This window comes from Haemorhous mexicanus, chromosome 12 (genome assembly GCF_027477595.1).
Source record: "Haemorhous mexicanus isolate bHaeMex1 chromosome 12, bHaeMex1.pri, whole genome shotgun sequence".
In the NCBI taxonomy this organism is placed as follows: Eukaryota; Metazoa; Chordata; class Aves; order Passeriformes; family Fringillidae; genus Haemorhous; species Haemorhous mexicanus.
In genome coordinates this window covers 11695777-11767865 of record NC_082352.1, presented here as the reverse complement: position 1 = coordinate 11767865, position 72089 = coordinate 11695777, and positions in this window count along the sequence as shown.

Genomic DNA, 72089 nt, shown 5'->3' with positions numbered 1-72089 from the left:
CATCCTATGTGCATGCAATTGATCACTTTCTGTTCCCCCAAAGGAGCCTTACAGTGGATGGAAATAAGGGTTGTCTGAGGATGGGCTTTAAATGAGTTTGTGGTTGATGATTTACAGTGTAGTTCCATCCCAAGTACCTGATCTTGGCTGATGTCCTGCCTTTTGAAGATCAGAGCCCCTGCATTTGAAAGACCCCCAACAATTACCATGGCTATCTGTATTTCTTATTGATGATGCTTTTGTGCAGACTTAGGTGTATATGGACTTTTGGAACCTTGGGTTTATCAGCAAGGTGAAGCCCCAACTGAGCTGGCTGAGTAGTCCTGCCTCAAGGGGAAGGTTGAACTCTGTGAGCTGCAGTCCTACCTCCCAAGCATAGCTTCTAAACTGTGCCCCCAAGCACCTCACATTTTATATTGCAAGGTACTACTACCTTTCAATGTCCTAGAGGTGATTTTTCACTTTTAGGAAAAGCTGTGGTACCTGAACTTTTACTTCTGAATGTCCTAGAAGTTAAGTGTTTAGAAAGGTGACTTAGGATTTTTAAAGTGTAATCAGGGACTCAAGGAAAGAAGCAGCTGGTGACACAGTGGGTTTGCAAAACAGATAAGCCTCAGGGCCTATGACCAAGATTCTTTGGAGAAGTTAAAGTCATATCTCAATGCACACCTCTGTGCCTCTCATATCAGCCCAATTCCCCACTGATGGTTCTGTGCTTGTGCTTCATAACTTTACCCTTTTCTTAGATGGAAGATGAGTGCAATAAATTGTTCTTCTGTATAATGTACCTATTTTGTTAGTGGTTTTTGGAAGCTTTCAGATTTTAGTTTTGCTTTTGTCTTCAGGACCTCAGTAATTTGAAACTTTACTTTTAAGTTCTGCATACAGCCATTATTTCTTATCATGAATTTTCTGGGAACACTCTGTTTGCACTTGATTGATAAACTTGTTTAGCACATGTGGTACAAAGTGGCCTGGCTTCTTGATGGATATAACCTTGGATGGTTCCAAGGAGAAATGCTTCCTTAAACTCCTGAAAAGTGAGTTGGAAATTTGGCACTCTGTTTTATACATCTTGTTTTCATTGGAGTAATTTGCTCCCATTCTTTTATCATTAATTTCTATTTTTTCTTGTTCTTGTCACTTTTATTTTTCCTGAACAGTCAGGACTTCTACTAAGTTCTGTGGTCACAGAAAATGGTTGCTTCAGGCAATGTGGATTTAGCTGTGTCCTCCCTTCTATTCAAGGGCTGCAGAGGTGAAGCTCCCTGAGCCCAGCAAGCTGAATGAGAGTTTTGGTGTGAGGAGGATGGATTGTGCTGGGCAAGGTTGCAGGATGTCTCTAACACAGCTACTGCAGACAGGATTTCTGCTGGAACAAGGGCAATTGGTTATTGCCAACTAAGCTAAAAAAACCCCATATATATTAAAAAAAAAAGTTATTAAAATGTAGGAAATCCTCATCGTTTTTATTACAACATTTTCAAACACTATAGTGTGTGTGTGTTTAAACAAACAAATGCCAGGAATACCCAGCAGATGGCAGCTTGATCAAATGTGTGTTTATTCAATTTACATAGGACTCTAAAAAGCTTTAAATATTTAACCAAATTCAATAAAACTCTGTTCATCAAATCACATGCTTACAGTATTTTCAGTACATTGAAATGCATTAAACAGGCAGTCTAGCTTTCTATGGTGCTTGTTTATGTAAAATCTGGTTTTTTGAGTCTTGACTTAAAACCTGTAAAATTAGGATGAAACTTTACAAGTTCTTGCAGTAAACAGGGAGCCCCAAATAATCTTAAGAAACATTGAAGCAATAAGCAGTAATTTTATGTTGTATTGTACTTGATATTTGTGAACAAAATATTTTTGTGCAGAAGCCTGTCTATATTTGGGGTAGCTGGGAAGTGATGTGTGAGGGGCTTATTATTGCTTATGTAGAAATAACTGCATGTTTGTGCATATGGAAAAGTACAAATGATGGTATTAAAGCAGTAAGTTGGCCCATGCCTACATCTCTAGTGTACTGTGAAGAGAAATTTTTATACCATTCTATTATACTTGAACAGAGGTGAGTGGAATATGCACACTTAAAATAAAAAAAAATTCAACTGCAACATGTAGTTAAATACTGCAGCAGAATTCTGCATTTATGGGTTATTATGGCTCTTCTATTTGTTATTGTTATTACTTAATGATTTTATATCCATCATTTTCCACTTACTTAAGAACAAACTAGAAATAACCCTTGCTCTTGTGCCTCTTGTCAGGGTGCATGTGGATATCTGCATGTGTAAACCTCACGTGATAATAATTATTGGTCATCTAGTACACTGTTCTACAGCACTAATTGTCATCATGTGGTAGTTACAGATGACATGTAAAAGAAAATTATGAAGAAACTTAATGAGACAGGAAAGCTGTGTAACCTCACTGAAATGTAATCCATAGTAATTATTGCAAAAGCAGTGCAGGGTAATCACTATGCAAAGGCTATGAGTAGAATTATTTTCTTTTCCCTGAAAGCTTCCTTAGATAACTGCAGTTTTGGAATAAATCTAAGTAGCTGATTCCTAAATAAGTGGACTTTATTTTGGCCAGACTGTTTCCTAATTTTTAACAATGTGTGTTTTCACATAGGACCGTTTCAAATTATGAAAGTTTCTTGTTCTTCTGTAGATGCCTGTGAAGCTGCATTTCCAAAGGCCTTTAGAATGGAACTTTAGTCTATTTTCTTGGGTTCTGTGTTTGCATTAAACGCTTTATTTAAATATTTAACTTACTTAAATATTTCTGTAAAATGCTTTAGTTACTTAAATTACAGAATCACAGGGACCACTGAAACAGATTGCACCTCTTCATCTGAAGGGGAAATAGAACACTGTAATGGCTGTAGTATTCACCCAGATTAGAAACATTCAATTAGTGGTTCAACAAACAAATTATCACCAAAGAGAATGTAATAGAGATGGATTGGATGGGATTTTTGTTCTGTTTTTGTTAACATGCTATTTCCCCAGTATGATTACTGCCTAGGTCAGAAGTTCCTCTGCATTTCTGCTGTTTTTCCAGACCTGACCCAGGCACAGTTCCCAGTTCTCGGTTATGTGATTAACTTCCTGTTTGATGATAGGCCATTGGAATAAAATACACTCAAATAAAACATGCAGATTTTTTATTTTTTATAATTTTAACCATTCTTGGTTCTGCAAAGAAGATTCAAAGGGAATATCTCCTATCATAGGAACCCTTGGAAGTGCTGCTGTTTTGATGGGGGTTCTTCAGTTTGTGTGAAGAGAATAAAAATCATCTTAAGTCCAACACAAGATAGTCCTTCTTGAGAAGGACTATCTTGTGTTGACAGAATCCTAGACTCAATCAATATTATCTGATCTGTTACAGATTGGTTCTTTCCTTTGGCACAAGAGCTGTTAATACCTGTTATGCAAGTCCTGGGCTCTTGTACAGCCTCTGCTTCGTTTTCTGTTAGTCCTGCTCAGTTTTAGGGCATGGAAAGGAAGAGTTTCATCACTGGAATATGCACAGTAAAGTAATATGATCAGACTCAAGCTTGACACACTGAGTAATCTGTGATATGCTAACATTTCAGTATCATGTTAGTATTGCATTAGACTAATATGACACTAATACAAAATGACAGGAAAAATGACTAATACAATAAGACTTTCATATATTACTTTAGGGCTGCCATATCTGTCCTTTTTAATTCACCTGAAACCCTGTTTAAATGCAGAATGAGAGGTGCATCTAGAGCATAGCTGGGGAAAAAACATTTTTAGGAAAAAGGCCATTTGTAATATTGTGTAACAGCTAAATTGGAAATTATCTTACAACACTTGTGCTTTACTTACTGAGTATGACATCAATTTTTCCAAAAGGATGCAATGTGGTGATGAACTGTAATAATTTGTTTGAGCATTTGGTGCCTGCAGTGTGGATTGAATGGAATTGAGTCTATTTTAAATTGATGACAAGATATAGTTTCAATAGAAGGGACTGGAACGATGTCAGGTGTCTGCAAGTCATGAAGGATTGGTTCAAACAATGAAGGTGCTTTTGCAGACTTTGTTGACTAATCCTTCCACCTTCCTAAATTCCAAAATGAAAGGGATGAAGCCAAGTAGCTGTACTTTGAAGTGTGCCCAACTTCTGTTTGGAGATAAAAACTGCATGCACTATGGTAAACAAGGTAACCCCTTTCCCAGCTGGCCATGCTCACTTTTAACTGTCCTGCAGAGCTGCAGCTCTGCCTGGTTTCACATTTACCATGGGCTGCCTCAAGCAGCTGATGCTCATTTTCACTGCCCTTCCTGTGCTCTTACTGCTAGAGTGGAATGGGAACATAAATTCAGAATCTTAAATTCTAGTCTAGGCTCTTAAGTCATGTTCAGCTAGTTGTGCATGTTGGTCTATGTCTGAGTAATTAAATAACGAGCGGAAGTGGAGTTAAACACTTCTTGATGTGTCTAGTAAATCTAAAGGTCAATAGGAATTTCAGATATGGTCCCAAGGCAGCCTAAGAACCTCAGTGGAGGTCAGAAAAAGAGACCCACATGTTTAAAACCAAAATAATTTTGTTCTCCCTTTTGGCTGTTACTTTTGTGGTAAATAGAAATGTGAAGGACAAGAAAGATGGTGAGCTTTATTAGTGAACTCAATCCACTTACTGCTTCCTGAGGACCAAACACATAATGCTGAGAGATATCCCTAAGCATCTTTTCAAATGAAACCAACCCTGAAAGAAGTGAAGGATGTTTTTCAATGAGTAAGCAAAGGTACTGAAAATATCTAGCTAATATTCCTTTCCAGATTGCAGTACTGAGACCAAAATAAGAATGCTGGTGTCTGGTTTTGATGTTAAAACTTAAAAAAGGGTGTTGGTGAACTGGGTGTTCAGATGTGCTATGAGTAGCTGGGAAACAGGGCTTTCAAATGAAATTATCTTTTATCTTTCTAATACAAAAGAAACTCCAGTATTACTTTATCAAGAATTCAAGATTCCACCCAACAATTTACTTCCTGCTTCTTCCAAGTTCCTCTTGTGCTCTGTGTTTGTCTAAATAATTACTGTGCTCGGCAACAGAGCATAAAGTAGAAAATGGGAGTTCAGAAGCATATGTAAAAAAGAAAATCTGAATATGTTTTATGTTTTTCCCTAAAAGTTTGTGAGTTGATGTTGTCTCTTGCCCAATGTGTTCATTAGTGAATACATGGTGAGATCATAACCATTTTGATGTCATCAGGAATCAAACTCAGGTTTTTTCAAATGAGACCAAAATATGCCTCCATTTATGGAGTTTATAGGCATAGTTACAGATACTGAGTTTGTAGGCACGGCTTGGGAAATTAAAGGAAGTAGTGATAGATTGCTGTACTACCAGGTTTTAATCAAACCCACAGCACTATTTTAATGTATTTCTCTTTTCTTAGGGATGAGAGTAAGAGAACATGTGGGTTTTGATGTTGTACCTACTGTTAAGTAGCTGTTAATGTACATTGAATAGCAATTGTACATGTGAATCCTTGGAGAGCTCCTGTGGAACCTTGCCATGCTTAGTGTGCTGGACAGTTCAAAGCTCAGCAAGCTCAAGATTTAGAACAGGTGTTTGTCTGAGCTTCTCTTCAAGTTTTGAAATGAAAGAAACTGTAGTGTCTCCAAGCCATGTCTTCCAGTCTCTGTTAATAGAAGGGGTGTTGTTTGTGTTTAAGCTGAATCTTTCTCATTGTGATTTAAACCCATTACTAGTCTTGTTCACAACGGGCATGGAGAACAGATTATCTTCTTCTTTGTAAAGCAGTAGGGGGTTATAACTGTGTCCCTTTTTGTACAGAAACTTCAGGTGAGAGTTTGAGAACCCTGCAGTCCCATTCTTGTGTACTGCCTATGTGAAACTACAGGGAAGAGTCTTTCTGCTGCTCTCATCAGTATGTAAACAACGATTCCCTTCCCAGCATGAAGATACTCACGAGACAGTGGTGAAAATTAATGTGCATTATCACTGCTAGCATTTTAACAGGGGGCTCCCCATTGCTATTTCTCAGCCTGACAATATTTCTTAAGGATAGGAAGACCAGGAAATGGAAATAAAGGGTTTTTCTAATCCTCCCAGCTGAATAGTTTGTTACCAATGAGTAACATCACAAAAAAGGTACTTTGAGAAAGATAGTAGAATATCTTTGACACTTAATTTAAAACCAGCAGAAGTAGAAAATATTTTTCACAGAGAATGCATTGGATGTTATGATAGCATAGATTTGCAGCTGCTTTGTATAGTATCCCACTGGACAGGGGAAGTTGTAAGCCTTGTAAAAGAAGTTTTTTTGTTTCCAAAGCTATTGAATGTAAGTTTTTAACCAGATGTCAAGTGCTTTCAAGTTTTCTAGCTGTCATTCAGTCATTCTGCAAGTATTGCCAAGCTAGAGTGTCTTCAGCCTTCCTGCTATTTCATGTACATGTAACACTGAAAAGGCACAAATTAGGGTTTTTTGTGTATGTATTCTGTAGACTTTCCACATCACATACATGTTCTATACCCTTTGTTAGTCCTAAGAACACAACAGGATGATTTCCAGGAAAGCCAGTGATAGAGCTGGAGTCGGGAGTTAATGTGGTCTGATAGGGAGTACCACTCATGAGGCAAGGAGCTGATATAGAACTTAGAGCTGGGTAAAGAGACAAAGAACAGGAGCCCCACTGAAGAGCAACCTGTGAACTTCGGTGTTTTCATGCTGATTGTGCAGGATGTGACCTAAATGTTATTAACTCATTAGGAGACCTACAACATGTGAGGCAATGGCTCTGCACTGGCTTCCCATTGTTCAGATGCTTTAGCTGAAGTCAGAGGAACAAGGCTCATTAAAGTATGGTCTAGAAGACAGAGGGGGGGCTCATGAGAAGATAGTTAATTCACAGGCTTTTCCTCCAAAACTGAGAGCTGCAAATACTGGATTGTTAGAAATAAACTCTTAAAACACTTGATGGTTCCTCAGCAATTCCAGTTTGCTCATCTTCTATCAATGTGAAAGAATAACACTGTTATGCTATCCTTCTGCTTCAATTCAGAGCTCTCAAGAGAGTATTTGGGGTTTCTGAAATGTTTATTTTGATGGCATTATCAAGATGGAACTACTTTAAAATAAAATTTAAAAGAAAGTGTTCTGTATATTTAGGCTTTTGCCCTTCCAATTTCTGTATTCATTCTCTGGGTTAGTGCTGTACTGGAGATTTATTTGGCTTCAAAACAGAGAACTTTCCAACATTTATCACAGGGAAGGAGAAAATAAGAATCTTAGGAACTGGCTCCTATTACAAGCTACTAAAAATACTTTCTCAAAGTTTTATCCATGTAATTTCATTTTGCTTCTTTACTTGTATATTTATTTTTAGTTGTCCTCTTTTTCTCCAAACATTTTGGTCAGTATCTGAAAACTCAACTTGTATTTGATAAAAGCGTATTGCAATATAAGATAGTTAAAGGTTGTTGTGGTCATCTCATTCTATGCTCAGAAGAAAGGGTTAAGGACTACTGAGTTACTGGGGGACTGATGATTGCTGCTGCAAAGCAGATGATGTGCTGAATTGACAGATTTCAGTAAGTTCTTCCCCCTTCTACACCCTGTAAGTTACTAAAGTTACTAAAACTAAGTCAGTGCTGGCTCATGACCCTTCTGACTGTTTGTTGCTGGGTGATCTGCATATGTTGATTTGCTATTTATGTGAAAAGTACTATTTTCTTAGACAAAGAACCTTTAAAACTCTAATTTATGTGTTCTTGAAGGTTTTTTTACGTGCACATTTACACTGACTAGTGTGACATTGACAGTTAATGATTGATGTCCCTAACTTATTAATTTCCTTGCTTTAAGTTTGAAAATGTGCTAGTTTCATGTGTTGTAACTCAGCAACCTCAAACAATTGTTGAAATGTTTGCTTATAGAACTTCATGCATATATGACATAAAAAAAGTAGTTGAGATAGATGTGGGAGGTTTTTTATTTGTTTTTGTTTTTCCTGTAAGCCAAACTGATTTTCTTGCCAGTACAGTTCAAAATTTTCTTTTGTGTCATTGATGTTTGTCAGAAGAGATGGTGGACTACAGTGCTCAGTTGTGGGAATTAACTCCCATAATTTCATGCAAACTCCAATTCCAGAGTGCAGCTCCTTGTTGGGCTTTTTACCCATTTGTCTCTCCAGATGCTGTGTTTGACAGAGCAGATCCTCTGCTGTGCTTCCAGAGGTTCTGTGGAATGTGTGATGGAAGAGAAGGTATTTTATGTGCTCACAGTGAATCCTGGTATGGTGGATTGGTGTCTTCATTTTTCTAGATGTCAGTAGGCTTGGAAGGATTTGAAAAACCTGTATTATGCACTTGGAAAGCTTTGTAATATTGACTTCAGAGCTTTGTATGTGTAATAACAATTTTCAAATAGCTATCTTCTGCTTGCATTTTAGGATGGTTATGCTGGGGAGTGCAGTCTCCTTGTCACTTTGCCTGGTTAGCATCCCTGGAATCCATGGAATTCATTGGCTTGATTATGCTGTAGAAAAGCAATGTTTGTCTTGTTTCAACTGTAATGACCTATGCATAAAAATGAGTGAAACCTTGAAAAGAGAGAATATTATTAATTATATTATAGGTAGGAAGAGCAAAATTGCTCTTTGGAGTACAGAGCACTTGCTAGATTCTAGAGAAGTGTTCTTGCCAAAAACATGTCTGATTTTTCTAGCTGTACTAATTCATGTAGTAATGGCCATCACTTTTCATTATGAATGAGGGGGGGAAAGGGCCTGATTAGTTTACAGTTCTAGGAAGCCTTCTGAGAAAATTGAGGCTACTTTCATATTTAACTTTCAGGAGGTGGCTGTATATTTTTCAATATCAAGGCCTTAGGCTTTGTCATGCTGATGAATAACAAGGCATTTTGACATCTAAATCATTAGGAGCTTTATTTAGTTTTTCAGTTAATAAACAAGCCAGAAAAAAATACCACCTTCTGTCTGAAAAAATAATTTAAAAACATAAATTACGAAGTGTTTGCTTTGCTGAGGTATTTAGTGTTTTGTAGCCCAGAATAATAATGTAGCTGGAAGACCAAATAGGAAGTGATAAGTGCTTAAATAGTACCATAAATCACATTTTAAAGGGCTGCCGATATGTTCTATAAAATGGATTTCTATGGACAAATGGAGAAAAATCTTAGAATAAAGGAATGCACTGTGAAAATGGCAGTAATAGAACTGAATCTTTACAGCAGTGTGTGTGGGAACTTAATTTTAACAGAACTATAAAATGAAGTTCTGGTAGCAGCAGGTTTGTAATATAGTACTGAGTATTCACCATTCTGGGTTTGGCATATTTATTTATTTTTTTTTTTTAAATTCTAGTGAAAATAAATCTGCTTTTGATGGAAATAGGTATCTGCTTCAGCAAAACAAAACTTAGTCCTCATTGGAGACTCACTATTTGTAAACATGTAGCTGTTTTCTTAAAATACAGATTATTGCTGAAGTAGAGGCCTAGTTTTGAAGCCCCTTTAGAGAGGGATGTGCCATCTTCTTTAATTTCACTTGTCTAAGATGAACAGATGAAAAAGATGTTTAATCAGGAGCTGAGTTGGACTCTCATGCCCCTACTGTAGTCACCAGTGTGTTGTTTCATCTTGGAGCTGTCATTAGGTGTCCTCAAAAGCCATTGGAAATGCCCAATAAGTAGGTGGACTTCTGGAGAGCATTTGTTTGCCATGAGTTTCCTCAGGAGAGATATTCAAACATTCTGAAGTATGGAATCATCAAATAGTAGCCTCAAACTTTGGAAGCTGAGCTCTTATGGCTACTACAAGGATTACTGTGTGTTCAGAACTTCATGTCATGCCCTTGTGTTGATTTAATGGATGAGAGATGTGTGTTCTTTGGATTTAATTTTTTTGTCCTTTAATTTATCTGATTTTGACACAACTGTTGTACAAACATCATCAATCTTAATGTTATTAGGGAATGGTTTTTTGCAGTAGCACTTCAGATTCAGATACACCTGGTGTAGTTCTATGAAACTATCTTCATAAATTAGAGTTTACCTGAAAAACTTCTGAAAGAGTGGTACTAAATATTGTTAGAGTTACATGTATTGCTGATGTGATTTCTTTACAAAACAGTCAAATGCATGTTGTCTGAGTGAATGTTAATTGATACACTCAGAGAAGGTTAAATCAAACTCTTTCAGAGATTGTTTCAGATGCTTCTGTGTACCCTGCCAAGTACCAGACTGAGTATTGGCTTGTGGGTGGTTTGTTTTAAATCTGGAGACACTTCTGGCCTCCTGTGAATCTTAAATTGAAACCTGGTTTATGTGTTGAGGCTTGCTGTTGATCAGGTGCACAGAGCAACAATATGAGTAACAGAATTGGGAGAAAACAAGAGTTTTGCCAGAGCCTGAGCAGTGTCTGGATTGGGTCTATCTGGTTGAGTTGACTGTCACTTTAGAATCAAAACTAGGTTCACTGTTTGGGTCTAGGATTCTCATTTTGTTGTAATAATGCAGTAGTTGATTTCATAAATATGTGAGGTTTAACTTTATTTGAAAAAAGAACCTTTCTCTAAATCCTTAGGAGAATTCAAACCAAAACCAACTGTGTTATCAGGACAGTCAGCTTGAGAAGTATGAATTAACAAAACCTCTCGTTGACAAAGTCACAGGAAAACCAATGTCTTCTTTAAAAGAGAATTAGTTTCTCTTTATTCTGCACAACAATATTAAACTTCATATGGTGAGAGTAACTCAGCCATTACAGAACTACTTGGAAGTGTTTTTAGTTACATCTGATGTTTCTGAACTTTAGTTGCCCATTCATCCCAGTTTAACTTCAGAGGAGCTCTTGCAAGTAAACAAACACTTTATTTAAATGCTTCTTGTGAAAGTTTATGTCTGTACATCTACACCAGATCAAAGAAAATGTTTGTGCAGTGATAAATAATCCCTGCTCTGTGTAGTCATTTTTTCTATAACTCTAATGATTATCATAGGGAGGGAATAACGTAGACTTCTCTTATTTTACTGCCTAACAAGTTCCCCTCCAAGCAATTAAATGCTGCTCAAGAGGTTTGGAAACAATCATTTCAGCTTCTTTAGTGTACTAGTTTTTCCAACTAGATTATCTAACTAGTACACACTGTTGGATTCTTAAGCAGAAGAGGTATAAAGCTGGCCCCATTTGCTAGGAGAGGACTTCCATTGCAGGCTGAAGCTCATGAAGACAAGCCTGCAGTCTGAGCCTGTGGTGCTGGCAGTGCCACCCTCTGTGTGTGCTCAGAGCTGTGTCTGAGCTGGGCCAGGTGAGGTGGCACCTGCAGACACACCTGTAAGAAGCCCTGTTAGAGCAGGGAGAAGGTGCAGGTGTGCCAACAGGAGCAGCCAGGTGCTTTAAGTGGTTGCCACAGCTGGGTACTTGTCCACAGGGCTGAGCAGACTTGTCAATTCTTTGGGGAGGGTTTGGCTTTATGGCCCCACTGTTGCCTTTGAAAGTGTCCCCTTGTAATTCTCTGTGTGTGTTCTTCTGTTCTGCTACCCTGAGGATTGGCCCTCAATGTCTGACCTCACAGTTGGTCCCTCCAAAGAATATCTTGAGGCAGTAGCTTCACTTACCACTCAGTTTTTCCACCTGTGAAATTAAAATAATATTTAAATTGCCATTGTGTTGGAGCTTAATTGTGCAGTTTTTGCACAGCAATTTAAAGCATATCATGAACACTATGTGGATTATTTTGCATAAATTTACATCTGTAACTTCCATGATTTAGGAACACTGCATGCTGAGGGCAACAGGGCAGTTTGGAGCTGATGCCTCTTAAACTTTGTCGTTTGGGTTGTCTTGTTTTATTAGTTGCTTTGTGTTTTGGGATTTTTTCAGAAAATCTATTGCAGTGAAAGCCTGTGGACTCCGCATAATGCGTCTGGCTGAGTGAATTTTATGATATGTTTGAGTGAGATCCTGCTGAAGTATAGTAACTAGGGGTTCTATATTGCTATATATAAGGCTCTCAAATCTATTTAATCACTTTTATTTTTCAGCTTAATGGCACACCAACAAACATAAGCTACCTGTTTTTTTGCAGTTGTTCATGCCACAACAGGAATCCTGTAACAAATCATTCTGAAATTCTGACTTTAGTAATAACTTGTGATATTGTGTGTTAACATGGGTTTTTTGTTATTGTTTTTTTTTCTTTTTAAAATTTATTGAGGTAATGAATATGACCATGATAGCAGTGAATAAAAGAGAGTTCATCTGTGTTGGTGTAAAGTGGAACAAAATTGCTACAGGAATATAAGCACATGAGTAGCATGGTGTTCTAGTGAATGAATAATACAGGTTAGAAATCATAGAAAGTGTAAAAATCAGCTTGTACTCTCAAAGTCCCAATTATGGTAGGCTGATGCTGTCCTGTATGGAAATACAGAATGTGCCAAAAATATATCCTGAGACTTGTACTGGTTCATTTTCAAGTTTTTCTGTCTTGTCCATTAAAGTATTTTTAAGTTGATTAGAAATAATTGTGTGTCATTAGTTGTTTATTCTGTTTTAATGGTGGGTTTTTTTTTTCTGTTATTTGAAATTAAGTTGGATTAAGAACCCTCATTATTTCATATCTTTTTTTTCCATTGGAGAGAAGGCTATGTCAAAGTCTTTTTTCATGCTGACACCATATGCCTTGCTGCCAACTTAAAGAGGCTGCATTGAATATAAAGAGGGTGTGCAAATTCCATTATTATCCCTCACTTTCACTACTTCAAAGCTGACTCTTACTGCAGATTCTAATGTGGAAAAAATGGACAAGGACTCGAGGGCCCTGCCTATGATACCCAAATAATGAACTCAGGAACATCTGAGATGCATATTGGCAATGTCTTAATCATCCTTTTCCTGGATGAGTATTTAAGTCCAAGATTCTGCTTCAATGGGGTGACAGAGCCACTTGATTACCCTGTAGCTGCAAACAGACCAAAGGGGGCTATGAGAAATCAACAAACTTCCAGAGGTTTCAGAGTGGGTGAGAATTTCTGTATCCAATTAAGTTTAATGTACATTTCCTACTCTTTATATCTTGTGGGATTTAGTAAGTGTTTTGCTGATGTTAATTATAGCTAGACCAATTTTAGTGAACGATTTTACTAATTTATAAACATTATCAAACAAGAACATCTCCTGACTTTGATCGTATCACTAAGAGAATTATTCTTAATGGGTAAGAGGGTAATAATCTGCCTCTTGCTGTCATGATGAAACTGGAAAAGACAGGCTCATACTTGTAGAGTTCTTTGGATTGTGCTATTTGTAGAAGAATACTTCTTTCATTTGAAGAAACTATTTCATTTTCAGCCTCCCTAAAAAAAAAGACAAGCTTCTATCTCACTGCTTATTACTTGGCATTTGAATGTGCTCACTACAGAATACTCCACAAGGTTTGCCTGTGGCTTATTTAAATGTGAAAGAACACATGTGGGTAGCTGGGAAACATTTTTGCAAGCTATTATCTTTCTCTCCCCAATTCAGTAATTCCAAATACAAGTATGTTTGCCTGCCCCGAGGTAGCATTGATATGTAATTGCCTTTGACAGTTAGTTGTGTTTGGCATTGTCATGAAAAACAAATCTATGAGTTCTGTATATTAATGATAATATTCTTAGAATCATTTTTCAAGATCAATATTAAGAAGTTTAGCTACAGTGTCCTTGCATGCATGTAATCATCTACATCAGAATCCTTGAGGAATCACAATAACAGTGATTCATTCATAATTCACAATTGCCATTATCTGCTTTCTACATTTAGTATGTGGTAAAATTTATAGCTTCATTTACATTGTGTTCTATGAATAATAGAAGAAATACAGTGAAGACCATGGGAAATGATCTTGTTGCTGCAGATGCACTCTTAAGAAAATCTGCATTACAATGCAGCATATTGCCTCCTGCACGACAGATTCTACAGAGCCTGCAGCTGCAGTGGAGACACTTCAGATGGTCTTCATTAAACATAAACGCCTTCATTTTCATCTTCAAAGCAGCATGGTGATGAAACCTTGAATAAATTGCTGTAGGTAAATGATATAGCTGCAGCTTTTCCTTATCCAACGGCAGTATAATGTCTTCATTTGAGCATGCTCATAGAGAAATAGAAACAGGAGTACTTAAGGAAAAAACTAATCCATTAACACAATTAATATTTTGATTATTCACAGAAATATCACAATAGTAATATACCTAAAAATTTTTAAATAGGGGAGAGATCCTGATACTGTTTTCAAGATGTAAGAGGTGAATAATCTCTTTTGAATAGTCCAGAAAACCAGCAGAACAAACCACCCAAACCAAAATTAACCAACTTTTAATTTTTTTCCAGTGACAAGCCTGAGGAGGTGGTACAGTACATTGTTTTGAATGAATTGCAAGCTTTAAGTTTGTTTGGTTTATTATCTCCTTTTTGTGCCAGCACCCAGCTGGTCATACCTTCAGAAACAATGAGGTGTCTGCTTTGATAGAAATAATTGATACATTGTCATTTAAAAGAAAAGGAGTATGTTTCAGTTTCTGAGAATTCAGTGTTTTCTACACTAAAGAGCATAGCATGGATTAGTTTAGAGAGAAGTATTCAGATGTTGAAGATGATGTCATAGTTTAATTTCTGGTTTCTCACCATAACTGATCTTTTCTGCTGTGTGCAGTAAAAGCCTTTTTTTCCCCCCCTCTCCCTTTTTTTTTTTTTTTAACATCCTGTGTAAGGATTGATGAAGCTGTTTCTTGAGACCTTTGGTATTTGGTTATTTGCTTCTTCTCTGAAAGTATTGATACTCAAATGATGTTCTTATCTTTGTGATACACTTGCTCAATTGTGCTGGTTTTGGTTGCTACAATACCAGGCTTTATCTGGCTTTGCAGACATGTCAGCTACATCCACACTTGATCTTTAACGTGCCTGTTGCCAGGCTGCTTTAATTGTTTTTGATAATCCTTTCAGTGAAGTTCTTCAAGACAAATGAGACTTAATGCACTATTTGACTCCATGGGTAAAATCCATGCTCTGCATAGGTCAATAGGAGCTTTTCTACTGATGTCAGTGAAGTTAAGATATTGACCACTTATTTCTGTATAAAAGAGAGGCAGACTCAATACCAGAGCTGGTTTTCTCTACCTTGGCTTTTTGGAGCTCACCATTACTGTTCAGTGAGTTCAATTGCCATGTAGAAATGTGTGTGAGATTTGATTGTATGTTTTGTTTCTTGAATTACAGAAAAAAAAAATCCTACCTGTTTAAGTTGTTTCCATTTCTGTTAACCAGATGGACAACTTCTTTTTCAGAACAGTCTGCAACTGGTGTTATCAGTCCTGCCTGTTGGGACTGGATACTTAGAATAGAGAAGGCTCATGAGAGAAATCTGTAATCACAGCCACAAGGAAAAACATGAGGGGAGAACTGGGTGATAAATAAGAGTTTTGGTATGGTTGGTAGCAGAAAAATGGTGCCATCCTCTGAGTTGTTTTGTCTCTCTGCTGTGATGGTTTGCTAGTGCTGTTCACTGGTTCCACAATTCCACCTTTGCTGACAGCCCAGCTGGGTGTTGGAGTGATGCTGCCCCAGGACTGCCTTAATCCCACAATCCCACTCTTGTTTCATCCAGACCTGTGCCACGCTCTCAGGATGCCTCCTTTGGTGATGAATCAGGGCTGGGTAGTTAGAAAGGGTTTTGTCTTTGAGAAGTTACAGTGAATGGGATGAGAAATCAAAGAATAGTCTCATGTTAAATCCCAACCCATGCCTCATGGGAAAATTCTGAGAATTCAGTGCTAATCCACATTTAGGAATTGTAAGAGAGAATACTGATGAATGCTAAAGAAAAATTAAATGGAAAAATTAGCTGCTGCCAGGATGGTGTTTTAAATAGTGTGTGATAAAGGAAGTAGGAGTCATTTGGGCTTAGTGTCAATGAACCAAAATATTGAAGATCTGCTCATTACTCCAACTGCCATTCTCTGCACTGAATGAGGCAGGATATTAATTAACTCAGTCGTTTACTAATTTATAGGCTTGAGTTTGTAACCCATCACTTGCATTGTTTTTGTGTTTGTTGTCTACATTTCTCTGCCTCAGACATGTATGATTTAAAGTCTTCTGTGTTTAGTTTGTTTGTTTGTGGTTTGGGGATTTTTGTGCATGTGAAGGTGTTTTCTTTCTGAGGAAGTTGAACTTCCTTGCTTTAATTTAACATATCTCCTGGCTACTTGGCTACCTGTAAATACAAAGTTTAATTGTTCTTATTCATGAAACAGCTGACTTAAATTTCAAAATAATATGAAATTCAGAAGTTCTTTCCTGTTAGTTTTTAGTTACAGTGCATTGCTTCTTTTGGCAGGTTTTGCGTGTTTGTGTTGGGGGGGTTATTTATATATATATTTCATTTAATTTCAGAATATCTCTGTAGTGGTTTACTGCTCTTATAGATCCCAAAAGCACGACCAGAGAGAAATGGTGTTAGTGACTTTTAGTACCTATAGTAGGGTTGGGTTTGGTTTTTTTTTGGGTTTTTTTTTTTTCTCAAAAGACTAAACAGACATGCATTTTCCTTCATGACAGAGGGTGTAAGAACTTTTTCCAGCATAGGCTGAGTAGCTTTGCTGGGATCATGCAGGTAGTACTGCAGGAGAAGCTGAGGCATAATCTAATTTTTTGATTAATATTCTACTGTAATTAGAATAATCAATTTGTTTGATACTGTTCAGTATTGCATTTTAGTGATGTTCTCTGAATATATTGAATGATTTGGAAATCTGTGGGATTAATTCAGTTTAAAAAAACCCAAAACACAAGCAAATAAGAGAAGCTGCTTTTTAATTCTGTGATGTCGATGGCATTTTTTGTGGTCAGTTAAAATATATGTTTACTTATTTTATGAATAAAGACAGTGTAACCCAGCCATGTACTCTGGACTGCTGTTATCCACATGAGCATTTAGGTGTTAAATCTGCTTAGGTGGAATACTTTTCAGCAAATTCTCCTCACAGTCAGGAATGATACTGTCATAAGGTGCCTTGTTCTTTTCTTCCAATGGGCTATAAATTTGTGCCTTATCATAGTGCTGGAAGGTACAGTATGAAAACCTTGTGGATAATACTTACAATCATTAGAGAGCACAGCATTTTTTGTAAGATGGAAGGTATTAGCACCTTTCATGTCTGGAGTATTTCCAGCTCTGCAATTAAGTTCTGTAATTATCTACAGCAATTTGAAATGAATAACAGTAATCTTTAATGTCCTGTCATAAAAACTGATGTGTGCTGTTGAATTGCTGCTGTATTTCAATCCAGAAGTAGCTCCATTTTAGTCATATGCAGAATTATTTTATATCTACCTGTTCTGGGATTCTGAGAGTATATTTTGAATTTGTGATGTATAAGGTGTTGAGCTGTTGTAACATATGAAACATTGATTTTATGGTGGTACCTTTGCTTATTTATACTAAATCGTAGCTGGATGTGATAAAACCAATAAATGTTACCAGTTGATTATCCATCCTCTCTTTTCTAACTCAATATATTCTATTATTTGAGCAAGGAGTATTTGCTGTGGTTTATAATTTAGATCAATTAAACCCCTTTGATCTGCCATTTAAAGTTGTACCCCTATGTCACTGGGGGAAAACAAAAAATTGCAACATGTAAAAAAAGGTTGAGTATAATACTACAAAAAGTCTTTGATTGTTCAAGGCTAGAACATAATCTTACCTATTTCAGGTGGTGGTATGTTCTAGAACCAGAGCAGACATTTATAAATAGTTATTTTTCTTTCTGCATTATTACTCTACTTTTGGAATGAGGCTCTGAAATCTGCTTCAGCTTTTTAGATCTATTTTCTCCAGGAGCTATTGGTTGCTTTATGGATTGAAGAAATTTATTGGTTTGTTCACCTTATAATAACATTGCTTTTGGAGTCCACCTTAGCAATAAATCTGAGAATTCAGTTCCTCAGAATAAAATAATTAAAACAAAAATTGAATGTGCCAGAAAGCCTGTACTACAAACAGAATGGAATTGTGGGCTATAATTCTGAATGTTTCAGTGGGCCCAATGTTCTACATCTTGTGAACAAGAAGGATTTCATAATAAGGCTGTATTTCACAAGGAGCTTTAAATACAATTTTTAAAAGAACTTTGTCTGTGGAATTAAGAACATACATTTGAATGAGATATGGGAAAACTGCAGGTTTGGGGAAACCCTGTCTCCTGCTGCCAGCCAGCATATTTGCATTGTGTTACTGCAGTAGCAGTTGTTAGGTTTTGAACAAAGAAGCTGTATTTAAATTTTATCTTTCTTCCATTGTTGAATCTTAAAAAAGCAAGCATATTCTCTCCCAAAACTAAGTGCAAAACATAACAGTATGTCTTTGTGTTCCATTTTTTCACATTATACTCCTTTTTGTGTATCTGTTGTGTCTCTGTTGAAGCAGAGGTGTGAAAATCTATAAAAGCTGTTAAGAGAAAAGAATTGTTTTAAGTTTTGTGTGCTATGGAGTTCTTATACCGTTTTCTGTTATTTGGCATTATTGCTAAATGCTATGTTACATGATAAAGTGATACTGACTCCTCCACACTTCTCTTCAGAAAATACTATAGAAAATAAAAGGTTGTCATTAAAGTCATTAGGATTTTTGTCTCTGACCCTCTTGGTATGTTCTGTTTATTTTTTTGTGCGCTGAAATTGTAGAGGTTATTTTAGTGAAGGTAATTTACTAATTGATTCTGTGTTGATGAACTTCATTAGAACCACATTAGCACCTTTGGCAGGTGGTTCCTTTATTCCTAGATTTGCTTCCTTTTCTGTCTTCTTTTTGAACTGTGTTTTCTTTCAGGTAACAAAATATGAATCTACCTTTTCATAAATAAGATATGGCTTATAAAAGGTAGCTCAGTTCTTCATTCTTCTTACAATATGTTACAGAACTGTTGTGTTTAAATCTGTTTTTCATGGAGGGATGGACAATGTATAGTTATGTTTCCAGACTTGTGAATTATGCAGGAGTTTTTTGCATCTGTTCTTCAGCTTTTGATTTCTGAATGAATTGAGATGATGCCCATAACAGGGGATGCCCTGTATTAACCTGTTCAGCTTAGGGAGGTGAAAGTTTATCTACCAGACTTTGTAGAAAGGGATGTTTGTGTCATGGCTCTCCACTGGTCCTGAAGACCCTTACAAATCTGTGCAGAGGTAGTATTACAGTTATTGTTTAAGCTGTAGAAGGAGCTAAATCTGCTCCATAATTCATGGCACTTGATAAGTTCGTTATTTTTTCTGTGATGAGAATGAATGGTGGTTTTTTTGTTGAATCTGCACCAGTTTTCAATAACCTGGCAACACTGGTGAGTCAAGTCTGGCTTTTATGAGCAACCCCCAGACTGTACAGGTGTCTTCAGCAGGCTCTGTGGTTGGTCTCTTGGAATGAAATGCCACAGCACATTACCATGATCATACAGCCACATAATTAATAATATAATAGACAGAACTTGGAGAAAAAAGACAAAAACAAGTTTTGGAGTGACACAATTACAGACTTCTCTTACAGCTGTCTCCCTTTCCCTTAGCTCTCTGCTGTTCCCAATGGAAAGAGGAAAAACCTACCAAACATTGCAATTTAGTCTTTGTCAAGACCAACGCTTGTAGTAACAATAAAAAAACTTCTGCAAAGGAATAGTATTTAAATTTACAAACAGTTCCTGAGTTCATGTAATTTATTTATTTAATAGAAAAGAATAAGCTGGTTTAATGTGAGCTGTGACTAGAATTTTAATAGAGATGATGCTTGTGGGATGTTTTTTTACCATGTGTAACCAGTGGTGTTCAACATGTGCTTAAAATCTGTCTTCTGGAACCGCTTTTTTTTCCTTCACATTCTTTCAACAGTCAAGAGATGCACAAAATAACATTGCTGTGAACTCTGGGGCAGTAAAGCAACATAGTGATTGCATTGTGTGGGCTTCACACAAATTCAGGCAGTGTTTAAAACCATTGGAAGTCAGGAAGAGAACCCACAGAAAGTAGAGACACTTCTCCAAGTGGGAGTTAAATGACACTACAAAGGCAAAATGATAATACTGGCAGAGTCAGTATTACAGTTGTGATGTTCTGTATTTATGTTCCAGGCTCTCTTATCTTCTAATCCCTGTTTAATATGCTTTTTTCAAGGAGCTTCTTAGAATCTTTCCACCTTATGTCACACACTGTAAAATTTTGTTTCCATAACTTCTGTAATTTGTACTTATTTACTAAAAACAAGGCAAAAATTTAAGGTCTTTAACTGAGAAACTTGTATATTTCTAAGTCTTCCCTGGTTTTTGCCCCTTTCAAACTCTTTCAGGCAGTGTTGGCAGTATTTCCTCTCCCAGAACTGTACATTCTGCCAAGCAAGAAAATCCATTGCTTCCCAACACAGGTCTGTGTGTGCTGGCCAGCTGAGAGGAGCCGTGTGCTGTTTGTAGTCAATGAACATTTTTGGTAGAGCCTTGGAATGCATTTGCCAGATTAGGTAGGGTTAAGCTTTTTTCTACAGTTCTGGGAATGGGAGTGATATCTGATTTGGGTATGAATCAAATACAGAATTTTGAAGCAGCCTGTATAGTGAATAAGTTTCTCAATACACTGCCTGAAGAGAGTTTGGAAGTGATACCCTGAGAAATGCTGGATATCATGACTAGATATTACTGTTAGCTTTGCTTGCAAAGCCTTCAACTCTGATATCAAGTATCTCCAAGATCTTGAGGTCTGAGGATAAGTTTTCTTAAAGATTTTATGATTTAAAGTAGGGAACAATTTCAAAGAGCTCAGATCTTTTAAAATTGCTGATAAATAATACCATGAGAGCTGGGTTTGAATGCTTAGCATCTGAGAATCTAATTTTTTTACTGGTGGGTTTATTGTTGTATCCGTTCTTAAATCTTTCTCATGGAGCATTGAGATAAGTAGGTTAAAATGAAATCTCTTCAATTTGGTGAATTGAACTGACACATTTTCTTCCAGCTCAATTTGCTATTGAAATATCTCCTTCTGAGGTGCCCTTTGACTTATAAGAATTGTAGATTATGCACTTCATGCCTCTGCTGTATTCTAATGAAGGCAAGGCACATTTCAAATGAAATACCTGTGGAAAAATATATGCACATACAATATCTAAGCTACATTTTTCATGGAGCAAATAAATGGGACAACTTTTGAAGCTGAATTGATAAATAAGTACCTATTATTTCTCTGTAATTTGAAATTGCAGTATCGTTTCTATAATTGCTACAAGTCATTATGGTACTTTCTTATCACATTGCATGAGCTAAAGCAAATATTGTCTTTTTAGTTCTAGGGAGGTGTATCAGATCAATATTACCTTTTTCTTTTGCGTGGTTTTGTATGAAACATCCAGCTGAAATCATAGCTTTTCAACAGTGATATTAAGTGTGAAAGCTATTTTCAACCTTTGTAACCAAGATTTCTGTTAAATGCTTTTCCCTAAACCCCCTCAGATGTTCCCAATTTTCAAGCACTCCTCTGATTTTTCATTCAAATTTATTTCTGCCCCCTTTTAATCTGTAGTGTCTCATTAAAAACTGGGACTTGAGCAGGATAAAAAAAGTTTCAAACCTTATAAATGTCCTTTAAACATACCCCTTTCTGAGCCTTTATTCTTCATTCCACAGAGTAGCCCTAAATGTGGCTTTTTTTCTGTGATATTTTTTCCCCACCTTTTTCATTAGTTATTCCCTTTACTCACTGAATCCCTGAACAGTGCCCTTAAATTGCTGTTACAGATTTTCTTGTGCTGGTCTTATGATCCCATACTGCACTGTGGTGTGTGTCATGATCAATCAGGAAATGTCTTCTTGTTAGGAGCCTTTTGCAAGTTATGTTTGTCTGTCCTTAGCACATGAGATCAGTATTAGAGGTGAGCTGTCCCTAAAATCATTGCTGCTAATTCTTCTGTGGGAATAACCAACCCAGTGGCCTTCTATGATGGAGTGACCACACCTGTGGGCAAGGGAAGATGCCATTTTAACTGGCCTTCTGTAAAGCCTTTGACACAGTCCCCCACAACACCTTTGTTTCTAAATTAGAGCAAGATGGATTTGATGAGCTGATAAGATAATGGTTAAGAAAGGGGTTGGATGGTGGCATCCATAGGGTGGTGGTCTTCATGGACATCAGTGCCATAAATTATACAGAAACTCACTTCAGATGGCTACTTCTTGTGCTGACTTACATAACTGCTAAAGATCATAAAAGAGGTACATATTCAGTAATTTACCTGGTGAAAATTAATATCTGATTAGATTTGCCTAGGAAGTAATGGTGAGCAAGCCATTATTGTATATGCACAAATTGTCTTTCATGAAAGTAACTTCAAGGAGTGGGTGGAGAGAACCAGACACTGAGAAAACTGTTTCCTGAGTGACAAATAAATTTATATGCCCGTGGGTTTTTTATAAGGCTCTAGTGGATGGTTTTTGGAAGATGGAATTCTGCTTGTGAAATACTATGTTAGTGTTGTGTTACAAAAGAAAAATGTCTGGTTTGGTTTTTCTATCTAGTGTATGTCTGTGTGTGGGAATACTTGAATAAAATCCTTCATGTGCCCCGAAGAGTTTTTATTTACTGTGGACTAAATGTAAAGCAGTAATGCAGTCTTGATAACACTTTCAGCTAATCTACTTTTTTCCCATGGACTCTCAGTGAGATTATAATGATACCTAAACCAAACTCTGCAGATCTCTGCCCTCCTCAAATTCCTTCCAGTTTCCACAGTATTGCCAATCACAGATGTCCCACAGGACACGAATTTCAGCCTTCTAGTTGTGTGCAGACAGAAGTTGAGCTGCAGTTGTACAGAAGGGGAAGTGGCATGCAGTGCAGCCTCAGCATTTCTGTGGTGGGACTGGGTGAGAGCACTGAAGTTGTACACAAAGTGACTGTGGAATTCTGAGGGCAAACTTCTCCTCCCCCACTTCCCAAAGAGACAGTGGAGGTTTTGAGGACTGCAACTTTGAAGTTTCAATTTCAGAGGAAACACAGAGGAAAAAAGCCACCCTCATGAGGTGCAGAGGTTCTAGGGGTTGGGAAGAGGAATGTGTCTGGGATAAGTGTAGTGTGTGGATGTGGGGGTTTTTTTTATATACACAAAACAGTATATAATAGCATCATAGAATGGATTGGTTTGGAAGGGATCTTGAACATCCCCTTGTTCCAACCCCCTGCCATGACAGGGACACCTTCCAGTAACCCAGCTTGCTCACAGCCCCATCCAGCCTGGCTTTGAGCAGGGAGGGGAGCAGCCACAGCTTCTCTGGGCAACCTGTGCCAGTGCCTTACCAACCTCAGAGCCAAGAATTTTTTCCTAATATCAAATATAAACATTCTCTTTCAATTTAAAGCCATTCCCCTTGTCCTGTCACAACATGCTCTTGCCAATAGTCTCGCTCCATCTTTAGTGTAAGTTCTATACATGGGGTGGCTGTGTGTACATATATAAAATGGAAAGAAATTAAGGCAGTGGGGTGTGCATGTCTGACTAGGTAGAAGCTGCCAGGTCCTGATGTTTGTGGGTGAGCTGCAAGTGTGGGATACCTGGCTGGAGGAGCTGCTGTTGCACCACATCTAGCACTTGTGTTCCAGCTGTCTGTCTTGGAGTTAGGCTGGAACTCCCTTCAGAGCTGCATATTTGCAAATGTGGTGGGTTATATGCTGGCTGAGTAAATCTAGCTGTAAAACTGAAGGATTGTAGGTGTTTTAGTTTGCTGCTTTCACTGCCACCACATTTTAATGCTTTGTTTTCTATCTTGCAGGGTCCTTAGGAAAGCACGTTCTCAAATGATGTGACTGCACACACACTGATCTCTGTTGCTCAGACAGGGATATAACTGTTGGTAGAACTCAAACTATTTGCCTTTGAGGGTGATCAAGGTTTCTGAAAAAGCTGAGAACAGCTAGCTAGAGGATGGCAGGAGATGTCCACTTTGTCTTTATTCAAATTGTAAACTGGACTTGAATTTGTAAACAAATTCAATGCCATGCAACTTATGTGAATAATATCATATGTATATGATATAAGGCTTCAGGTTTTAAAAAATAAATTTATTAGAACAGCAGCTTGTGTCAATACCATGTAAGTAGAATGAAATACTCTGGTATATAAAGAATTTTTTTATATTTGTCAGTCACTTCGGGAAACTGAAAGGAGGCATCTCTGCTAGGTAGTACAATCACAGAGGAGTTGCACAGGACATAGGAGCAGCTTGATAATAATTTTGACTAATTTCTGTGCTTAGCTGCCTTCCAGAAATGAAAAGCAAATCTGAATTTCTCAGTCTCAGCTCCAAGACCATAAAGCATGTTTGTTTACCATCTGCACCATCCTTTCAGCCCCTAGAGGCAAATGAAAAGACAGTAATAACAATGGAGCACTGGCTTGCTAAAAGCAGCAGCAGCAGAGCTCTAAAGACAAAGCAGCATCTTTTTGTACAGCAGATGAAGTGGGAGAAGCAGCTTGTCTTTCTCCCATAGGTTTGAACACGTTTGCATGATTGAAAATGGATGGAGATATTTCTCCAGAAGACATATCCATGGCTATTTTACTGCAACAAAGATGGTGATTTCCCTGTATCCTGAGGAGTTTCTTAAACCTTTCTCATCTTTATAGTCCAGATCAGAAATAAAGTGAGCTTAAACTCTAGCATCATGACAGAATTTAAGATGTGACTTTGGCTTTTTTGGTGTATGCTAAAACTCTTTTAATACATATTGTCAATCCTTGAGTCAGCAGAAAGTACTTTTAAGTAGATTTATTATTAGTTTGAAGAGCAAGTTTCATGAATTCTAGTGTTTTCTTTTGTATTCAGTGAGTCTGTGTTCACTGTAGTCACCCATTGAAACAAAAAGAATGCAAATTATTTCCTGTGTGACACTTAAATTCATAATAGTGAGCAGGCATACAAGCACAAACTGCTACTTTAGATTGGTATTCATACACACAGTTCCTTGTTTCATCAAGTTTAGCTATGTTAGTTTAAGGTCCCAAATGCTGTCCTGGACAGGAAAAACAAAAAAAAATAGGCACAGTTATAATGGTTATCATGAGTGGCTGAAAAATGTGACTGTAGAACCTGTGACTTTTCTTTTTGAGGAAACCACTGACCTATAGCAGAAATTATCTTCAGGGATTTTAGTACAGTTGTGGGGATGGCTACTCTGATTGACCTAGCTTTAGCTCTTGGATATCTGTTGTAGAATAAATCCTGTGCTGTCCTTTACAGCTGGCAGGAGGTGAGGTTTGTACCAGGGGTAATGGAGACAAGATGCCATGAGCAGCTGGGGGGCCCTGGCTTGCATGGTGACCCAGCTTCAGTCTGGCTGCAAGAACCCCACAGGGCAAACGTCCTCTTGGATTTACACCCTCCACAGAAAGTCCTCCAGAACTCTGGGATGAGCTCAGGTTGTGTCTTGGAGGCTGTGAGGGCCTTGTTAGCTGCCTGCAGACATAGGCAGCTGTGCAGGGCAAATTCAGCTCTTTGCATGACTGTCTTGTCCCAGAAGGGATTGCCTTGTGATGAGAAGATCACATGAGGTGAGTTCTGTGGCCTAAGTTAGGTTGTTGTACTTGTTTACTGGGAGGCAGTGGTCCTGAGCAGTGTCCCTCATTGACAATGACATCAGGATCCATTTAAGAACTACATAATCCTCCTAATTTGGAGATCCCAGCACTGAAAATTTATGAAAAAGCTCATTCAGTGCTCATGTGTGCTGATAGTTCTGTATCTACTTACAGTGACTTCTTTAGTATTCGAAGAAATTGATTATGCAGTTCCTTATTGTCTAATTCCCATTTTATCTCTCTAAAATAACAGTGTTTTCCAGGAATATTCAAATAGTGAACTCAGTCTATAACTGCAATGCCAATCACCTTGAGAGCCATTGGACTGCTTATTAAGGGTGGAAGCTGAGTCAGGAAAACCTTGCTTCAGGACCAAGCAAGGGCAGCAATGTGCTTTCAACTTTTTTTTTTTTTTTTTAATGTGGGTGGGAGAGGGAAGGACCATTCTCTTTAGTAATGCTATGCAATGTTGTTTCTTTCTCAAGTAAAAGGTAAAAAGCTTTGATTAGGCAGGAAACACCAATTTTGCTGATGTTAAAACCACCCAAAACTGCAGAGGGCCTGATTTCTGATGACAGATGCAGTCACCAGCTAGCAGTGGCTCATGTGTGTGCTTTGTCTTTTGAATGCTGGAGGGTGAGGCAGAATTGAAAATGTCTTGAGAGTCCCATTTTATACTCTATAAACTGTTTCATGGCTGATCCAGTCTAGAACTCTCCAGGTGCCAGCCCATTTTTGGGAACAGTCTCTGGTATGTTTTCAGCTCTTCCCAGAAGATTATCAGGCCCATCAGCATGTGTCAAATGTACTCTGTTCTTTTCAGTAGTACCAGTGCAGAAATGTTGTTAGCCCCCAGACTGTTGGGTTTATCAAACACTTGCAGGACTAGCAGAGGAGTTGTTTCCATTTTGCTATGACCTCACAGGCTGGTTTCATTCCCTCACTCTTCTTTTTGGAAGTCCTACTGCTTCTTAGGATTCTAAAAAAAAAGGCAAGTTTAATAGGTTTAGAGAACAAAACCATATTTAAATGGTCAAATATGTCTGATTGCTCTGGGTGTGGTGGGATATGGAGCAGGGAGAGGAATACAGTCATGAAGACACATGCAAACAGCATGTCTGTGCTCCATTCTTGTATATGCAATATGTTCCTTCTTTCAGCAACAAAGACCTACTGGAGTTTGGAACAAGAAATGCTCTGTGTAGTTGGATTAATATCAGAGGCAGGCAGTCAGAGAATAGCAGGATCAATTATTGTGTAAAATATCCATAATAATTTCAGCTTTAGCTAATAGCTTAACTTAAAAAGATGGTTAAATTTAACCATAAAATATATTTGTAAACATATGAAAAATTACCATTATCTTGGGGATGATGTTCATCCATGCCATGTGTGTACATATGTAGCCAGGATGGGTGTATTGCTGGGTTGGGATCTTCATTACTACAAAGTTCTCTAAAACATTTCTTTCTGATTTTAATTTTATGTTCTTTTCAGGAAATGTGTAAGATAATTGGAGTCTCCTGAAGTTTCCAATGAATAATCAAGGTATCAAATTAAAGTGAATAGCATCTCCCCATAACAGCAGGTGCAAAATTGTCACTAATTATGAATTTGTTGGGTTCAGTAGTGACTATGCATGAATTATGTTGCATTCATTAAAAGAAAAATTCAGAGCCCAACTGGTGACAAGAGGGGGAAAAAAAAAAGTCATTAGACTGTTCCTCAAAATGAATTAATATTACTGAGATTTACCAATGAAGAGAACTGCAGAAAGATTCAATACTTCTCTGCCTATGTGGCTGACAAATGTTTCTGCTAGAAAAACAGTTGTTTTTCTACTAGTTTAGAAAACATCAGCAAATTCTAGCCCAAATATTTTGTGTTCTTTTTAGAGAAAGATTTGCATGCAGTTGTGTTATCTTAAACATGTGAGAAATTGCTATCCATGTTTCCAGTAAAAGCAGGGTAAAAAACTCCTGTTTCCAATACTCTTCTACTTTTTTTCCTGCCTACCCACAAAACAAAAGCAGAGGAGGGAATAATTTTGATATGTATCTTAAGTTATCTTTGTTTGGCTTTTAATCATCAAATGGAAATATTAAAAAGTAAATCTCAAATATGAAGTAACCATTATGCACTGATTGCATTTTGAGACTTAAAAATCACCTCTGTGAGCCCTGTATTAACAAAATGATAATTTATGAACCTGAACAGCTGTCTCAGATGATCTGGGAAGAAGTCCAGAGAAGGGTTTTAGTAATTGTGGAGCCTGACTGTAATGGAGCAACCATTAAGAACCTTGGACTTTATTCCCTCTTCCCTCCCTTAAAGTTTTTTGTTATGACAGAAATGTTAATGTCCTAAACACAGAGCTTGAGACGGAGATGTCATGTGGCAACGAGGAGCTTTTTCATCCCCAGTCTTGTCCCTTCTGCTCTCATCAGCCCCTGCCCTGTGGAGGTCAGCAGCTTGAATCTGGTCAGCTGCATGCTCCCAGGAGGTTCATCTGGGACATGGTTTTGGCATGCTGGGAGTCATGGCTGTGGTTGGGAATAACCTTTAGGTGCACATCCCCACCACCCCTGGGACAACTGAAACCCTTCCTCCTTCCCATCCTCCCAGGCTGTCACTGATAACCAAGTCTCTTTAGTTTTAAAGCTTAAGAGTGCCTCTATAGTCTTCTGTACACATATTCAAGAGCTTAATGTTAAACATCTGTGAAATATTTTGGATATCTGGGGCTGGAGGTTGTGGTGATCATCACTCTAGGGAAGAAAATGCTTAAAAAGCAGAGAAAAATTAAATAAAACCTAATACTGTTCCTGATATTTCCCTTTTGGTGTCTGCCTTTAGCTTCAAGCAGAATTTTTTTTGTTATTTATTAATAATTACCTTTCAGTGAGTCATAATTTGAAAGTAATATGGCATCCCAAGACAGTAGTGGGCTTAGATTTCTGGTTCTGAGCACTGGTTACCACTTCCTGCAGTGATGTTTTCTGTGCCTATTAAAAGAATAACTCCTTACTGTAGGTCAAAGTAGCTGAACTCAATCTAAGGCTACTGGGGGGATTTTAATTTTTATTTTTTGTATGTTTGCTAAGGAGTCTTAAAACCTTCTGAAATACTAGTTCATTAAAAAAAAAAAAGAGCTATTTTTGTAGGTGTCATTAAATCTACTAGAATAAGTTTACTGTACTTCTGCAGGGAAGATGAAGCAGTAAAATGGGCCTATTTTCTCCCACTGGTCTATTCCCTCATGTTCAGTAAATGTCTTGAATGAATTTATGTTCTCAACTAATTGCTTGCTTTTGCTTCAGATAAGAGCTAGTAAAATAGCTGCATGTAATTATGATATCTTCTTAATAAGCCTTCCATTTGTTTAAACTTTAAAAAGACAGCTGAAAATATACTGTATATTATCATATGAAAGAAGTGTAGAAAGCACTTCTCTCTTCAAAATGCAGAGTGGACTTGTGTCAAAATGATTTCAAGTGAAGTGGAGGTTAAAAAAAAAGCCTTTTGACCATGAGCACATGCAAAGATGATTTTGATTAATACAAACACATTTCAGCATTTGTACTTAAAAACAATTTAAATTACCTCCCAGCCACAACCAGTGTACTTTATTAGTTTTGTATTCACTTTCATTAACTCGGTGCTTACAACAGCATGAATTAATTTAGTTTAAATTGTTTGGCTTTTGTTTTTAGCTGGTGGCATAGACAGGACTTTTCACAGGAGGCTCAAAGGCACTTACTACAGCCCTAATTCAGTGTTTCTACTTTCCAAGCACTCCATCTGCCTGTAATTATACATCATGGGTATAAATCAGCCTTCCTTGTACTTCAGAATTAAATAATGAAAGTTGACAATGCTAACTGTGGGGAATGATAAGAAATGCTGTCAAAACTGAAAGTGTGTGCCTCAGTTTCATCCATGAAAAATGGCCTGCTTCACAAGACAAAAGCCCTGGACAAAAGACCATAGATTCTGTCCATTTTACATGAAAAATAATGGCCAGAAATTTTTCAAAGATATGAAAAATGCAGGCATACTTGAAAACTATGTGGAGAAAACATCCCATGAATTTTAATTGAAATGCAAGAAAGAATAAAGTGTCTGTGAATGTTACAGCATTGAAAACAAGATATTTGCTACAAAGCATTATAACTTGAATACTTTAGCAGTTCTCAGTCTGCAATCTCATTAGTTCTCCTACTTGCACATTTTCCATGCTTTTACAAAACCCTCCCAAGTTCTTGTTTAGGAACCTTTTCCACCATGAACTGGTGCTACTTCTAGGAGAACTGAGCTCTGATTCCAGTATTGGTTTTCAGTGGGAGCCAAATTCATGTTCTAGAATTTACTTAGCTGACTGTGTAAATAGATATGTGTTTTTGCAGTTTTAAATGCAGCACACATACCTAGTTTCTTTTATCTATTCACTGAATAGCCCTTAAGATGATTCAAGTATAAAAAATTATGAATATTTCTGTGTAGAACTCACCTGAAAACACTGAAGGGAAAACAAATGACAATCTCTACAAAACTACAAAATAAATGCACATAAAGCTACACAGTGCATGAAAGGTGTGAATACAGATTTTTAATTCAAGGGCACTCAAGTGTAGGCATGGCTGATGCTACATTATATGTCAAGTCATCAAAAGCTTAATATAGGCTTAAGAAAATCAGTGGCAATGCTACTGCAAATTTCAAATTGGTGGCTTCAACATTATTCAGCTGAGGAGGAGAGGCAGTCTTTGGAAAGGTATAGGTGCTAATATATTCAAATAGATATATTTTTTTAAAACAATTTTAGCATACTTAAGGAAGTAAAAATATTTGAAAATATTTTGGGGAAACAGAAGAAGACATGATTGTGAATCTCACTGGGATTTTGAAGCCCCTGAGGGCATTTTCTCTTGTTTGAGGCATCAAGAAAGCCCCCTGTGTCCTTAAGGACCTGAAGATCTCTGGCAATCTGAATTCAGGTAGAGGAATTCATTGACTGTCACCTGCCAAAGTGTTTGGAAGTTAGAGTGCTTTTAACAACGTTGTTGTGGAGGTGGAAAAAGAGCCATTGACCTTGGGTTCAGGCTGAAATCTTTTTTCATGAGTTTGCATGACAGTCTCCTAGGTCTTGCTTGTAGTAGCAATTAAAACACAAACAGATTTCTCTAGCAGCAAGTTTTTCTTTCCTTGTCAGTTTTGTATTTATGCAAACACAGTGAATTGCTGCTTTGATGTGTGCATGGAACCAAGTCCCACATTATTGGGAATTAGTTTAAATTGTATGAAAATGATGCTTCTGTAAGCAAGAGAGAGGGAAGCTAATACACTTATTTATGTTAAAACATGTATTTTGTTTCAGAGAAACAAACAGCTATTAAACACCAAATCCTACAATTCAGGGTGGGAGGTGGGGAATTAAGTAGGCTGTGGAATGCTGCTCTGACGTGCAGTGTTGTGAGTTTACATTATAGTGGCAGTATCCAATCAGTGTTTTTAATTCTTTTAATTACTGAACTCTCTTGAGTACATAATGGTGTGGAATACACACATGTATCTGTAATAAACAACGTGTATCTTGAAGAAATGGATTTAGTTTTGGCAACAACGTGATAGGGAGATCAAAGAGCTAGCTGGCATTAAAATGATTTAGATACATTTGTCATAGGCAGCTGTTATGCTAATCTCATTTGTGCAGTTGTCAGCTGATAGGTTCTGATGAGCCAGCTTAGTGGGAAAATCATTAGTAGATCCCTATTGTGATAAATGTTATTTATTACTGTCAAATGGTATTAATGTTTGATTCAAAGATGGGAAATGGGCATCATCTACATGAAGTTCATCCATTCATGGTCAATGATGACAAAGGGAGCTGTTGAATTCCAGCCAAAGGAACTTCATTTCTGCAAGAAAAAAGAATAATGGATTTAATTTGCATATGTTTTAAAAGGGTAATGAAGTAATATGATGTTTATCTTGGTTGAAGAGTGGTAATTTTTGCTGGCATGGCTCCAGCAACATTTGAGTCATTGTGCAGCATTTGCTGTTCAGTTGTTGGTTGTGGAAGGGGCTTTTCAAAGCAGCAGGTGCATAAGGGGGGAGGAACTAAAATGGTTTATTCATTAGGCCAAAAATGAGCAATCTCTGTCTTTCCCCTTACCCTCCAGAAATATATTTACAACCATCTTCCTTCATTTTACTTCTGCTACATCAGTATTTCTTTTTCTCTTCCTGTCTGAGGCCTTGCTTCCTGAATTACTCTTAGATCCATAGAGATTTCTACTCCATCTTTGTTGGGATTTGACTTTTTTTCACTTTGTCTAAGCAGTTAAATTTACAGAGATAGTATCATCCCATTCCAAACTCTAAGGCACAGAGAAGTTAGGCGATGGGCACACGTGGCTGTAAAATGGAGTAGTTCTTTATTTTTTCAAGAGGAAAATACCCTAATATTTTGGCTAATTAGTTGTGCAGCTGGTTTTTAAGTTGTTTAAAAGTGTTCCTTCTGCTTGTGAATTTGCATGGAGACATTCCTCTTTCTCTTTTCTCTTCTACCACAGCTGCAGTGCTGTGATCTATTTCTAACTGGTTTGAAGTTGAAGAAAACCCCCCAAAAAAGACTCAACAGAAAATCCCTATCACATGCATGGGAAAAAAAAATAAAACCACCAAGAAAAACCAACCAAAACTTAATTATGGTGCAACCAATAATAAAGGGGCTAATTTTAACTACTAGAAGTCAGGCATCAGAACATTCAAACAGTATTGCAGGCTATATTCTGCCACTAGTATATTTATTATTTATAGACATAGACATTAAATTAGAGTACTCTGGAAGCTTTAATTAATTTTTGTAGTGTAAATGATAAAGTAACAATGGTAACCTGAGGAAGAACTGACTGGAAAAGTTCTCTAGTTAACATCAAGGCAAAAAAAATTTCACAACACTTACTATGGAGTCTGTCCTGGCCCCTGATTAAAATAGCCTTTACATCTGAGTAAGAAAAAATTCCTGAAATTTGAGACCATTGTGGTCTATTCAAAGGCAGGTAGATGCTAAATTCTCATTGATTTTTAGCAAGAAATTAGTGCATGACTGTCTAGAAATACTCAAATTTCTATGAAAAACTGTGTGTGTTTTCAACTGCCAGTAGTGGTATTGGGGCATGGATGGAGGTAGGTGCTATATGCAGTTCTGCAAACTAGAATTAGTAAATTCCATCTTGCAAATGAGCTGGTAGCAATTGATGCTCCATTAAACATGTAGACAAAATACTACAGGGAGTTATGCATGTCTTGAGTTGAAGAACTTTGGACTGTGTTTTACTGGTGTATGTACTCTGCATCAACAAAGTTTTTGGGAGTTGTCAGGGATAGCTCTCAACAGCCATCCACAGTATTAATCTTTGAGGTTCTTAAAAAAAGTCTTGCCATTCAGAGGTCTGCAAAGAAACTTTGCAGTGCAGAGCTTCAAAGAAAGAATAATTCTATCAATTTCTACTGCTTAAAGGTTTTCTGACCAGCTTCAGCCCCATATTTAAAACATCTTTGAGGCTGCTCTCAGTATCACAGCTACCTATCTGAGGCAGAAATCCCTTGTGAAATCTGAGATCCACTGTGAGAAGTCATGCATGCCCAGGGTGTTCCTGGGCTACCAGACAGGATGGAGTGGGCTGGCTTTGTGCATCCTTTTGGTGCATGGAGCAGCAGAGGTTTGCTCCACGTTCAGCCGCTCAAAGCACTCAGCTTTCAGTGGTGCCCACAGCTTTTGACTGAGACTATTGAAAAGGTGGGAGGTGTCCCTGCCAAGGTGTTCCCAGCCACACCCTTTTGTGATTCTGTGAACTGCCTAAGTTTCAGACCTTGTGATCAAGACTTACCAAAATGTGAATCCTGACTTGCCCTAGCACCACTGCCTCAGAGTCCATATTGCCTGTTCTTAGCACTGTATGGGAATCTGCTCCATCTTCACTGTGATTTTTAGACCAAAAAAACGTTTCAATAAATATGTATAAGCTGTTTCTCCAAACAGCTGCATCTTTTGGAGGCTTGCTGCAGATAGCTTTCCAAGTTTTCAGAGTTTGGATTTGAGTCCATTTCCTTTCCTACCTCCCCCGCCATGTCTGCACTTTTAGATGAGTGGTTTCCTTGGTTACTTCTGGCAGAAATTACAGTTGATCCTTACCCACTATCAGGATGCTATTTAGTACAATACATGGAATGTAAGACCTTGGAACTTATCTGTTTCCTGTTTAGTTCCTGGCACTTCACAGGGTTAGGATTTTTAGGATTTTTTCCTTTTTTTTTTTTTTTTTTTTTTTTTTTTTTTCCCTAAGCAGTGAACGTCCTAGTTTGGGTTAGGACAGATTTCAAAATCTTGCTGTGGGAGAGCACATATATCTTTAGCTAACTTTGATAGTCCTCTGAGGCTGTTCTGTAAAGTAGATAGGTTTGTCTCAATCTGTCTTTATGTTGAGATGTGCTGGGCTTGCTCCATTTTTTGTGATAGGAGTTGCTTTGTAGGTCATAGGAGATAAACGTAGATCTTGTTGAGAGATATGCTTGTCAAACTGTGTGATGTATTCCATGACTACTAACTTCTGCAGAGTGTGGGATTGTTATGACATGTATAATATACTGTAAGATTCATCCTGAAACCACTGAAATTCATCACTCACACTGGCATATTGAATCACCAGTTTATCGAGGATACTGAAAGTAGCTAAAATTGCTTCCAGCTTACGACTAGCTAGTTGACTAGTTAACTCTGACATCAAGATTACCTCTGAAAATGGTGCAAAATATTCAGTAAATGGACAAGTTTTGGTGGGCTTTTGTTGTCTTTTCCCCTTTCTTATCTTTCAGGTTCTGTCTACTTTCCTGTGGTGTCACTTCTAGCATTGGGGTCAATACTGGTGTTTGGGGCTGGTTTTTGGTCATGCAGCACTACAAACCATATTTCTGGGGCAAGTAGTTTTGCAGCTGGCAGATTGTTCTTGTACTATTTAGTGATTTCTATGTGAGAACTGAATTTCTTTCAAGAGGTGACAGTCTTGCAACTAATATGGAACAGATTTGTGCTGCTTCTCTCTACTGCAGAGGATTAAATGGTATCTTATGAAGTCATCCTTAATCTGACAGAATATATTTATACTCTCTAAAAAAAAAAAAAACCTCAACCACCATTTAATTTACTTGAGAGTTTTCATATAAGAAGTGATAAACCACTTTTCAGTGGTTGTGTGCAATTTTTTGCAGATATATGACATGAAAGTTTTCTGTAGAATGTGTGGATGATTTAAAGAAAAGAAACAGCTTCACCATGAGGGGTTTGACATTCAGAGAAGTTTCTTAAATTGAAGGAAAATGATCTGTAGGATCAGGCAGCAAAAATATGAGGTCAGGTAAGGGGGTGCTACTGGGATTTATGTAGAAAGCAAATGAGGCCCTGGAGCAGTGAACTTCCCTGTCTTTCAGTCCAGAGCAAGTCTCGTGGTCTGAGAAAGGTGAAGTGAAGAAAAAAGTCTCAGCAGGCTGACATTGCACCTAAAAGAGGTGAGCTTCTCTTGTCATCTTTCACTGTGGCTGCCAACCCCCTGGTCTGGCATGGGACAGGGAAAATTGCCTTACTGAGGTGTTATTGCTTATGGACAGAGGAAAAACAAGAGAAAGAAGAGAAGTTAAAGGGAGCAACTTAAAGGCAGATATTAGGGGTTTTTTTTTAAAGACTCAAGAAATATATAAAGGTAACTTTGTCCATTTAGGAATGAATCAAATGATTAATTTGAATTTGATATCACTGATGATGTACATTTAAAATATGTGATGACATATACTGAGGGGGTGCCAGGAAATGGCTTTTGCACTTAAGGATCTGCTGCAAGAGATTAAAAAGTTTTTTGATGTTTTTTAGGAACTGTAAGTAAACTATAAGGGAGACTGAAAATACTAAAATAACATCTGTGTTAGAACAGCAAAGGCTTTCAGGACATATACTGTACTTTTTTTGGAAATATGCCTTTTGTTCTTTATTTGTCATCTCATGATGCATTTCAGAACAGCTTGTGTTAAGTCATCAGTTGTCATCTACTTTCTGATCAAAACCTGGTGAACTAGTTTTTGGCAGGTCTGGTCTGTATCATTATCCTCTGCTCTATTCTCTTAGGCTCACTTGCCTGTAAGCAAACATCTGTATAAAATTATTTTCAATCAGTAGTGATTCTTTCTTCCTGCTGTCACAGGAGGCAGCATTTTTCTAAGTTACACGAGGACAAATGCCCATAAACTTAAATGCTGAATCTCCAGCCCTTTTCACCTTATGAACTCACTTATGTCAATACAAACTGAGTGGCAATCACTCTAAACTGTAAGGAAGCCTGCCTTCTGTTTTAGGTGCAAGAATTCCTGTTTTAGGTGCAAGTATAGTAATGGCCAGACTAAAGAGAAGAAATGCAAAGGAAATGCATTCTGTAAAAAACCTCAGTCATTGCAATAACAGGAACCCTGGTCTGTCCTCCACCAATTGAAATTATTTTCTTACAAATCCAGTAATGATACAAGATATTATCAAATAATTCTGTTTATCACATACATAACATTTCTAAGTCTCATTTGGAAATTCAAACTTGCTATAGAAAAGACAACACTGGTAAGTAACTTTTTATTTAACACTAATGATGCAAGATATGTAACAGAATTGCAATATAAATGAGAATTGGCATTAGCAAAATATTTCTTGTTCCATCTGAGTACAACTAAATAGCTTATTTAGGGACTATAATTATCCCCCAAAGTGAGCAATAGCATTTAGCAAGTTCAGCTTACCACTGCTGTGCAATTCTAACATGGCAAGTATTTCTAGGCCTTTGATAAGGCCATTGGCTTGGTTTTATTCTATTTGGCTCTGGTTTTGGAGACTGAATACTATCCTGTTCCTGTAAGATGTGTTCTCTCTAAGCAGGCCTTGTATATGAGTAGTTGGAATACTTTTGTATTTCCCCAGTAACTATGATGGGTCAATGGATTTGGGTTTTAAAAATCTTCTGCATCTGTTCCAGTGTACTGATAATCACATGTCTGCACTCACACACCCTCCCAAAATCCAAGTGCATCTGCTTCATTTCATCTTGATTTTAGAGTCTGTAAAATCCAGGTTTACAGGCTAAGCTACTTATGATCTAACTAGGAAATGACAGAAGAACACGTGATAGCAGTTCAAGAAATTGTCTAAATAGTTTTCTTACTAGCTAGATGATAAAAATGGAGAACTGCCTGCTCTGATTAAGATCTCTGGTGCCTCTCCTGCTTTCGAGGTACTTTGAGTGATCTGTAGCTGGCAGAGGTGATAGATCAAGTGCAGAGGAGCCTTCTTAACGAAGGGCTCCCCTGGAAATGTTTCCTACAATTATTCTGCTGGCCAACAAGACTGGGAGGGCCTGAAGGGCAGAGAGGCACTCTCTGAACTCCTAACACCACTCCTTGTATCAAAATCTAATTTGACAGTACATTAAAGTAACAACTCCTTCATTTTTCTTTTTCTTTCCATCTCTCTTCAGCCTAAGGCAATGCTGCTGTTGTGTTTGATGGTGTTAGATCATGAGTGCCAGTTGTTGGGGTAATTAATGTGGATGACAGGAATGCCACCTGGATATTTGTAGGTGGTTATCAAACCAAGTGAACTCATCTCTTCCAATTCACTTTATCTTGCTGCTTGTAGCTTGGGGTATTTAAGTTATTTCACTGTTTCTTTCTTTTTTTTTTTATGGTTGGGATTCCAATCTGTAGCAGTTAATAAAGAGTCACTTCACAGAAAGTAAAATTACATTACATTACAACTGACACTTCTAGGATTAATTTTACAATTTGTGATTTTAATTTCAGTGAAAATGTACTTAAAATTATCTCTTGTCAGATTCTCAAATTAAATTTAATGAAAGTTGATAATATTCTAATAATATTAAGTGGGTTTTGGTAGTTACTAAGGCTGGTATGAAAAGATTTATTCAGGCTAGAAAAATAGTACATATTAAGAAAACCCCACAATTTTAACAGCATTACAACAAAAATGATGTAATGTCCTATAGATCTGGTCAGTAAACACTTGTGCCATGTAATAATTCCAAAGATGTTGCATATATATTTAGAATAGGCTTGAATGACTATTACTATTTTCCAATCTTTTGAAAGAGAGATGTACTTTTCTCTGAATCTTGTAAGAATTTTGAATTTCTAAAATGGTTTTGATCAGATCTAGATAAAACAGCCAAGACTATTTTGAAAAGAAGGCAATGTAAGATGAGGGAATGAGTCACAGCCTGGCACATCATGCAGCCCTTGTGAAATAGTGTATGATTTCAAGGGATGTGCTGTAGCAAGGTGTGCTCTCCATGTTATAAGCAATTCCTTGCAGTTTCCAAGTCATTAATGAGTTATGGCTTGTGGAATATCTGTGTTACTAATATGGGCTTGGGCAAGCATGCAGTAGGAGTTGATGTTAATAATGATAACAGCTCAATTTTTTTCTTTGGGTGACTGATGCTGACCAACATCTGGAGGTCACTAATACAGCATGATGTGGAACTGCTTTTGCTACAGCAGTGCAGTTACAGGACACTGAGCACCTCTGACCACCACTTGATGGAGCCATTCTGGTAATGCTGGTGGTCATGCTTCCTTCTCCTCCCTGATCTTTGTGTAATCAGGAAATGGATTCATTGAGGAAAATAAAATTTTAAAATAATTTTCAACTTGGTGTATTCCATGCATTCTAAGAGGATGTATTCCTTTGCTTATGTTCTCCTCAATATTCTATCTATTTCAAGAAGATTTTCATTCTCCATGGTCTTTTTTTCAAAGAATGCTATCTGCTCAGTCTTTTGTGAGCTAAACTTCTAGAATTTCAGTAATTGCCCTCTTATTATCTTCACTCTTCAAATATTTGTTTTATACTAAGGGGACAAGAACAGCTGCATTCCAAATGTGGCTTCAAGTCCCCTATGCAGTATTTGAATGCTTTAATCCAAGTCTTAATCTTGTTTTCTGTATCTACCCTAGAATCTCTTGTCTTATTAATTTAAATACAGTTAATCCTTGTGTTGATGCTTTTGCAGTTCTTTCCAGAACTAGTACCATATTCAACTCCTGTTCAATGTTTTGTGGCATATGGCCTTGGAGAGAGAACTAATTTTTATTATATTTTTTGTCATCTCATAACCTTACCTTTCTTTGCAATGAATTGCAGATGCCAGTGAAACCACTAACAGTATCAGCCTGTGATCCTGGTCTATTTGTCATTCAGAATTTTATTGCCTTTCTCCTTTTGTCTTTACAAGCTCTATTCCCTGGTTTTGTTTCATCAGCAAATTTCTTCACCTTCATGCATATTTCATCTCCTAGGTCAGTGATATATAAAATGAACAATAATGGGCATAATACTGATTCTTGTGGCATTCCACTAATCCCTCTCTCCCAAACTGCTCTGTCTCATAAACAGCTTCTGGCTGTGACATTTAAGCCAGTTCCCTATCCACATGTGTGGCTCACCCCAATACCCCACTTAATGACTTTGGACCGAATGCTCTTTTCCATTGTGTGGTGCAGAGGGAAATAAAAAACTGAAAGAAGGACAGGAAGGGAATGGAGGTGGAAGCAGAGACTTAGTGACGTTCCTGAAATCCATGCAACTTCAATTCTTTCTACTGTGTCTCCTCAATCAAAATCTGGAGATTTTTTCAGGTAGTTCTTCCTTTTTGTTTTTACTTCTGAGTGGAAACTTTGAGGTTGTTGACTTGAGATTACAATTTAATTATCTGTTTAGACATACTGCTTTGGTGTCATGGTTTTTATTACAATTTCACTTGTGCTTTTTAAACCATCTGTCCTAAAAGCACATTAATCCTCATTAGCAAGGCAAGAAAAGACCTGTCAGATTGCTTGGAATTTATGTTGAAAAGGGGACAACATAGAATAAAATTTTTTCTACAGTCTAATCAAAGAAAACTTTTATACCAGATACTTAGGCTTTTTTTTCTATCCTCATAGCTTAATTTGTTTGGTGTATTTGAGGTCACATTTTTTTTTTCAATATTCTTCCATTTTGTATCTGGTTGTCTTAAGACTGCTGAACATCTTGTCATCTATAAGTCTGACATTTCCTTTGTGAAGCTTGTTTTTAGACAATGATTAAAGAATTAACTTCAGGTTTCTAGTAATGTACGATTACTATTTTAATAAATTGCTCTTTTCTTTCCTATGATGGATCTGTGGTAGTTCCCTCTCCTTGATCCAAGCAGATCTCTTGGTTTTCGTGTACAGAAACCAGTGGTACTTTGTTCTTACTCTTTATATTATTGGCTTCTTCATTCCTGAACTCTGTTTTCTTATCTATAGTTATCTTTCAACTTAGTCTATGCAGCCTCTTTTTCTTTTCCCTAGGATTTGTGCTTTATGTCTCAGAAGTGTTGCCTTTTCCTGTTATAGTTTGTTTTGTTGTTTACTCTGGATATTTTGATCACTAGCACATTTTTTACTAGAGAATGTGTGTTCTTCTTGGAGAACTTTTTTCTCCATATTGTGCCCTTTGTTCAGTACTATATTTGAGTATAATTTACCCAGCCCTGTTTGTGTTCTTTCACACTTTGTTCTCCTGAAACGTCATGAGATTTTATCTCACTGAAGCACAGTTGAATTCATACTATTTAGATCCTTACTATATACAGTTTATTTCCAAGCTCTGCTTATTAAAGACAGTCAATTCTAATAGTTCATGGCCAAAATCTGATCACATTTCCTCTCATGCCCTTCCATAGAATTCAAATATTCCCAAGTGAATGAGAAGAAAATGTTGAAACAGGTTTCTCTTTTTCTATTGCTGCACTAAATGGGTCATTGGGGAAGAAAAAATGTGGTGAAAACAGTTCTATTTTTGCTTTGTGTCTTCTCAAGCCATGGATTAGTGTTTGTCCTGTAGTTCTCTTCAGCATGGTGAGTCAGTCTTGAGAGGAACTTGGGATGAAACTGGTTGGAGTGTCAAGCTGCAACTGAGCAGATGAATTCTGACCATTTTCAGTTGTCCCTGTGGGTGTTTTTCACATGTCTACTAAATACCAACCTCTCTTCATTGCTTAACGGCAGGATTAGAATCAATTACATTAGTGTGTGATTAAGTTCATTGTTCTTGGGTGTTGAAGAGTTACAATGAGCAGTTTAAAGGAAACTGAATTTGGAACAGGAACATTGCTGGGGGTCATTCAGTTCGATGCCAGTGCCAGAGCTGACAAAGGGATTGGGAAAGGAGCTAATGATCCCAAGGCAGGAAGACTCATTTTGACATCTGAGACCAGTTTGGTGTTAAGGTGGGTGGGTGGGCTGGGTATGGTGTCGTGTAAAGCAGTCCCTGTCAATGATGACCTTGGGTGACATCCTGCCTGGGAACAGGAACAGGGATCAACCCACCTTCACCACTCTGTGCTCCTTCAAAAATAAACAGCAGGAACAGAAATGGGGCCTGGCTGGTGTGAGCCACAGCCAGGGTTTGGGAGATGCTTGTACTCTGAGCTCCCTGGTTCATTGCCAAGCTTCTGAGCAAACTGATTCTTCTGATCACTGTGCAGCCTCCTTCATGTAGGCTATAGGCATGTTATCCACTCACTTGTCTGTCTGTCCTGAGTGTATAATATTCTAGTTTGGTTTACTTTTAAGAAAAATCAGGAAAAGATTCCTAATAGACCTGAATTTCCAGAAGCAAAAAATCCTCTTCTATTTTGCTTCTGTCACTGGTCCATTATCTTCCTGGGGCACTTATCTAGCACTTTGAGAATCCAGAAAAACTTGAAATAATTTATCCCTTTAGGAGCCACTCTCAAATTATATAAAGGAGAAAAGTGGTATCAGCACACTGTGTTTAAAATCCTGTTTGAGAGACAGCCCCTCCCTTTCCTAGATCATATAGCACAGCTTAACACTAGGAGAGAGAAAAAGCTTCTTTCCTTGACAGAATATTTCCATTTTCCTTGTATCTATACCAAAGTATTCTTATTTTCTCCCTTTCACACCCTCCTTTTCAGGGCCTTTTCTGCAGGGACAAACTGAAGCTGAGCACTTGAGTTAAAAAGGCATTCCTTGCTGGAAATAATCAACTTTGTTTTAATTAAAACTTCCTCAGTGCTTGTGAAAGTTACTGGGATTATGGTACCAGAGGAAAGTGAATAATTTTGATGAGTAATGAATTTATGTGAGAAGGCTGTGGTTGCTGGTCTTTAGCTCTGTTCCAAACAAAAATCCAAGTTGAACATACAGTGTGTGTTACTGGTAGTTAAGAGAAGATAGTTTGTTGTGAGTCAGCCAGCTTATAAAAATAACCAGTGTGCTCTCCATCAAATATGTTCTGAGGGGAATTAAAAGCCAACCTCCAAGGAACTGGTTGGAAAAATTTAAGCTGTTCTTCAGGAATTACTATTTCAGTGTTCCGTGGTGGCAGTTTAATGGGAAATCAGTGGGCAAAAGTGCATGGAGGCATCTGAAAACATGGCTTATTTTGTTGTAGGTGGGAAGGATATTGACTGTGTTCTACAGCTTGAATATATCTATCCACATGGACAGCATAAATATTACAGCTAGAGTGGCTGAAAATTTTTGAATATAAAGTGTAGGCAAGGAATTTTTTATTGGCTTTTCACCAGTTTTCTGTAAGAGAGAAATATCCTGTCTGCCAGTTCATTTTAATGAGATTTTGCTGCAATTGCAAGAGAAATATCCCTGTATTGCAAAAATCTGATTTATGTGTGACAGTGGAATGTGAGAGTTGCAGGTCAAACAGTAAATATTCTACCTGCAGCTAGGATGGTATTGTGTTTGTGGAGTTATCTTTTTATTTATCTGTTTGATATGATCTTCTTACTATGTTTTCTGAGCTTTGGGTTTAATTTATGAAATTAATGTAGATTTTCAGGGTGACTTGAGCTAAAAATCTTTCAGTTTCAGTATCCCAGTTTCATAATTTGAAGACTTTGCCTACGTTAGAGGGTATCAGGACTGAGAAGTTCATGTCTGTCAGTGTTACAGGAGCAACATGTAACAGAGAAAATACCAAAGTTACTGAGAGTGAGCTTTGGAAACATTAACAGGATAAAAAGCAATGACAGCAGTTGCTATTGTCATTTAAATTTTATTCTAAATACTGTTTAAAATTAAAAAGAAACTGGCTTGTGCAAAGAAATAGCATCATATGGTGGTTGGTGGATGTTTCTGTGAATGCTTCTAGAATTTGAATTGTCTCCTGCTGCCACTGGGAAGTTCTAAATCGGAAACTTGTTTGTGATGGCAGGAGCCATAAATAAGTTTTCCTTGTGTTTGTAATGCAGTCAGAAAATAGCAACACAATAAATGCCAAGGCTGAATATTGGAGTGGTAAAATTTTGGCAAATTTTTCTTTAAACTTCCAAAGTTCTAATACCATGAGATACATTTTAGTTTGTGCTTTTCTGATTGTCTCATATTTCAAACCTTGGTTTGGTATCAGAAGGATGTTGTGCTTCAGACAGCAGCTGTATCCAAGCACATTGCTGTGTGCCCAAATTGAAAGGAAAGCTGAGGTCTTATGGGGGGTGAAAAACCCACCTCCCCAAAACCAACAAACCAAAACTCATCACAGCTCTTCCTGCCCCTGTTACAGAAATTTCACTTGGCTTTTAGTAACTAGACATGAATCATAGTTTAGCAATATAGGTACATACTTTATAGCCTCAGCAGGAAATGGAGAGAAAGGAGAAACTGAAATGTCTTTGGGAAGCGTGGAGAAGGATAGGGACCACTGCATGGAAGGGATGAGTGATAGCTATGACCATACTACAGGGGTTTGGAGACCTACTACAACTCATCAGCTGCAGCTCTTCAACTACTATCTTCATACTTCTTGAGATGGGTTTAGTTATAATACTGATGTAGTTGTATTTGTTTCTATTTGCAATGCAAGCACAATTAAATACTGCTACAAGAAGCTGGTGCAAAGCACATCTCATAATTTTTTATGCATTAAATATACAGTTCTGAAAAATACTTGTAGTTCAAAACAGTTCCTTAAACAAAAACTAATGTCATAATTTGCCTTATCAGTTTCTAATTTCAGCAGAAATGTTTGCTACCATTTTTTGACCTTTGATTAGCATCTCTTATTATGTAAATGAAAAAAGGCCATGTAAAAAGTTGGCTCTGCTGTGCATTTGCATAATTATTTGCTTTTGTACGATGGGCAGTTAAAACTACATCAGTTTAGAATGTCTTTTTTTCTAATGGCTGTGCCTTTATTTGAAGTTTAAAGGTAAGAAGAGTTGAGTGATTTGTTCTTACAAAATTTCTCTTTGAACACTATGTTGGTAATTTTCAGAAAACTAGAAGAGGCAGACTTACACATCTCATCTGAAAATAAAGCTAGCAGGATTCTTGTTAGAAAAAAACAGAAGAGAATATATACTTGGCACACAGTATCCACACTGATAGTTACTGTGGTACAGGCCAAGATTAATTCTTTTTCCAGTTGGTGGAAACAAATTTTTGATGAATGAATGCCTGCAGCAGACATGTCAATAAAGGAAAAAGCTGTATGAGCTGGGCTTTTTTTGTTTGAGGAAAAATTGTGGAAGGTAGCCTCTCTGGAATTTCTCAGGGAATTCTTTACAAAAGCTGTTTTGTACACAGAGAGATTACATGTCAGAAATGCAAAATGAAGTACAAAATAAGGCAAATAATGGTGAATATCCTAAATGTAGGAAAAAAATATATAATGCCCGATACTTTAAATCTCATTAAAAAGAGAAGCATATGTAACTTCCTAGCAACCAAACCTCCAGAGTCTCTCTGGAAAGATGTTCCTTCTCTAAGGGCTCCCTTGTATAAGTGCTTTAATAAATGAAGCACATACGGAAAGTATATCAGTGTTCCCTGTGTGCAGAATATTTCAGCGTTCTCAAAAGCCTCATATACGATTGTATAACTTCCTAATCTGATATAATCAACACAAAAACTCTATGTTAAATTAATGTTCAAGATCTAATTTCAGGCAACAAGAGCCATGACAACTACACATAAAGCTGGTACTCCATCCTTAATTTCCCTTTTGCTCTGCACTAAAAGCAGTATCCCAATACGGCCTTAGAGAGCTCGGTGCTGATTGAGATGCCATCTCCTGGCTGAGCTATAAAACCAAGTTGCAGAATTATTGTGGTGATTCAAGATGCTGTAGTGACTGTTTCCTGGCCCTAATCCAGCCCTGGTAATTATGGTGAGGTTTTGTAATTTCTCTTTCCACTTTCATCTCAATAGGGTGTTCTCCTGGCCGCCTGTCCCGCGCTGCTGAGCGGCGTTAATGCGGCTCTTAAACAGCTGCTGTGCTTCTCACTGCAAGTGCCTGCCTTTCGGTGGTGGGTAAATGACTCTCTCCCTCAGTGCCTGGAGAATTAGCAGGATAAAGGACACTGACTGGTTTTATTTCACCACTCGGTGCCTGTGTTTTATTGGGGTCCTGTCTGGGAGGTATTTCTCTGTGACAAACATTGGTGTTTCAAGGCCCAAGAAAAACAAAGCAAATCAAAGAAGAAATAAATGCCCTGATGTTTCGTGTCCCAAATGTTGAGAATTTTATTTAAGGCTACATATTGGTCTGTCATTTTTTAAATAATTGTATGTGCCATTGAAATCAATGGAACATAAAATATAACTCGGTGTATAGACCCAATTTGCACTGTAAAAATAATGAGGTTTTATTCATTGTCTGCATCCATTTTACCTACTAGGTTTGTAAATTACCCATATGAAAAAAAAAAACTTGCACCTTTGGAATGAAGGATAGTGTTTGTTTTGGGTTTTTTTTAAGGCAAATATTTCTTTTAAATGTTTAAAGAAAAGCCTTGAAGAAAACTGAAACTGAACAGATAGCTTCTATAATATATTTAAGTTATATGTAATAACCTCTGAGGGCAGTACAATGAGCAAAATAATCATAAATGAATTCATAGCATGGGGCATTTCTGCTGAAATGCTAATGGCTGTTCAAGTCATGATACAATATTGGTGGAATGGAGAAAATTCTCACATTCATAAACATGTGAGATTTTACTGGCATTCTGTTTGCTCCCTTAGACATCACAGAGTGTCAGTGCTGCTGCATTGGATACTTCTGTTGACATCTTACCAGGCTCATGGGTCCTTTAAATATGATATGAGGGCAATGGGACTATTAAGATTTTGTCAGCACATGTTATTGTCTCTGCAGATACAGTAATAGCTCTTTGAAAACTACGCATTCGGTGTGTGAAGATCCTTTCTGAAGATAAATGACTTAGGTTTTTGTTATAATAGCAAAAGTAACCTATATAACTAGAAGCTGGCATTTAAATTGTCAAATCTAGGTTCTTGTAATTATAAACCTGAAAACTTGTTTTATCTGTTGTTGTCAATAGAAAGGAGCAGTTTAGCTGATGAATGCTTTTTTCTTTAAGACAATTAATTCATACTAACAGAAAATATGATGCTTCATTCTTCACTCTGATATGTGTTAAAATGGCTAAAGAAGAAGCTCTTAGGAATGCAGCTTTTGGTGGGATGATGACTAACCTTTATCATTGTAATTCATTCAGACCAGAGCATGATGTTTGCTTTTTTAAAACCTGCTTGCTACAAGTAGCTATTCTTTAACAACATAGCGTTCAGCTGGTTTTGTCTCATGAATGCAGACAGTGAATTTTTGTTTCATCAGTTTCTATCCTTAGCCTAAATTTTGGCAGGTCTTTGTTGTAAGCGTGTGTCTCGCATATTTATCTCACTCTTTCACTGAAGGCATTTAAAATTTTGGCTTGGCTTATGGATGTTTGCTCTTGGTGTTAGTGTAATGTCCATACATCTAATTGATAAGTTATAATGCATTTTTTTGTAGCTTTAACCAGTCATTTAAAATAAATAAGATCATAATGATCAGTTTCCATTTACCCATTTATTAAATAACAATGTTCACACTGAGCAGTTTGATTTTGTGTTACAATAAGGCAGCCTCTACATGATGACAGATGGTGTTTCATTTTGCCGACACTGTGCTAAAGTGCTGTGAGTTGTGATGTGTTTGATTTTATTAGAGATCAGATTTAACACATGCATTCTACATAACTGCAATAGCATTCCCATTTCTCATCCGTAGGAGAAAATGAAACTGTGATGAAATGTAATATACTCACCCTCAGGCAGAACTAGTGGGATTGGGAATTGCAACATAATAAATCTAATGGATATTGCACTACAGGACACTAGAAATTTACTGTTATTATGTTCAGGGAAGGAACTTGGTTTTGTAAAACTCGCTTTTATTTCACTGGCATCAGTGCAATTTCACATTATTTAACCATTATATCCCAACAGTTTGCTGCGTTGAAAAAGTAACCTAAGCCCAGAGGAACAGAGGAGTAAAAGAACTCGAAAGGGAAAAGACAAAGTCTGAATAAGAAAATGACTGAAATTATTAAATGCAAATTACTGCCTGACAAAATAGTTATAGTTAATAATGGGCTATCATGATATGCATGTTTAAAGTACATTCATAATTTATAACAATAGGCCATTAAATATATATATTACATATTCATACACATTAAAACACCCAATTTATTTTATCACAACTCTTTTGTACTTGAACACTATTCAAGTTTAACAGGTATCAAGATAATACTTATTTTTGTGACCCTTGTTTGTATTTGTTTCTCCTAACAGTCAGAAGGTCTGTTTGGTCTAATGTAGCATGTCTGTAAAAAAGGCTTTTCTAGAGCACACAATAGATTAATCTACTTTAAGAAGCCAGGGATCCTAATTAGAAGGTTCTCATGATAATACAGGAGAAAGGAGAAGTATTACAATTTAATCATAAGCTAAAAATTTTGGCATATTTTTGAATTAGTCTATTTCTCATGGCCTCCAACACTTCTGGAGCATTCTTTGGGATACCTCTTAGAAGCCTTTAAAAACTTCAAATGTTTTTTAAATGCTGCATTTGCACAGAATGATGCTTCAGCACTGTGTTTTTATTCTACAAGATGGCACTGGTCCTGTTAAATAGGAAAGGTCTAAGTGAACTGAATGAAGGTTATAGTTTTTTTTTTTCCTAACTTCTAACCCTTAATTTCTCACAAAATGCAGTACATGCATTCTATTTCAGGAAAAAAATGTTTAATCTTAGAATTCTGATTGAAATACTAATCCCTGTCATAAAAGACTTCACTTGAAGGACTGCAATTAGCTCCCTGAGTCTTGAGGAGAATCAGCAGAAGATATCTACTCTTGAAAGTAATACCAAAGCTTTTGAGAGTAGCTTTGAAATATCTCAATTCTTATATCAAATAGTGTTTAGGCCTTTGGTGAAGTTTTCCTGTTATTTTTTAGTGGTTAGCACTGCTGCTAGGATCACATGAATTCAAGCTGTCAGAGAAAACTGAATTTTTTGGGTCTGATAGCTTAGAGTTAGTAGTGGGGAATATTGATCAGCCCTTTTGTAGAAAAGATAACAAATCACATCAGGTTTAAAATAAATAAATACCACACACAGCAGCCTAGACAGAACTATCAAGCTGGGAAGGAGAAGTGCTCTGGGAGTGCTTGAGCTAACCTAGAAGTTGCAGTGCCCCCTGGGGCAGCTGCTCCCTCTTGGGCCACAGGATGATCCTGCTGTGTGCTGTGCCAGTGCTCTGGGTACACCTGTGGATTTGCCAGAGGGCAGCCAGAGGCTCTCTTATTTCAGAGGCTTTTATACAACATAGAATAATCAGCTTCCACTCCTTAGTGGAACAGCTTCTTTTCAGAAGTGGAGTTAATTTCTTCAAATGGAGATGTGGCGTGGTCTAACCCCAGGCAGCAGCCAAGCCCCAGCAGCTGCTCCTTCCTTCCCCCACCAGCAGGATAGGGGAGACAATCTGAGGGGTGAAAGCTGGAACACTTGTGGGTTGAGATAAGGACAGTTTCATAGGGAAAGCAAAAGCCATCCACACGAGCAAAGCAAGACAAGGAATGAAATCATCTCTTCCCATGGGCAGGCAGGTGTTCAGGCATCTCCAGGAGTGCAGGGCCCCCTCCTGGAGAATGGTGACTTGGGAAGACAAACATCATCACCTCAAATATCTCCTCTTTCTCCTCCTTCCTCCTGCTTTATACACGGAGTATGATGTCACATGGTCTGGAATTCCCTTTGGTCACCTGGGGTCCCCTGTCCTGGCTGGACAAGGAGCAGCAAAGGCCTTGGCTCCTTGTGAGCCCTGCTCAGCAATAACAAAAACATCTCTGTATCATCATCCTGGTGTTCAGCACACATCCAGAACACAGCCCTATGCCAGAGACTGGGAAAAAATGACCTCCACCTCAGCAAAACCAGCAAAAGAAAGGAGAAGGAGACGCTGCTTAACCCAAAGCACAGCTGAAGGCTCTGACTACCAGTGGGTACCAGCCATTGCTCTCAAGTTGTCTGGGAGGCCAGAGAAAAGCCATCATGATCAATGATGAAAACTTGGTACCACCAACTTAAAAATACATCTATTCTTGGGTTTATTTTTTTCTGAGAAGAGTTGCAAATATGACTAAATATACTTTTTTAGAAACCTGATGATGAGGTACAGAAATATAATTTTTTTAATTCAACAGTGACATCTGGTTGGTGAGGGATATTTTGTCAACTTCTTCTACAGTGTTGTCCCCATATTCCTTTATAGCTCCTAGATTCTATAGTCTTCAAGGTGCTTTAAGTTCTTTAGGATAATTTTTATGTCCTTTGCAACATGTTAGGCTTCTATTATTCTGTCACTTGACATTATTCCTTTCAAGGAAAAATACTTAGCCTGAGACAACTTCACAGTTTGACAATTAAAGATAAAAGCTATTTTCAGTTTAAGTGCCATTTACTATTGTTATGAAATTTTCTGCCAAAGTATTCTTGAAATTATAGATATATATCTCACATAGATATATGTATATATGTTTGTATATATGTATATATAAAAAATTATCCCAAATGTAAACTGCACTGGAAAATACCCCCAAAATTTTTACTATTTGTAAACAGTGAGTGCAGGCAATATGCTCCTAAAGGGAGTCTATAGCTCTATAGGGTTTTGTTAATGTTATACTTCTGCTATGAAGAAAAGTAATGAAGTTGTAAAAAAGCCATGTGTGAAAGAGGATTGATCTATTATATGGAATAATCTCTTAGCAGCTGTTTGGGTTTTTTTTTTTAACCTTTTCTAGCCATAGTATGGGAATCTTTCTGTCAGTAGCACTGCTTTGGTTGCACTGAAAACAGTGACAGTAAATCACATATATATTTATGAATTAATCATTATTCCTACAAAATACTCATTTTCTCTGTCAGGTGCATTGCAAACATAGTCTGTGATATTCTCCATTGTGAGGAGCTCAATTATAATGTTACTTTTTTTTGACCAGCAGTTAAGTACATTAAGTGCTCATCCCAGAATGTTGGCTAAAATACTGTATTGTTAACTGCTGCTGAAATGAAGGTCATCAAATCTGGGCAATGCCAAGAAAAGGAAGCCAGAACCATGCTCAAATCTTAAAACCATCCCCTTTTATAGCTGATAGTCTTGGTGTGTCAATTGATTTAAATATGAGAGTTAAAATATATGACAAAAAAAATTTGCTTCAGTCAGTTTCAAAATCCAATTGCAGCTCAGGTTCTTTCTGAGCTTTTAGCTATTGCCAAGCAACTGGCAATGCAGCTCTCCTGCTGTAAATCCCGTGGGGAGACAGGCAAGGCTGGTAGAGGTTACTGTTTGCCTCTGTGCCCTGAGTTCTGAGTCTGACCTGTACCTGTACCTGTTCCTCTGCTGGGCAGTGTTAGCTGGGGGTCTCAGTCCCAGGAGTGCTGGGGTCTAGAACTCATGAGTGTTTTACTTTGTTTAGGTTTTTCTCATTTTATGGTGGCAAATCCACAGCCCAGAGAGCATCCTGCCAGCTCCTGTTCCATCACTTCTCTGTGATTCTGCTCACAGTTGCTTTATGTGTTGGTTTTATCATGGCTAATACAAGCCATGCTGTCATCACAGAATCACAAGGAGTTTAAGGACTTTTCTTTCACACCATGTGGGGAAATCACACAACTGAAAAGGGGAAAGTGTATGAAACTTGATGAGTTTCATAGGGATCTGTAGCTCTAGCTTCCCTCTAAAGCAGTGCATGATAGTGGAATTTAAGGACAAAATCCTGTTGTGCCACTGTTACAGCAATGTGGGTTTTGGTCTTAAAGTTTGAGAAGGAGGCTTGCAAAGGAACGTTTTTGGGTGGAAGCTGTAGGGGCCTTGATCCTAGACTTTGTGATCATTTTTTAATATCCTTAAATTTCTAATATGTAAGGTAACTAGTGATTTCATTCACTTATGCTAGATATTTAACTCCTTCCTCCCTACCTACCCTTAGATCTGGAGGAACTGAAATGTTATCAGATTAATAAGGTCTCTGGTTGAAAAAGCAGGATATGGTTTGAAGTGGCTTTTGATTTTGGCAGGATCTATCATTTCAAACACCTGTTTTAAGTTATGGTACTCATAATGGTACCTCCTTATTCCTTCTGACATTGATTGGCTTCCATGACCTGAAATAAGTATCTCTGTGAGGATGCTGGTTTAGATCCTCCATGTATCACACTCCTTTTGGTTTCCTCAACTATGTTACAGAAAGTAAATTATTAAAAAAAAAAGGAGATATTCAGTGGAACATTATCTTTTGAATCAAAGATCAGTATATTCTATATTATATGCAATGGTTATATTTTTTTATCTTCAATAACCAACGTTAAACTTTTTCTGTCAGTTCTTAGACAAAAAAAAATCCAGCATACACTTCACTGCTGGAGCTTGTTCTTTAATTTAATTAAACTTTATTGTTGCATTTCCTGCCCTCCATCCTCTTTCTCATTCAATATACTTCCCATTATCCCTTTCATTGAAATTACTTCCTTCTTTTGTCAGAAACTCTCCCAACACTTTTTCAAAGGCGGAAAAAGAAAGGGGTTTTATCAGCAGTTTTAAAATGTTTTTTTGTGTTGTATTCATTGTATTGAGAGTCACAGCAGTGACTGAAACCCAAAAAGCCCAGTAATGGTTATTATTGCCTGTACAGAACTGAGGCTTGACAGGGAATCTGGGCAATGCCCTCACAATACCGAGCACTGATACTTTATTCCTTTTGTGTTTTGTACAGATCTCATCTCTACCACTGCATACAAAAGACAGTCTCTGAAAAGGTGTCCTATTTATGAAGAAATAGATAGCCTCTACTTGAGAGGATTTTTTTTCTTTCCTTTTTTTTCAACTTTTAATTGCAGATGAAGTAAAAGCACTGTAAATTGAATTTGATTTGCATGAGATTGCACAGGCATGCTGGTTATGTAGCAACTAGGGACTCCCTATTAACCAGAATATTTACCATGTTGATTCTTTACCAAGGTATTTGTGGAATAAATGCAAGAGCCCTCCAGTGGTTAAAATAATGCCATAAAACTTGGTGGTCCTTAACCAAAGCCTGCCTAAGCTCTTGATGAGCACATGGTACTTCAGCAGGCTGGGTGCTGTGACCTAAGTTTATCATGCTGCTTCTCTTATCTTTCATTGTTATCATTTGCTTCCTTATTGTGTTCATCTGCTCTTCTCATCTTTCACTTAGATTGATGTCTTTTCAAGAATAAATGTTATTTTCATTAGATGTGCATTGCTCTTGCTCCAGCAGGGCTTCAATTCCAGTATGGGGACTATTGTGGCTTCTGCAATGTAAATGCCAGAGTTATATCATACCTTGCTTTAGTGGGTTTTATGGATCATATTGTAAGATCAGCATTTCTGTTCTTCAATTGGAATAATGCTTCTTTAGCTGATGTTGATGGGGGACAAATACAGCTGACCTGTGTCAAGTTGTCAGGTTAAGAGAGCAGAGTTTTGGCTAAGGATTCCTTTAAGACCAGGAATATGTCTCTCAGTGGTTATTTTTCCTAAAAGAAAATAACTGTTAGAAATATTACCTATCTGTTCCCTTTCTTATGAATTGAGAATAACCTAGTAGAAAAAAATTGCCTTAAAATTTCTTTAATTGCAGAAATTTAATTGCAGAAATCAATTATTTACAATGGGAATTCACATAATGACAAAATACAACTTTTTCACTTGTGGATCACTTGTTGTGATATATTTTAGTTTCATAAAGATGAGTTATCAATTTATGATAAAGTGAGAAAGACACTATGCAGGGCTGCTGAAAGTAATTTCATACCAGAAGATACACATATCTTCCCTGCAGGTAAATTAGTTGACTCACAAAAGAGAATACTCAGGCACTTAGAATGATATTGTGGAATGTTGTGAACTTTCTTGACATTTCTTTACCTCAGGGAATGGTTGTGAGCTGTTCTTTGCCTTTTAACTATTTTCCATATGCATCATCTCAAGGAAGACATTTATATTCTGTAAGGGGAAAAAAAAAAAAAGAGGCCTGTGTGTCTTTCTGTTTTCTCTTATTTTCACTTTGCTACTGAGGACTTTTGTGTCAGTCACTTTTTGCCTGTTTTTTGATAAAAATTCTTCACCCAAACCCTTGAACCTTACTGCTGTCAGGTATGACCTTTCTTCCCTTCTCTTCCATTCTGTGTATGTTCAGACATTTGATGGTGACTGTGTTACAGCAGTCCCAGTATGGTCACATCCAAATCAGTGTCAAAGTGCTTTGCCTGTAAAACCTTTCTGATAGCTTTTATATATCAAGGCAACTAAAAATAATAATTTATGTCATTTATGCCAACTTTTATGTTCCAATTAGCAAAAACGATTTTGTAAAAACTTATACAAAATAAAAGAATTCTAAATAATTTTTAAAAAATCTCTTTATTCATTTTTCTCCTATAGATAAAGTGAGCAATCCAGTGCTAGATGTTAGCAGCACTAATATGCTTCTAGGATGCACAAGAACAATTCCCAGTGATCCAGGCTGCTGTTCACTCAGGTGTGACTATCTATTATCTGCTAACTCAGAGGAGTCTGGGAGGGTTACAGAATTATGGGTTTAGGGCTTTGGAACAGAATGGAGATCCAGCTAGTTTAGAATTGTGTCAGAGACTAATAACAGATGTTCCAGAGTAAGACATAAATCCTAACCCATATTTGATTTTACAAAAATACTAATAGCTGCTTCAGTAATGCTAAGGCAAAATTTGCAGAACTTAAATGTCATAATCTATTGACAAAATACCATGTGACAATGCTGCTAACATTTTGCATTAGAATGCAAACTTGATTGAGTTGGGAACATAATTACTTTGGAATATATTTTGGAGTTGGAAATGAAAGTCTTGGAGAATGTTAGCAGCAGCATTGTAGTTGACATGATTGAGGAAAGGAATGCAAAGTGATGCTCTTCATCTCAATTTCTACATGGAAGCTTCTGAAACTTTTTCTGCTATGCCTGTAATTATCTCTTTGGCTGATTTTTACTTCCTATTCTACACTAATCAGCGAAAGTAATTATTTAAATGGTAACAATTACTGTAGAATACTGTAGCATTCTACTTCAGCTACTTAACTGTGGAATCCTGCAAGCTCCAAATGTTCCCTGTGATCCACTGCCAGCCTTGTGTTCAGCATTTTCCACAATCAATTGATGTGCAGTAAGAATTTTGGAATTCTACTAGTAGAAAGGCCAATTGATGTTTTGGGATCCCCCTCCCCTGACAACATTATCTGAAATAAAAAAAAATAAAATTAACCTAATTAACTTCAATTTTATTTCATTATATTCAATGAGACCCATGTGCTGATGAATAGTGGTGGCTGATTTAGGTTTCTGATGTTATTTATAACCTTGTTTGTAAGTGGTTCGTGATTTTTTCATACCAAATGTGTTTAAAAATATTACTGTTATATTGCATTTAACTTCTGTGTCTGTCCATAAAGTGAAAGTCAGGAGAAAAGCAGGGAATTCCCCTGACTCTCTAACTGCATTTGAATTTAATTTCCCTCTTTCATCTTCTCTTTGTCTTCTCTGTTTAAATTGCAAACCTTTGGAATGGATTCTCCTACATACTTCATTTGTAATGTGCCCAACACCACTGTCAAATGACCCTTAGTCTTTTCAGTAATAAACAAGATTTATAATAACATGAATTTAAAGATAATCTGGAGACACAAAAGCCCTAATTATGCAAGGGATGGGGGGGGATTTGAGGAGTGGGCAGTTGCAAACCTTTCTTTAAAAAAAGCTATTAAATTTCTGTGCAAAGAATTAGTTTAGTGTATTTATCTTCAATTCTGTGCAAGTTTCTGGATTTGTAAAGTAAGAAAGAAAGAGATGTACATGTAGGGACTGCGAATGTGTCATTATTTATCTGATATTTCTTAGTGATGCCATATCAGTTCAAATGAAAAGACATCTAGGACCTTGAATAAAAGTAAATGCTTTTTGTGGGGTAGCGAACAAGTTGAACTCTGTCACTGGAATACAGAGGTTGAGGAAGTTTCTAAATAACCCCTGGATCTTTGGTAGTCTGTGAAAACCAGACCAACATTTGTGTCTTATGAAAAGCTCACTAACAAAATGCAGTGGGGGTGATAATGCTTTATGGCATTTTCATCAAATCCACATCTTGTTTGTTGACTTGCTGCTGTATCTTACATTTTATGTAATTCTAAGGCAGCTTTAAAGATCAGGTCTGCCCTGTGCCCCTACATAGATGGATGCTTTAAACAGTGTTTAAATTAATCTCTCAAGCATTTCAGTGAGGCTTGGTTTTGTTTCAGGTCATATTTGAGTTTTACAGGTGTTAATTCAGAATTCATGGAATGAGTAATTTTCTACTGTTATTTCATAATACTCTACATTGTGTCTCTTTGCTTGAAATTTCTTAATGTTAAGGTCAATTTTATTGATTCTTTGGATCTATTCTTCTATTGAATTTTTACTAGGCACATAGAGAAAGGGTAACTAATCTTAATATCTTGTGTTCACAATTCTGTTTAGCATGAAATCGGTAACTGATATATTAATTATAATAATCTGTTAAATATACTTTACCTACATGTTAATTATAGCAGACCATTCTCATTTATTTTTCTGGGTAGGCTATTAATTCCACCCAGATGGTACTGCTTTTTCAGACTGTAACACTCAGTGTTAACGGAATAAATCATGTTGCCAAGATACAGGAGCAAAAATGTTATCACATCTGAATAGGTTTTAAGATGATATAACCATGAAAGAAACTTGCCTTTTAATCAGTGAAGAAGCTTAGTTAGAGCAGGGTCAGTAACCCAGACCTGCTTTGTAAGACAGGAAGCATTACTTGGAAGTACAGGAATTGCTATTGCATTCCAGAATATCAAGCAATTTCAAGAAAATGCCTTTTTTCCTGCCTAAAATAACCTAAAAGACATGATGTAGAATAATTCCCATTTTACTTGAGAAAATAGTGAGCAATGTTAAAAACCTTCAGCATTTGTAGAATTTATTAAGCATTATTAGAATGCCATGTTTACTGTTGGCAAACCCTGTTAAGATGAAAGGAATGTGCACTGCCTGTAAATAGCATGTGAAAATTCTTGACTCCTCACCTTTAATTTAAACAGATATTGGTATCAGCTTCTTCCTTTTCCACCTTCCCTGTTAGTGTGCTCAAAATGCAGCTCTTTGCTGGCTACAAAGAGTAGGTCTCGTATTTGGACGTGAAACAGGCTCCAGGTGACACATTGCTGCTTGAATACCTCATTTCTAAAATCAGTCTCTCCTCCTCCATGGATTCATGCATGCCTCCACCATGCTTACCTGCACAGTATCTTGTGATTTTGGTCTCTTTTCTTTTCTCTCATTGGACATATTCTAAGAGATATAAGCTGGATCATATTTGGGTATTTCAAAGCCCATTACTTCATCCAGATGAATGAATCAAGGTGTAATCCTTTATGAAATAAGATTAATGTCAGCTTGATCTTCTCTTTTACCTTGTAGAATAAACAGTTTTTGAATGATGGGCACAGTTTTTCATTTAAAAAACCCTAGGTAACCTAGTTAGGCTGAAGGCATACTCCTTCCAAGTACAGTGAGACAGACTGTTCTTACTTTCTTAGTGTATAGGCAATACATAGAATAATAATTTGAAGTATACATTCTGCTTATATGTGGAAAGAAAATAATTTTAGAAAACTTCAAACATGTATGTTTGGCTCTTCTCGGTAACTAAGTGCATTTTCCAAACCACTCTGTTAGTATGGTGGAATTAAATAGAATAATTTTTTTCAATCTCTTCAGAAATTCTCCTTTTAAAAGGTTATGCATTGGTGAGAGTTTACACAGGGATTAAGTGCTAACAATTATTATTTGAAGCTTTCTAGGCATTGCCACTTTCATGGTTCAGTATCAGTTTTGCGCTGTCATCAGTCAAGAATAATAAGGTGAATAAATTCCTAAAGTATTTCTAATTCTTCAATAATTTCATATAATGTAATTTCAGTATTTTGGAAGCAAAAGAGTAAGGCTTTGCTGTGACTTGAGATACAGCTCTGTAGGAATTGCATCTCTTTATTACCAGGAAAAAGGGATCAATAGTTGTTTTATGTTCTCCAGCAGGAGCCCTTACTCCACACTCCATGATCAGCTGCTATATCCCTTTACTTCTCTGTATTTTCTAGTGTTAGAACTAGTCCAGTTTTAGCTCAGTCATAGATACCAGCCATATAAAATGGGCTCTTTGCTAGTTGCTGTTAAACATGCTGGTAATTGCCGTGCTTCTTGTGAGTCTGTGCTCTGACAGTTCATCTCTTGGAATTAATCTTTTCTTTAAGGACAACTGAAAGGATATACTCAGTCTTAGGGATTTAAAGGTGCAGAAGAAATAGTCCCAGATCCTTTTGTTGTCTTGGGAGAAATATAAAGAGTAATTTCAATATCCTTCTTGCCTCTCTATCTGTCTGGACAAAGAGGGTGGGAAATTATTTACGGAATATTCACTGAGTGTGGTGTGGTGCTCCAGCCCCTGTAAGCCTTTGAGAGGATCAGTTGAAAAGTTTCCTAACTCCCAGACTAGTAGAGACACCAAAGGTACAATTATAGCCCACGGCAGAAATTAGCATAATGTGCAGTCCTCTTGATACCCCCATTAAGCTTACTGGGCCAAATTCAACTTCCTTTCTTATACAACAGCTGTGGGAAACACCTATGGGCTGAAAATGGCCCACTGAGTACAGTGCAACCCTCAGCTTGGAAGAAACGTGCTTGAAAACAGAATAAAAAAAACTACAACAAAGCTGAAGTATAAACTAAACCATGAATTAGAACCAGCAATGTTGCTAAGCTAACTATCAATAAGAAGTACAAAACCACTCCGTGGTTATGAGGAGCTTTTAGCTGGGGGATGTAAAATCTGAAATGGCACAGATAACGTCAGTCTGAATTACCGTTTGCACAGTGACACAGATGTTAGGATAAGGAAGCATAAATGGAAATTAAAGAGAAACAAAATCAGAACAGATGTCAGGAAGCATTTTTTTTCATGCCGAGAATCACAAACGTGTGGAATGGCCTAGCAGGCAAGATTGCAAAGGCAAAAGCACAGGGGACATTAAAGAAGTGATCAGATGGCATCATAGGGGAATTGAGTAGTAAAAAAGGAAATGAGCATGCATAAGGCAAATGGTTTTAATTTAATCCCAAAGAATGTCCATGTTCTTATGTTATTAATGTGCGCATATTTACCTTGGATAAACACACAGAATTTTTAGATTAAAAAAAAAGCCCAAATCTAAAATTCACAAAATAGCTTCTTGCTGATAACAAAATCAAGAAAAAATTGTCAGTTTTTCTGTATTATCTGTTAACAGTGTGTATATGTGAAACAGGGTTTTTTGGTACAGTTTCTCTCTGTATTGGTGATCTGTAGATATTACCCATGAGGTCACAGGGGAACTTCTGGATAACTTTAAAATATATTTCTCAGGAATGACACCTTGTAGGTGCTGTCATTTGTCTTTTTAGGATGTATGCTCCCCTGAGCTCCATTTTCACACAATGTGCAGGTGGAAACGATGATATACTTCATCTCATCTTTTGGGAAAGAGCAGATGTATAATACTCAAAGTCCCAGTCCCACAACATTTATTCCTGTAATTTTGTGTTTTGTCTGCCCTGCTAATTTCTGTGGGGCTCTTCATGTGCATAGGTACATCTAAGTTTTTTGCAGGATAGGCTTCAAATGCTTTGTTTGACTCTTGTAAGACAGGCAGATATCATATCCCTCACAATAAGAAATTATGCTTTCTCCTGTGGACTGTGTTTTAGTAGAAAACTCTGAGCCTCAAATGTGGAAAGACCCAGAAACTATAGATCCCAAAAGCCAGATCCAGCTTCTGAATGTGGGAATCAATATTTTGCATCATCACTCTGCTGGGTTGTGTCCAATAGCAAATAAAGGAAAGATGAAAATAGAAAGCAGCTCTGAGCCATATTTATGGACCCCTTTTGTTACCTTACTGAGCTATCAGTAAAAGTACTTTTTTTTAAAGTACTTCTGGAAGTTCCTGTGATTGCACTGTTCGCAGCTCAAAGCATCAGCAGAATAAGCAAAATTTTGACTTCTGTTATTGCTCCGTTCATTTCTCTTCTTCTTCCTTGATGTTCTCATTGTCTTTCTCATCCCACTGACCAGAGAGCTGCTGCACTGGGAGAGTTACTGAGAAGAACACTGTGTAGAACAATAATAGTGTTATTGGGCACCTCTAGGAGCTTGGAAATAAAAATCCATCAGGATTTGTTTCCTTACTGTAAATGTAAAATTGGCTTAGAGTTTTGTTTTTTGTATGCAGAAGTTTGGCTTATCTGTATAGTAATAATATCATTAAAATTCAGCATAAATATGATTTTTTTCTTCTTTCAAAAGTGTTATTACAGTAGTCTAAAATGGCCAAATCTTAACCTAGTTAATGGTGATGAAAAGATAAAGGGAGTTATTTTGTAGATTTCAGAGAACCACAACTTTACTGGGTAAATAATCCCAGCACTATAGAAACCAATGGCAACTGAAGCAAATAACATTCTATTACTTTCCTACTGCCTAGGTGCTAGTTTGTTATCTGTAACATTATTGTTTTTGTCACCAGGATTTTAAATTTGCAGATGTAGAAACCTAATGGAATCCACCTGATGGATAACTCAGTTTATGATTTCCTCTTCATCTTGGTTTGTAGTGTCATAATTCCCTGACTTATAAGGTAAATTAATCAATTAAACATCAATCCCTATGCCTCTTCACTTTAAGATTTTCTTAGATAATATTTGATCAGTACATATCTAAAGCCCTTATGTTTAAACAAATCATCACCTTGTCACTTAGGTGTAGACACAGAAAACTAAACAATACAGTGTTATCTGTTGCAGGCTGAAAATTATTTCTGGGCTTATCTTTTTTTAATGTGCTTTTCATATAAAACTGGTTCCCTAAGTCACATCCTGGGAAATTTAACAGCAGAATAGGCTTAGTCATTTACTAAAATCACATGTAAATCTTGTAGTCATATACTGTGTATAGATTAGGAACTCCATAGAAAGAGAGCTGTTAGAAAAAAAAGCAATAGAGCCGTGAGTTACTTTTGAAGGTTCTGGAGTTTAATCATTAGCACATATTGATATTCCTTTTTCCATTATGCTTGGCAGCAAGTTGTTCTTTTAACGTTATATTTATATTTCATTGTCAGTATCTGAAACTGAATTAAAATGATCCATAGCAACATTTTCTTAATTATGTTACTATGGTTAATTAACACTTGTACAATGCATACCAGGCACAGATTAGAAAGAGAATGGAGACATGGCCCAGGTCAAGGAGAATAGGCTGTGGTTTTACAAATGCAGGGCTCTAAGGAGTTCAGCCTCAGTTCCCTCTGAGTTTCACTGAGCACTCAGCCTGCTTTCCATAGCACACTTTGAAAATCCCAGCTCTAGAGAGAAGGAGCCACTCCTCCAGCACTTCTCGGAATACTGAGTACCCATATAGGCTCCCAAGGTTGAAATCCAGTTGATTTTACAAAACTGCACCATGAGACTGGATACACAGAACGGAGACAAACTTATTAACTGTGCTGAATGCCAGTATCAACACACACCATGTTCTTAGATTGTGAGTCATTGAGTGCCACAACATTTTGTGCCTCTATCAAGTCTGACCTAATAATTTGTTGATTAACTGTTGCATAAAACCCCACCACCCAAACCCTCACCTAGTATTGATTCTTTTACAGGCAAGAGTCAAAAGTGGCAAGGTTAAAACCTGTAAGATAACATTTTGCTCAAGATGGAAAAATCCTATGATTGTCAGACAATAAGAACAATGGGCTAAACTTCCCTGAGCAACATCTTGCCAAAGACACAGCCAAAGATGACTCCAAAGTGCCTTTGAGAAATGCTACATGTCATATACCTCTGCTCAGGAATCTCTACCTGGCATGTTAGAAGCAACCTGATTTTTATTTGTTTGAAAGTACCCACAATTCTAAACTGGTTCTATTTACATGAGTTTGAACACAGAAAACACATTCTGATATGAGTAGCAAGATATTTTAAATAATGAAATATAATTCCATCAGCACTGTGCTCTCCTGTTATTTATTGCTGTACTAAATTATCTGCAATGGAAGACATCCAGTTTATAATGAGATATCTGATGATTTATTTTTGAAAAAAATATTAGCTTTATTATTTATTAATTCTAGCAGTATTCCTCAGTGTATACACCATAAATATTAACATATCTGATGTCTTGTAAAGGTACAATGAAAATAGCGTTATGGCTGATGCATGGGAGAGATTTGACATCTCATTTTTATGTAGTTGATCCTCTATAGCTTATAATATCAAGAAGCCAAATTAGTTAAGAATTTGTGTCAAAAAAAAAATTTGAAAGCATTTTTAGTGTAAGAACATTTGGAGATTTGCATTTGGATTAAAAGTGCTTTTTAGCCATAACATTATCCCAAAGGTAGTAAAGTGGCAGATTGTATTTTGTACATTTGTGGAAGGCTAGATAAATTCCAAAATCCCTTTTAAAATATTGCACTGCTTAACAAATACCTACATGCAGAAATTGAGAGCTAAGTAAGGATATTGTGATATGTTCTCACAGGAGATCAAGTGGTTCCCTTAAAAATATATTTAAGCTAGGTACTATTTTAAGTAATATCAAAACAGTGCCACTAGCTACATTTACTGTTTAAAATAAGCCAGATTCCTCATCATGATGCTCTCTGAATACAGCTGCTGTCTGAAACCCACAAAGACCATCTGGAATTTGAGATTTATCAGAAGATTATTGTTCAAGGCTGGTTTATCTCAAAACCCCAAGTCCTTTACATTTGTGCTGACATATCCTTTTATAGAGTCTGATGTAGAGAGATTTCCTTTAAGCTTGTTGTATATTTGCTCTGATTAAGAATATAGCAATCTCTTTTATTGTGATATATGAGATAAAACACAGTGCTGTCTTTGTAAGTATTTTATAGCTAAATTTACATGTCATTTCATTGTCATTTCTCCCAGGTTTTCTTTTCAGATAGAAAAATTCATCTTCACATGAATATTTGCAAATACACCATATTAATTCAGAGATTATGAAAATTTAGAGCAACATGATGTTTATCTATGTTTTCCCAATTATAGATAAGCCTGAAACACTGAAAGGGGCATTGTAGTGACTTGAAAAATGCAAATAGAATTAAACATGACATAGATTACTTGTCTTATCAGTTTATCTTTCCTTTGTATCTTGAATAGAAATTTTGGTTTTCTAAATAGCTTGATACAGGTAGCTCAGGTATATGTCCATGTTCTGTGGGGAGAAGAAGGCAGAGTCCCCAGCTGGTTACTTGGTAACAAGAGAAAAATAGAAAAAAGGAGAAGCTTCATGGCTGGAACTATAGCACATTGTCAGGTATTCTGTAAGGTGTTTTGTTTATTTATTCAGTTTTTGAGGAAATGTTAATGCATCAGTAGTACTTTGGTGAGCTCTGCTTTTACAAATATGCAATACAGTAGTTCCAGATGTGTCTGAAGCCAGTGTGAAATTGGTGGATTCAAGAGGCTTCCATGAAAACCTTAGCAGGAAACAGAATGAACATGTCGAAGGCACTTGCATTGCATTTGTTAAGATTTATGTCAGTATGTTTGGTGTTCATTATGGTTTCTCTTATCATATCTCTCCTCTTCTCATTAGAGAACAGGCTGTGATTTTGGCTCCTAGCCAGTATCTGTTGGCAGGACTGATGCTGTGGGCATGGTGTGGCCATCACACACATCTTCATGGATGCAGCACAAGAGGGGTCTCTGACATTTGTGTGCTGGCTGGGATCCCTGTTTCTCTGTCAGTATTGTTACCTATTGATAATCACATCAGAAATTCTTGTTGGGTTTTCTGACACAACAAAAAGGAGACATTTAGAAGTTCTTTAGTATTGTGGAATGATGAATAGTTTCTGGTTTCTCTGTGTTTATTAGTACAAAAGGGAAAAGAATCTAAGCAGGATACACACATACAGTTAAACAAACTTATGTGTTGTTCATACAAGACACTGAATTAGATAACTGCTGCACTTAAATGACATTGTAAAGAATGAAGCTCAAACAGCAACACTGTAATCTTTGTAGGAGTGCTCTGAGATGCACAGGCTGGAATTGAACAGCTCATTACTAAAATGAGGCAGAATCCGCACACAAAAATCAAGCAAAGAAAGCTGTATTTCCTAGGCATGATTGAAATGCCAATCAGAGTGCAGCATGTGTGCCTGGAATTTTAAATAATTTTCTGGATGCATTTATTCCACATCCTTGGTGTAAAATATGTACAAATAAATTCTAGGGCTCTCCAAAGGCTTGTGTGTGTTTGCCACTGTTCTCATATTTCTGAAATGTATTGTCAGTCATTTGACAAAGACTCAATGTGAAATAACTGCCAGTTCACTAGTATTCCAGACTGTCACCTTCATTTTACTTTTCCTGGGAGCAAAAGCATTTTTGCAGGGGTTTTTTTGGAGGCAGCAGACTACAAAACATGACTTTCTTGAAGGCCTGTGGAGAAGGTTAAGGCCACCGCTGTAGAGACTCAGAGCTAACTCTGAACAGGGAATGAGACACTTCCTTTTCTGAAGTGAAATTAAAAATGGAAAGCTGCTTTGACCACGATGCAACTCCCCATTGGCATTTTCATTTACTATCAGAGCTTCATTTTGGAGCAGCTTGCACCATCCTGAAATGCTTCATACAAAGCTCCTTGGTCCTGTAATTGTTATTTGCTTTGAGTCAAGGCAGGATTTTCTGTAGATGCTTTGTCCTGTACACGAGTTGCCTCAGCAAAAATAAACAGAGTGACAGAACTGGTTTGTGTGACAGTTTGGCACAAAGGATAGAGAAAAACAGGGCAAAGATGAATTGCATTTGAGATGTGTTTTTATCCTGCTCAGAATAAAGAAAGAATTTTTTTAATCAATTTTAAAGCTGAGAAAGCTATAATAAAGCATAATATGAAAGTGGAAGTATGCTATAGATTATAATAATGAGAGTAGAAGAATTCTAGCATGTGACTTTTAATACATCTCTGTATACATGTTTTATGAGATATTTCTTCTTTCAACGGCAATTTTGTAAAGTTCCTCTTAAATATTGTGACCTTGATTCATTATTTCTTGATTTCTGCCTTGCATGCTCTTAGAAAAATATAGAAGTTGAATGACAGCAGTGGTGGCTCAGACTGTCTTTGGATTTTGCACAAGTACTTTCAGTACTTTCTCCAAACTTAAGGTTAAACATGATGCTGTATTTTAACAGTGACAAACAGAAAAGGTACCCACAGAAGGGTATTAATATATGAAATGCATGAGTTGCTTTAGAATGTATTTTCCTTGCTCTTCAGACAGTGTTATGGCCTTGCAAAATGTCTAATTTATACTTTTTTCTTATATAGCATTTTTTGAGGATGAAAAATAAAAGACCAGTGTAGTTATTTCTGCCTCAGAGAGTTATGGCAGGAAATGTAAGTATAATTTAAATATCCAGTAGATATTTGTTAGCTGTGATACTGTTGAGCACAAAATAAGCTTGATTAATGTGCATCTATCTAGCCTTTTAAAGAATTGTGTATCAAAGGATAAAGCATTTGCATTTTGAACAAAGTAAGCGGCTGTAGCCATATCAATATCATTATAATTACACTTCTAATCTTTCCTCTGAGTAGCTCAGCTTTCCTTGGTGGCTGGCATCAAACTTTTTAAAAAGTGAGTGTTAGCATCCACATTCAAGTTTGTAAGAACTTTCATCTGAACTTGTATGAGCTTTATGTGATAGAAGAGATAGGGAAAAAAACAAGTGTATTAGCTGTTTTCATGTTTGAAGTATAAGAATAAGGCACAGAAATTAGCAATAGACTGGGTGTGTTTTGTGATCAGAACAGAAATCAGGACAGACTTGGAGGGCTCTGTTTGGCAGAGAGTTGTGGCATTACGCAAGAAGGCAGATATCGTGTCTAAATATGGGCAGGGATAAATGGAGCCAGAAAACCAGTCATGGATGCAGATGGCCCTGCTGAAGTTTGTGCACCTGGGCCATTTGCTTTCCAAACTGACCTCATGACTGGCCACAATGGCTGCCTTCTCTTCCAGAGCCAAAAATGGAAGAGGCTTAAGTGGGTCCATATGGCACACAACAATCAACAGCAAAGATTCATTGCCAACTTGGTATTGCAACTACAGTTTGTATTTCAATGTGCTGTGGAATTGGTTCACTATTCACAGAAGAGCAAGTACTGCCAGGAGCAGCTTAATCTATGAATTTATCTAATTATGTCCTAAAAACACCAGAGAACTGCAGTATGATTTCAGATGTTGTGAGATGAAGCCAAAGTCAATTTAACCTGAACTGTGCAAATTCCAATTTGCATTCATAATCAAGAATTTGAGCTTCCCTTATATATATGGTGGCACACAACTGAAAAAAGTTGTACTGTACTGCATCCTGTGTGTAGGAACCAGACTATAACATCTCTTGACTTTCAGGAGTTAAAAAAAGATGACAAAATATTGCAAATAAGCAATTGAACACTGTTATCTGTGACCTTGAACAACTTTTTGTTCTTTCTCCTTTCCACCTTGGACTTCATAATAGAATTTATTTTAAAGCAATGATACACATCTCAAAAGAGTAAGAGACCTTTGATATAATTGCCGTGAAGCTGGAAAATCAAATGATATTACTGTAAAATCCTTGTAATAGCCTAGGCAATAACTTCCCTGTGTTGGAGTGCTATAGCTCTGTTTGCTCAGTAGTTGTTCATTATGTAGTTTTATTGGTTATTTTTCCCTTTTATCGTCTGTTGATAGAGGGTACTTAACTATTTATGAGTCTCTCCAAGGGTGAAGCTTGCTGTTTCCTGGCTGGAATTACAAGTGAGAGGAATGTAATGGTACTGGGTAGTGTGACACCTGTGTGTATTTTTTCCATTGTGATATCTAGGAAAATTTATATCAGCTGTTCTTTCCACCTGAAGACAGCCCTATATTTTGGGTAAGACATTGCCTTGTGACTGCCATTCTTGTTGACTTGTGGAAGATATGAACCAAACACATATTTGCTTTTGGTAACACAAGCAGTCACCTGTCCCTAAGATTATATGAAAATTAAGTCTCTTTAAGGTTAAAAATAAAAAAAAAAAAAAAGGAGAAATGTCCTTAGCTGCCATGTATCTGAACATATAGGTTCTATTTAGATGTGCTGTGAAAGGATCTGGAATATTAGTAGAAAATAGAATATTGTATGATATTGAAGGGGGTCACTAAAAATTGATTATCTGAAGCTAGTCTTCTATCAGGATTTATTTGGCTCAAAGTTGAACCTAAAAGTTGGAAGTAATTAAAAAGTTCTGATGCTTTAGCTGACTAAGTAGTATTCATTCAGGGCCATTTCTTTCTAGTGCAGAAAGCTATTTCCAACCTTTTTTCCCAGATGATGTCACTACTACTTAGTTTGTGTAGCTCTTTTTTCCTACCTGACAGTGAGTGCCATAAGCTCACATTTAAACTTGTCATATTGTCCCAGTGATGTTTTATTATTCACCCCTTTTATCTTTATACAGAAAATTATTGCTTCCAAAAATCCACAGTTCAAACTATAAGCACATATAGCCTTGCACAGTCAACCTTTTGCAGAGCTTCTGCACAGAACAGGTTTGAAATAATCTTATCACAAAGCCATGCAGATGACAAATTTATCAGAATGGAAAACTTAGACTCCCAGGGTTTTTACAGTTCAATAACATTCATCCTGCCATCCAATTCTCTCTGAAATGCTTGCATACCTACAGTCCTATCCTAAGTACTCTGTAAAATCTTCAGAAATAATAATAAAAAAAAAATTTAGTAACCTACAATCTATCGTGCACAGAAGCAATCTGTAGAATCAAAATCTGCACATCCCAAACTGCTTTTTATATACAACTAAGTCATCAGTGGCCATGCCACAAGGACAGTGTTTATACCTATCTTATTAATGTTCAGACTTCGATTCAATGAGGTTTTTGCTAGGAAAACAAAATATATTTTTGGATGGTCACCTAAGTTCCTATAAGGAATTGCTTCCACGCAGGAAGAAACTCTACAGATTATAAAGTCTCAATTTCAGATACAGTTTAGGAACCCAAATGGAAAAAATCATTAAACATTTAATGATTTTTATCTCTATAAAATTTATATAGTATAAAAATGTATATTAGAGAGACTTCACCTTGAAAGGAGCTTCCCATAATATTCTCATCTAGCCTTTCACTAGTCAGTCTTCTTCAAGTCATAATGAGAAATAAATTCCCTGCAGTCTAAGATTTGCCAACTGAATGGTTCTAAAACACGAGTGAAGTAAAATTGTAAAGAAAGTTGACATATTCTACTATGCCCATAGTAAGTAGCCTCTGCCAGCACAAACCATGAAAATCCTTGAAACACTCTGCACTGCTCCACTCTCTGCAACTCCCCAATGCCATTAAACAGTGCCTCCACACCAGAGTGATCAGACACAGCTAGTGAGATGCAGAGAGAAGTGCAGAACATCCACCTGCTTGCCAGAAACGTTCCTGACTAAGGGGTCACTTCTCTGATGACTTTTTAACCTGTTCTTTCCTGCAGCCCCTGTCCAGTTAATACTCTCTGTGCACAAGTACCTTTGATGTTTTTTCTGTCAGCAGTTTTTCAAACCACTAAGTACCAAATTAAACCATAAGAAATTACTCTTCTGTAAACCTACTTTCCTTCCTGTGCCCTCTAGCTCTATAGAAGCTTGAAAGGCTGTCCTTACTGGCAGAGCAGAAAGACATGGTGTTGCCATACCCCAGGCAGAGGTCTCTTATCTGACAGGAAGATGTCATGTTGAAAAATAGATTCAAATTGTGGAAAGGGAAGTGATGCCAAAACCTGAAAGTTTTGTACTCAGGGCTGAATGAAGACAATCTATTTGACAGTGCACAACCAGCACAGAAACCAGAGACAGCAATTCTGTAGTATTGATTCATCAGCTAAAGGAGACCAAAAGTGCGAAGTGTGGGCTGCTACAATTTGTCCTTGTGTAAGATTCCACTGAGGAGAGTGTCACATGTGTCATGTGTCTTCTTTGGAGTAAGAAAGTCATTTGGCCTGCACTAGAAGCCCCAACTGAAACTTAAAGAAATTTATTGATCTTCTGAGAACTACCCCTGATTTGAATAAATGTGGCAAGGTTGTATTGTTCCTTTACAGGTCAAGGGTTTCCCTCTCTTTTTGTAATTTCAGCACGATGTGACGATGTTGCTTCAGCTTGCAGTGGAGAAGTGGGAGTTTATCTGTTTATAAGCAGTGCAGAGAGGATCAGTTTTTCCGAATGAAAGGGGTGAAATGAGTCTTGGTGAACGTGGTTTATGCAGCTCCCACTGCTACCACGAGCTTGGGATGATCTCAGGTACATTGTGGCCCCTCTAGGATCAACATGAGAGAATGCAGTAGTCCTAGAAGCTGTTCTGAGGAAATGATATATTATAACTCTTGCCACACCTACTGCAATACCTCCTTAATATAAAATAGATCTGAACAGCAGTTTGCTGATTTTATTTATTATTGAAAACTCTTATGTGCAAAATTTGAATGTCACTTGGATATGAAGTTCATGTAGCTGTGACTTTCCTTTATAAGAATTTGGTTATTGCAGTCTTGCAGATGACCCTGGATATTGCTTGTGAGTTCAACATCTGACTTAGACTTTTTGGTCTTTTAGGAAAGGACATTAGCCTTATTAAAAAAAACCTCAATTGCTCTATGTTGTGTGCTGCTATTACTGTAAAAACCCTTGAGCAAGGAAGAAAGGACTATCTCGACAATGCTCTCTGTATTCTGTGTTATTTTAAGATCCATAAATACATCTGGCAAAAATAGATATACTGGGTTAAATTAAAAGCTATTGGATGGGCAGCTTTATTCATGCCTGGCTTGTTATTACCATGATTCAGATGTGAGAATTTCAGAGCTTAGTAGAAAAATACATCTTTCCAATTGTTTCTGCATAGTTTGTACAGCTCCAGTAGCTAATTTGTTGTATATATGAAGTTTTTCTGTCATGTATTGCTGAAACAAGACCAAGACTATTAAAACTTCAGACTATACTGTGTGGACATAGATTTTGCCACGGGACATAAAGCATTAAAAAGAGAAATCCAGTCTATCAGCCACTTGTAATGGAATAATGAAGTGGAATTTGTTCTGAAGAGGGATAGTTGTAGAGGAAAGACGAAATTAAGCACTAAGAATATATTTACTCACAGTTGATACCAGAAAAAAGAGATGATGTTTAGAAGCTGTATAGTGCAGTTTTCCTGAGATTTTTTTTTTTTCTCATCTTAGTATATCAGATGTAAGATTATTTTATGATGTTTTCTTTAGCAGCCTCAAAATATCAGTTTGCCAGATTTTACTAAGCTTGACAAATGTCATCTGTAATACAGTATATGGACTACCATAATGTTATACAAATTCTCATTGTGGTTAAAAAAGCCAATATTAAGTGATTTCTTACTTTTAAATTTGCTCAAATGACAGGTCAGTGTCAATAAATAGGCAGTATTTATTTTGAGGGAAATGTAGAGACATAGTGGTAATACTGTTTTTAGTGTGGCTAAACAGCATCTGTAGATAGTCACACAACCTATCAGTGGCAGACCTGGGCTAAAGACTTCTGACCACTTCTCACTGCTGACAGGGTTCTGCTGGGAGGGTAAAGCAGGCCTGAGGCCCCATTTGGTGCTGGTTTTCCCTTCCCTTTTGTTCCCCTGGTGTTTAAATGAGCCTGATGAGGTGTCCTGCTCAGTGCCCAGGAGGAGGCTTAGTGGAGGCTCTCAGTATGCTGTGCAAATTAAGACTCTTGAAGGTCTTGGGAGAGCTGTCCCTGAGAATTGTGACCAAAATCAAGTGTGAGATAAGATGGAAACAAAGGGAGATCTGACACAATTTTTAGGTGGATCAGGAGTGCTTTGTGGCACTTCCAGTGCTGAAATAGCAGCTGTGGAAGGTTTTAGGGCAGTTTTGTACTCCATCTCCTTAGCAGGATTCGTTGTTTTGGAAGTCTCTTGGTTGTGTCTTTAGAGATAGATTGTCTCTTTATAAATTGGGGAACTTGTGGTACACCTTTTGTTCCCCAGCAGTGAGGGTTATTCAGGTGATAATTAAAGAGAAACATCTGTTGGAGATTGTGAAGGCAAGTTTTGACCATAAAAGCAAGAAGCTAACACACACTGGAGGAGAGAACTGGAATGCAAACAGTCTCACAGCATGTTCTTAAAGCTGCTCTAGTCTCAGTTCAACAACTTCTGCCCCTGGTTTATGAGCTTGGTCCATTGTGACTGTGGTAGTACCACACTGACCTTTCCTTGGCCCATCTGGTTTGCTTTTCAAATGAAGGTTGCTCCTCACAATGTCCCAGTTCAAGCTGGCGCTGGAGTGCAATTTAGTCATTGTTCACCAATGATTAATCAAGAAGAGATTTCATAATGAAGTCAGCATTAAAATGTATGGGCATGTGGCAAATCAGATTGAATGGCAATATCTCAGAATATATAGCATCATATTGTTAGGTTTCTTTTGTGGTTTTTGCTCTCCTGGGGACCCGAGTATAGACTGTGATATGCCCAAGCCCCGTTTATTTTACATTTTAAATGATTAGTGGAAGATTAAACTTTCATGCTAACTGAAAAATATAATGAAAATGCTAAATTCTGGGCTCCCTATCTAAATATTATTAGCTTTTACATGATGTATTTGGTTCTTTTGTTCTTGCTGACTCACAGTCCATAACCTTTCTTTTGTTAATGCATTTTAATTCCCTGTTCAGTATCCCTAGACAAAAAGGCATTTTGATATATTAGGAGGGGAGGAAAAGAAAGAGCCTAAAAAGATAAAATAATGGAGAAGAACTGTTTTTAGATGCTGTCATTAAATATAAACAGAATTAAGAACAATCAGTAGCTGATAAGGAAGCTGATTATATTACAAGTGGCTGTAATTTTTGAGTGGCAGAAGGGGAGTTAGAGCTAAAACTAGCTTTAGTTAGGTAAAAGTGCTCCTCTGTGTGTGTGCTGTAGCTTGTACCTGGTGCTGTCCAGTGAAGGTCCAGCTCAAGCTCACTCCCCATGAATTCCCAGATAAATTTATAAGTTCCAACATGGAGGAAACAAACTGTGGAGATGTGGATTTTCTATACATCCCTGCCTCCTTCCATTCCAAGTATTTAAAGGCACTCTCAGGCTGGTCTCATGAAAAATTTTTTAACAGGACTATTGCTCAAGCAAATGGTGCTGCAGAGTTTCCAAAATAATAGAATCCCTGATAAACAACTGCAGCTGGTATTTCTAAGAGACTATCCATTTTTAATCTCTGAAAAGCAAATAGCTTGTGTTCATATCCATCTGATAATTCAGGCAAACGATTCCTACAGATGCCAGGGAAGGGGAAAGTGAAAAGGAGCACTGAAAGAAATGAGAAAAGGTGATGATGCCATGCTGTGTAAAGGAGGGAAATTCAGTACTGCATGCACAAATGTTCCACATACTTTGGAGAATGTTTATGAAGGGTTATGTATAATGCTTTAGCATTTTACAAGAAGTTCTGAGATCTTGCCTGTCCATTATCTTGAAGATGCAATTTATTTAATCATCCTTAGAAGTCAGCTATGGATAAAAACAGAATGTAGCGTGGTCATCTTACATTTGAAAAATTAATTAGAATTCTGAGCAAATTTTAAAAAAATTAAATAAAAAAGTTTCATCACAAAA